This window comes from Scardinius erythrophthalmus (assembly GCF_964197995.2).
Source record: "Scardinius erythrophthalmus genome assembly, chromosome: 21".
NCBI lineage: Eukaryota > Metazoa > Chordata > Actinopteri > Cypriniformes > Leuciscidae > Scardinius > Scardinius erythrophthalmus.
Window position 1 is genome coordinate 6,531,057 of NC_138241.1, and position 72,089 is coordinate 6,603,145.

At 40.3% G+C, this 72,089-nt stretch overlaps 1 protein-coding gene across 1 annotated transcript; it reads left to right on the forward strand.

Annotated features, from left to right (window-relative positions):
* Positions 1–2,102: 2,102 nt before the first annotated feature.
* syndig1 (synapse differentiation inducing 1) lies at positions 2,103–49,586 on the forward strand. Its single transcript, XM_081350894.1, has 4 exons — positions 2,103–2,433; positions 7,262–7,883; positions 15,512–15,649; positions 49,102–49,586. Exons 2-4 carry the CDS (start codon positions 7,344–7,346, stop codon positions 49,258–49,260), a joined length of 837 nt encoding a protein of 278 aa, XP_081207020.1. The 5' UTR covers positions 2,103–2,433; positions 7,262–7,343; the 3' UTR covers positions 49,261–49,586.
* Positions 49,587–72,089: the final 22,503 nt, after the last annotated feature.

Here is a 72,089-nt window from a genome sequence, read left to right on the forward strand (position 1 = left end):
CTTTTAGACGCCATCTTTCTTTTTAGCTCAACTGTCACCGAATGGAATGCACAGGAGATAATAGGCTGTGGGATATAATAGGCAGTGAAGGATACAGATTCAGAAGAAGGTCTCTCAGGAGACAGGAGGTGAAGCTAACACGGAGTCCTCCAAAGGCAGCATTTATAAGTTTTCGATGCAGCCGTAATTTCCACTGAAACAGGAAGACAGGGCGGGACATATGGAACAGCTCCTCCCTTTTAAAAAAATAGCCAATAGCATTTCATTTATATCACAGCTCGGCCAGAGCTGTTGAGCTTGATAAAGTCGCAGTTTCCTCCTAATCTCCTCCATATTGCTTTAAAATATAGCATTATGGGGAAGAATTTAAATGGGTCCGATACGGTTTGTGGACTGCGCCGATCAAATGATCCGCTCTGTGTGTCTTGTCTCTGGACCGGAGCAGACTGAGTGGCGCTGCGGCGGTTCACATGACATGTGAAACCAGACTTCATTCGCCCCAATGGAAAACATATTTACACTGTCTGAATCGTTCCCTATCCCCTATAGCCATTCACCATGTAGAAAATAGTAAATGTGTGACAAAAATGATTGATTTTAGCAGCAGCTTCAGCATCTATTTATAATGTAGAGGGAGGGGCTTCAGATTCTAGCATTTGATTGGACAGAAAATCTGATAAGAAGCTGAGGTGCAGTAGCCTAGAAATCTAGACGCACCCTAGCGGCAGCAAAATTTATTTTGCAGCCAGTGTAGTCTAACAACTCTCCGTTGACTTTCGAGCTGGAAAAACCAAACTCTAGTCAGGCCAATCACATCGTGTTTAGAGTAGGCGGGGGCGGGCTTACCACAATGATGACAGAGTTGCGACGGTTCCCTGCTACTTGAAAACAAAGAATGGCGGCTGCTTCTGGAGAACAGTCTTTCGAATGGGCTTTGGCCGCGACTCTGGAAGACTTGGAGAGAGCAAAGAATGGCACTGAATTCTTAAAAAAGGAAGATGTGTTCGTAGTTTTGCCGACCAGATACAGCAAAAGTTTAATCTATCAACTAACGTTAGCTCCGCTGGTGGGAAAACGCTCTGGTTGGTTGTAGCGCTGTCCTATTGCGTGCAGAGGGAATTTGAAAGACAGCCGTTTATCCCGCCCCTCGGATTGAGCCGTGCCAATGGTGAGTTGCCATACCTAACATCTTGATGTAGGTCTGGCTTGCCAGGCTAGAGGTGTAGAGTGATGTCATCAAAACCATTGCTCCTTATTGGCAGACGTTTTGAATGCTTATATTTTCTAAATGTGAATTTTGTCATTGTTTTGGAGCTCACTAGCTTATAGATAACAGTAAGTCTAGTCATACTAAAAGACAAAAAACTTACATTTTGATTTCAGGGGGACTTTCATAAATTGGTTTGGTTACACTTTATGGTTACACTTTATTTTAAGGTGTCACTATTACAGTGTAATTATATATTTAAGTACTGAGTAATATTAATTAACTACATGTACTTACTATAGGGTTAGGGTAGGATTAGGGTTTGGTTGAGGGTTAGTTGCATGTAATTATGCATAAATTACTGTTATTACTATGGTAAGTACATGTAACATATGTAACAAGGACACTGTAAAATAAAGTGTTACCCACTTTATTAAGGTGTCATTGTTACAGTGTAATTATACATTTAAGTACTGAGTAATAATAATTAACTACATGTAGCCTACTATAGGGATAGGGTAAGATTAAGGTTTGGTTGAAGGTTAGTTACATGTAATTATGCATAATTTACTGTTATTACTATGGTAAGTAAATGTAAGATAATATGTAACAAGGACACTGTAAAATAAAGTGTTACCAGAAGTTTAAAGACTTTCTGCATTGTGAATATAGTCACTCAACTGCTGGCCATAACAACACAATTTAGCTGTCACTATGTTCATAATATAACCATATAATATAAATGTTAAAATTAGTTTAAATTTGAATTAAACAAACAAATAGGCTATATGAAAACAAATGGTGTCTCTGCCCTGACTCCTGTCGGTGCGATCTTTAGGACCCAGGGGAACTCGAGCTCATCCATATAAAGACCGCAGATGAGGAGAAAGCAAGTGCACTAGAGTGCTGGAAAATCAACAGTCTCAACGTGTCGTTTCGCTTTTTAACTAGTCTTACCGCAGTCGTATTAAAGCGGCTGGCAAGATGCAGTATAATCGACACAGAGTCCGCATGAAAGGTTTTTACTGGTGATTTCTCCATCCTCCTCACATTCTTGATAGATGACTTCTCGAAGCGGGGACAAAACTGGACACGTTGGACTTTTATTTATCACTCTTCTCCAAAAAATAATATTGTGAAAGGATATATGACACGAGCATTTAACCAGAGATTATTCGTCGTTCAGATGAACATTTACTGACTGCTACACCAGCTCACCTTGGAAGGTAAGTTACCAGTCTGATCACGAACTTGTACAGCAAATGAATGATTGCACCAAGATGACATCAGTGAATCACAGGCTTTCTGAAGCCTGGCAACAGAAACCTTTCTCAAGTCTGTTGTTTGTCTTCATTCTTGCACTGGTACATTTTACCCAGAGATCACTTGATGCGCAGGTTGATTGATTAATGACTGAAGCAGATATATTTTCATCTGCTAGTCAATAATCATAATGAGAGATAGTGGAGGATCATTAAATAATTAAACTTGCATTCATGTGGTCAGTTATGTTGGTTATATGACATATTTACGAGTCGTCTAATCATTGTTTTGTGTCTCAGTCGGATTGGTCTTCATGAACAGATCCCGGACGCAGAGATGTTTTTGTTTGCTTTGAATGTTCAGAATTGCAGTGCAAAACCCTTTCCGAAAATATGCATATTTGCTTAGGATTCATGTTTTGGTCTGATAACATGATTTTGTAGTTATGAAATAAAATTGAATTACTGTAAGTGTTTGAGAAAGAATAAGAGTTCAAATCCAAACAAGCTGTATTGAAAACGTAGCCTAGTGAATTTAGTCCCGTTAATCGATTAAAAAAATAATTAATCACAAATTTTTCTGTAATTAATGGCGATTAATCGCACTTAACATCAAAGTTTTAATAATTTCACATTTAATCTCTAAATAATGTAGAAACAACTGACAATGTAAAGACGGTATCCTATATTTTAAATATTTGTTTAAAGGCATCTTTTTATGAAAGAAGCCCATGTCACTGATACCAATATCGCTTCAGTCTCTATATAAAATAGATTTTTTCCCCCTCAATTTTAGTCATTATAGCCATTCATCATTACAGTATTAAGCCTAAAAGCTATAAATTTTAACATTTATTAGATGTTTTAATTTAATTAAACTTAAAAAAAAAATCTTTACACAAACCCATTATAAATGTCACATTTATCTGTGACCTTCAATATATCAGGGCTCAATTTTTTTTCTATTGGCCCAGTCAGACCAGTTAAGAAAATTGTTTTCGTTGTTTCTAACCCATGTAACTTGTAAACAGCTTCAAGTAAGGTAGGTCAGGTAGGTCGTGAGGTACATAAATTGAATAAAGTTTTCAAACACTTCACAGTCTTCACTGCATAAATTATGAATTAAATATAGATTCATCCTTATTAAAGCTACAAATGTTATTCAGTCAAGAGCTGTGAGTGATTTTCTCTTTTTTTATTCTTTGATTATCCTTAATGACAAACAGCAGCAGGTTTATTAGGCTGCTGTCACTTTCAGACCTGCCGCACATGACACGGATCTGACACGCATCCCATTTTCACAACGCTACTTTCATTTAAGACTTAATTTTTCTCATTTGAGACTCTGCATTCAAGGATACTCTACAAAACGGGCATTTTGGCTTAATTTTGTGTGTTTTTGTTGTCTGAAGTGCCTTTCTGTGCGCACGAGTCATGTGTGTGTCAGACAGATCGGAGATTCACAGATGCGCGCCAGTACCGCACTGCATGCCGTTTTCTTCACGCTAAAATTATTTAAAAGCATTTGCATGAATAAGAGCGTGATCTTATATTGTAACATTAGCAAAAAGATGACGGAAAAAAACAGATGCTGCGTTAATTGCTTTAAATATTTTTAACACGTTAAACCGAAAAAGTTAATTGCGTGCATTAATGCATTAATTTTGACAGCACTAAGTGAATTACATAGAGAACCAAGTGTTCCATTATAGAAAAATGGATTTAAAAATGTTATTTCAACGAGTGGGCGTGCTTTTCATGCTAATAATTATAAAAATCTAGCACACCACACAAGCAATGTGAGTGATGTTGCACTGAATAATCACGGTCCTGTGCTGTTATTTCGTACAACAGCGCCAGTTTAACTGATTATAATAGTAACCCACCACTTACAAGGTGCGTTTCCATTACAGATTTGCGCAAAACTTTTGCGATTTTTTTTTCTAAATATCGACAAAAAACTATTCCGAAATGACGGCGTTTCCATTAACTGATGTTATGCGACTAAAACTTATTTTTTCCTCTCGCGATAAGTAAAATCATTCCAAAAACCATGGTTGTGGCATTTACTATTCCTGTAATTCTTTTGTCTTATATGAATTTAATAAAGAACTCTGTCTGGTATTCTGTCCAAACACACCACGTCATCTACATCAGGTGACCTGTAAATGCGCAAAAACTGTTTCCATTGCAGTTTTGCGAAATATATCTTTTTCGAATTGCCTGAAAAATCACCTCATGCGAGCGTAAAAACTTTTTTGCGATAAATGGGAGTTTTTGCGAAATTGACCTGTTTCCATTGGGCGTATTTTCAATTCGCAATTTCAATTTGCGCAATTTGAAGGGTAATGGAAACGCAGCTACTGTTAACTACACATGACATTTGAAGCAGAAATCATGTCATTTTTTGGTGAACTAACCCTTTAAGGCTGTACTGAAGACAGAGCATTTGACCAATCAGATGAAAGGGGCGTTTCAGCACCATCCACATGTGTGAATGAAATATCGAAGCCATGAACCGATTTGTAAACCACAAACAAAAAATGAGAAATTGAAAATCGAAACAAAAAACAAACAAACAAAAAAAATTATTTTCAGAGAGTATATCAAACGTGTAACCGACTGTTGTTTTCAATTCTATATTTTTTTAAAGATTGGAGGAATATGTTCATTACGATTTACAACCCTAGAAAACATGGAGTTCCTCACTTTCAGAAACCTGCTCCTCATATCTGTTAAAAAGACAATTTCATTTACTTTGTGAATTTTGCTGGCCAGTAACTTTTCTAAAGTCTAAGGTTTATAAGAGGCTTATACCAGACAATCATGGTTTGTTTTAACTATGCATTTTGATACAGTAGTCAACCTATATGGGATTTTCTATGGCTGATGCCAATATCTATGAGGCAGAGTGGCTGATATAATATACAGAAGACAATTAAGTATCAGCAAATGAGTCCTACACAAACTTGCTCAACTGAAAAGAAAGCTTATCTTACACAACATTTACTCAAACCTCACTAAAACAGAGACAAACATTTTTTATAATCAATTGACAAAGCTGTCAGTAGAATTTGGGGATATAAACACTTCTGTCTGAAAGTGAAAACCGCTAAATATTGTACGATTACATGGCCTGGACGAAATATCAGTCTATCGCTAGTGTTTAATGTTTAATTCCTGGAGTCTTTAATGTGGTATTGATGTTTTCACACTAGCCCTGTTAAACTGATGTATGTTTCCTTGGAGGGCATCCAGTGCTGTTTAGCGTATCTAAAACAGTGTAAAATCTGAGGGCCAAAGTGCTGAGATCAGGTATTAGAGTTCCTACACTTTAAAGTACCACTGCAAAGTGTAGGAACGAAGCATCGAAATGTTTACAGGACACTGCTGATGGTGTTATGGATTTTTCTGTGCTCGTGGCAGTAGACTCGAAATCAGATTAGAATGCTGCACACCCATTAGGTGCCCCAGCAATGGACACCGCTTTTATTCGGCACACTGCTGAACTTAGCAGAAAAGAAAGTTTGTGTATTCGGCAACCTGGCTGTAGGGTTTTAGATAACACGATGGTGCACAGCTCTGCAAATTAATGGCCTAGACATGCATTTTATTAGAGCAACCAACATTCACATGATTGAGAAACAACAATAAAATGGTCTTTTGAGAGTTCAGAGGAAAAAACAAACAAAGTTGGTATGAAGACTATACTAATCTCTTGACAGTCTGAGAACATTAGAAATTTGTCTATGCATTAATGTTCTGTATTTGTCTGAAAAAATATATAAAAATATTACATTTAGTTTGGTCTTAAATATTCACTATAAAAATATTAAATTCAATTTCAATTCAGAGTTATTACAGGTTTTCTATTAATTTGAATATTTTTTTTTTGCCAGATTTAAATTGCATAAATAAAATTAAGCCTGATTTTAGGACCTTTAAAAAACATTAATCTCATTAAACTTTTTTTTATAATAGTTAAGCTCATTTTTACCTAGATTATCATACAGACATGCATGTGTGTTTTTATATACTGTATATATATACTTTTTTAATGCCAGTTATTAATTGTCAACGTGGATTTTCATTAGATTGTTGTTTTCTTATTTACTTATGAATTATTATTATACATTTTTTTTCATATGGAAGTCCTTAGAAATATTTTTTTTATGGTACAGAATTTAAAATGTAATTATGAAAATTGGGGAGGTACATGAAAAAAATTGCTAAACTAATTGTCCTGTATTTAAATACCAAGTTCTGGCATGAAATTCTAGATGGCGCTGGCTGATTGGTCCTTAACTCAACTGGATGACATTTACATCGTTTACTACATGGCACAAGCTGATTGGCTCCTTTTGCATCTACAGCCAATAAGCTTGCTACTCAACATTCAAATAGCTGGCTATTGTTTACTATAGCAGTTTCCATATTTTATATAAGCTATTTGTGCAGCAGCAGTATGTTTTTATATGCTCACAGCAGCGTATCTGTGTTTTTATAGACCAAATAATTAACATTGTCATATCCATTACCATGCTAAAAATCGTCAGAGAGTTGTCATGATAGAAATAGACTTAATTTTCTTTGAGCAAAATATAATTACAATTTTCCTTCTCTTGATTTTGGGGTGAAATATGATCCAGACATGCTCTTGACAGGTTTTGTGAGATCCATCGATTCACCAATATATTTCTTTCACTGTTCCATTAAACACTGACATTTGTTGATGTGTGTGACCTCAAATTCCTCCATCACAGTTTTTATAATTCTTTTTATATTCTTGCAGGAAGAAGGGGAGTGACTCTTGAACCTCATGCCTCCACAAAGCCATTCATGAGGCAAGCCTTCCTCCACATCAACAGACCAGCATGGAGAAAGGGCTCCGAACACGACCAGAAACAGGAGTGGCAGATGAGAAAGACCATCTTACTCAAGGGAAGAACCCATTAGTAGGGAGCGCTGACTTGGGACATGAATGTTGCAAACGTAATGGTTTGATCAATACCCACAACTTAATGGTGGAGACTAAGGAAGGACTGGTGTCGGTCTATTCTGCTCCACAGTACCAGGGCCATGTGGTGTCCAAGGACAAAAATGGGACACCGGATGGTAGAGGACCCCCACAGTTGCTCAACCCCAGCACCCTTCCCCAGGCTATAGACCCTTACTACAGGCCCAACCTCATTCTCTACCCCGAGAGCGTGTTGAGAGCATGGGGAGAGGGAGGGGACTGCTGCGAGACCACCTTCATTGAGGACATGACCCCTGCCTCGTCTGCCGGTGCCGTCACTAAAGATGGGATTCTGTTCTCTGACAGCAGGCTTCTGGATCTCTCTATGGAAGACGCCAAGATTCAGACACTGTCCTATGATGTAGATGATGACGATGATGAATTTCAAGAACTCGAGGTGAGAGATTGCATACTATTACTCTTTTAAATATAGTTCACCTGATTACTAACTCACTCTCATGTCATTCCAAACCTGTACTGACTTCCTTTCTTCTTACAATGAAAGTCAATGGTAGAGCTGCACGATTTGGGGGAAAATGTGTAATTGGATTCTTGTGATAATGATTTTTATGGTCATTTTTATGAAATTGTGATTGCGAGTTAAAATGCGATTAAAAATAAAGGTCTATGTATGCTGTGCTTGTTTGGAGGTCTGTACAATTTGGCTAAAACATCTGTGATTATATATCAATGTATCTATGATAAAAAATATTATTATAATTATTACTATAACTATTGTAATATTTTACTATATATATTACAGAACAATTTTTTTGATATAAAAAAAAACAAGCAAGCTCAGCCCAGGTGAGAACTAATGCAATTAGTTACTTTTTTAGGGAGTAACTAAAGCAATATGGTAATATATTACTATTAAAAGTAACTTTCCCCAACACTTATAATGCAGGAAATAATAATAATTTCGCAATAACAAATCGCATTACCAGAAGTGCTGTTATTACATAATTGTATACGTCCTTTTTTTGCATGCGCACCCTTACACACAAACCAGGATTTGCAATACTGCCTACGTAGGCAGCTCACTAGGTTTTGGAACAGAGCCAGCTTTTTGTTAAACTGTTTTTTTAGTCTGTTCGAATAATTTCTGCATCACACAAATGTTTTGTTTCCAATCCATACCCTTGTGAACCATACTTTTGTCCAATGCTATAAGGAAGGTGTGAGCTCTGTCTTTGGCCCTTATTTAACACCATATCCTGTGATATGGTGCTGCTGATCTTTGCAAGAGCATGTGTCTGGAGCTCTTGCCAGACGACTGAGAGAGAGTGGCTGATCAGAAGGGTGTAGAGAGCGTAAGAGAGCTGGTCTGGACAGCCAGTACCCGCTGCTGCCCGCCTGTTCACACCACCTGTTCTGAGACCGATGCGCAGCTTCACAGAGCCGTGCACAAGTGGCCACTGCAGAGCACAGCCAAACAGGCAGATGTGATGTGGACTGTGTCTCATCAAGTTCACTTTGTCGTCAATTACGTGACTTCCAAAAAAGCCTAACATGCAGTCAACGAATTAAAAATGAAAATAATAATTTTATAATATTATAATAATATAATAATAATGTTTTATTTATTTTGGAATGTAATGTTGGTGTTTGAGCATGAAATGTGTGTGCAAAGTTACAAAGCACAAAGTCACTCCAAAGGGAGTTATTTGCAATTAATCAGTAAGCACTGATTTTTCCCCCCAGGTTTTCTTCCAGAAACGAACACGTCACAATATTCCTCATTTAAATAATTCTTGCCCAAGGCATTTGAAAAAGGGGGGCAGAGCCTGGTTGAGTTAGTTAGTGGTGTGTTGTCGCCATGTCTGAGACAATGAAATTCACGGTTATGGTAAGAGTATGTCTGTGCGATATTGACAAAAAAGTTTTTCTGGAGTTTTGTCGATAACTATGATTAGATGATATTTTGCTGAGTGTTTTATTGTGCTGGTGCCCCAAGGACTGCTGTGGACTGCTGACTCTTAAAGTTTTTGATATTTTTCATATTCTGTGTGGAGGTTAGTTCTCAGCATTGACATAAATGACATTTTCCAATAAGTTTAAATTGATTTCTGTCTTTTATCAGCATTTTTACCTTTACATGGGCAATTTTTCCTTACCTAATGAAATTAATAATTTATGATGTCAAATTCTTACATTTCATCAATAAATTCAACAAGACACCATATGGTTGTTTCCAGTCAAATGAAATCAGTATCAACGAAATCCATCCTTACATCTTTAGACAGACTGTTTAATGCAGCTCAGAGGTGACATAAATGCATTTAAACTGCAGATACAAATGCATAAATGTTTTTAATTTTTTAAATCAAACATTGAATATTTATATGGAACGATTTTAAAATCAAAAAGATACTTTAAATATGAAACTTAAACCGCCAGTAGGTGGCGGCAAGTGACTATTAATGAGTGAGTCATTTATTCAACAGATTTGTTCAAACGACTGATCATTTCTGAAACAAAGCATTTTACTTTCTTAATGAGTGAGTCATTGAATCATTAATTCAACCAGTTTATTCAAAAGGACTGATTCCTTCAGTAACGAAACACAGCTGTGTTGCTCAAAGACGCAAAACCGTTCTGCTGTGGCTTTGTTTAGAACTATTTCCGTCTGCGAAATAGAGCAAAAACAGGCAATATTGTGTCTAAAATGTAAGTCACTTAATATTTACTTCTCGTTTATTAAACTGCGGTAAATCACATTTGCAATCGTGTTGATATTTGGAAAACGTCATTCTTTGTGTGATTGCTTGACTATCATATCATATGATATAGATATAGCCTAAAAGACAAATGCTAATGCAGGGGCATTTTTACTGCATTTTAATAGAGTAAATCAAGATTTAATAAATTTAATAGAGCCTCTCAAGGCTTGTTTTGTTTGTTTTTTGCAAAATGAGGGACATACTCGATAATCTCAGATTGCACATCAATAAAACAACAATTATTATAGGCGATATATCACACACCCTAGGTAAGGGGCATGACATTTTCACAACACAATGGTCCAGCCCACCAATTAGAGCACATTGCGTTTTATCGGAAGGAGGGGCTTCATAGAGACAGGAACTAAACGGAGCGTTACTGACAGGCTGAGAAAAGAGGTGCTGCAATAATGTAAAATATGTGAAAAATAATGTTGTTTTTTTTAGGGCTGTCAAACGATTAATCACGTCCAAAATAAAAGTTTGTGTTTACATAATTTATGTCTGTGTATGGAGTATAATTATTTCCTATATATAAATACACACACATGCATATATATATATTTAAGAAAATGTGTTATTTATATATAAAATATTTATATATAATATAAATATATATACACAGTATATACATGCAAATATTTCTTAAATATATACATGCATGTGTGTGTATTTATATATAGAAAATAATTATACACCGTACACACACACGTATTATGTAAAAACAAACTTTTATTTTGGATGCGATTAATCGTTTGACAGCCCTAGTTTTTTTGTACATTCAAGCATGAAAACCTATTCTAGTAAACCCCAAAAACTAAATCAAGGGCATAGGTCACCTTTAATAAAGGGCATTCATTGATCATAAGGAAAATATTGATCTGCATTTGCCAGAATTTTAATTTGAATTAAAATCTGAACAGTCATTGTATGAAAAAGAGCTGTTTGAAGGTTAAAGACACTCTATCTCTTTTGGGTATTCCATAATTGGCTAATCAAAAATCTAATTTATGGAGAGATTAATCAGTCTATGAAATGTGGGAAATGAAAATCTGATTGCATTGTCCTGAAAAAAACATCACATCATACAGCACAGGACAGCTTGCACAGCCACTACGATGACTCATGTAACACTTTCCATTATTGCTTTCACGAATGCATTTTGAGGAGAAGGATTTTTTTTTTTTACCTGCAGAGATAACTCTATCACGCCTCCTTTCATAATCGCAGCCTTTATAATATGCTCTGGCCTTTTTGAAATTCAAATTGGAATCAAATTAATGGAACACTTGACATTCCTATTATGCAGACACACTCCTCAATCTGTTGCACCATTACGTCCTCACACATGTTGCTTCATATGACACGCTGTTTGGAAGAAGATGTGCCAGGTTATGGGAGCAACTTGCCACTTGCAGCTAAAGCCAATTTGAGCAAATGAGATCTTTCAAGATGTGTACTGAAGTTTGTCAATGAGGCTGGACTGGAAGTTGGCAACTGTTCATTCTACATTATTTGCATAATTAGAAATATGGTGTACCCAGGTGATGCAATCAAATGAATATTAAATTCCATTTGTCATTTAATTTCAACACTCTGCCTCATATTAGGAACTACAATTGAAATTTAGCTTTTAGCTAATACTATTATAATAGAGCATGAATTGTCCCTAGATGAATAAATGGATATTATGGTATAAATACACTTCTGATGATTCACAGGGGTTAAGGAACATGCTTTGTGTTCCACAAATATGACAAAAAAAAAAAAAAATCCCATTTCACAACATCCCATTCCATCCCATCCCATCCCATCCCATCCCATCCCATCCCATCACTTTAATAGAGTAATTTAAAAGTTTAATTTTGCTTGTCTTATGTGCAAAGAAAAAACATTTGGCCAAATGCATAAAATGACAGCTTTAAAAGTTGTAATGCTACGATTAACTCTCATTAAATCAGGTAGGCCTCTTGGGCAAACATTACATCATACACAGCACTGTAATCTGAAACGAACTGCTCTGACAATCAGGTTGAGGATCCAAACGCAGCTTTTATTGGGACAATCCAGAATTGTAATCCATAAAACAGGCAAATTGGTCAGATACAGTGCAGATAATCCAGACAATAAACCACAGGGCAGAAAACAAAGGCAAACAGGGAAATCCAGGACAACAGGCAGACGATCAAAACTACGATGAGGGAAACCAGCATATAAGAGCTCAGAACATACAAGACTCTGCAAAAAATGAATGAATACACCAGGTTTATAGGCAAACATAAATGAGATCATGATAAACAGGTGGTAGTAATCAGAACATGAGTCCAGGCAATGGGTTATGGGAAATGTAGTTCATAAAGTGCTGGCAATGGCCCAGGGAGGAGGTCAAGGGCACTCCAGCATAATCAGTGTTTATTAAAAATTGTTATATATAAAGAAGCTCTATGCTTGTTTGTAGGTGATTGTCAATGTGATTATTTGTGATTATATATCGATATTACTATAATAATAATAATTTTAAAGTGCAACAGTAAAATTACAATGCTTTTATTTATGGCTGTCTTAATTTTTTTTTTTTTTAACGGTAAACCACCTATTTTGCCAGAAAACCACAGAGATCCCTTAAAGTCATCAAAATCAAAACAAATCACCATGAATCTAAATTGAATAATTTTTTTTTTTCGTGGAACATTGCATTGCTTACTATAAATTATTTAACTGTGCACAGCCTTTTTTCTTTCTTTATCAAGTGATCAAGTCTTTACTATTGTGTACTATTGTCTTTACTACTTGTGTAGTTTGGCTGATGTAGTGTCCACCCATTTTCATTTGTGTGAGGGCAGTTCACTCTGCCCCGTATCTGTTAACATATGCAGAGGGCATTTTGGTGCAAATTGGTCACAAGAGAACCAGGTTGTGCAAGCTGTTTATGCCCTTGTGTATAGTAAATAAGGTGAAAAAGGAAACATCCATCTACACGCCATTGACACATTCAAGCTGTGATTAATACATACCCAAGAACATGTCATCCAGTGTTGTGGCCTTGAGTTTCTATTAGGGCTGTGTATCACAAAGAATCTGGTGATACGATACGTATCACGATACAGGGATTATGATACGATGTATTGAGATATTTTGCAATTCTGTAAGAAAGGCGATATATTGTGATATTTCTTTTTTTTTAGGAAGTAAATCTAATAATAAAATAAAAAAAACTCATAAAGTACACACCACCATATGCATAAAACCTGAGCAAAAAAAACTATTATTTAATCCAAACAATGGAATCTGCATTTGCAGGAATATTTAGGTATATATATATACAGTAGGAAGGTTTCTTCAAGCATCTTGGAGACGTTCCCGCAGTAATCTATTGTATAAAGCACTGTATAAATAAACGTGACATGACTGGAGTGCTGAATTGCAGAGCTTGTGCAAACATCCACATCGCAATGATCAGATGCTTTCTTAATTGTTTTCTCACAACAGTTTTGCTGTTATCTAAACGCATCTAAACGCTCAGGCGTAGGGATGTTAAGTGAGCTCTTAGATTCAATGTTTTTTTCCTAGTATTGTATTTTAGCATGGCTTATTTTGAAAACAACATGATTCTTGACAATCTGGACAGAACCTCGACTGCACTGGCATATCAATTGCCTCGAGTTGCTGGAAGTGTTGCTGTCCCTGCTGAGGTTTCAGCTGTTGATCGGATGGTCAACACGACAACGGTTTACGTACATAAACCGCCAGTGCGGTTTTTGCCCGCCCTCTATTCTGGAGTCAGACTAAAGTTACTGTGGTCCACTCACCTCCCAGGCGAGCTCAGTCGTGCAGCAGACGCGATGTCCCGGCAAATATTGCTCCAAGGACAGTGGACTTCCAACTCCCAAGCTATCCAGCTGACTTGGAGTCAATTCGGCGAAGCACAGGTTGATCTGTTCACTTCGAAGGAATCCTCCCAATACCCTTTGTAGTATTTCTTGTACAAGGCCCCCCTTATCATAGATGCACTGGCACACAGCTGGCCCTGGGGTCTATGGTACAAGGGTATGGGTACAAGGTCAGGGAGGACAAAGAAGAAGTCCTGTTGTTTGCACTGTATTGGCCCAGCCGGACTTGGTTCTTGGAGCTCATGTTCCTAAAACATTCCCTCCCTGGTGGATCCCTCTAAGGAAGAACCTCCTTTCTCAGGGACAAGGCACAATTTGTACACACTGCACGATGGATCGGCGACAGGAGGTTTCACACTGCATGACCTTACAAGAGAAAGAATCGCCGTCAACTTCTGTCTGGTCCACAAACTACGTTTCACAACCAAACACACATGAGAAGTCATAGGGAAATAACGCAAGATCACTCGTGCATGAGATTGGAGTTCTCGCGCAAGACTGAAATTGTTATTAAAAATGATAGCCTGCAAGAAGATTGCGATCCAAATTGTCTGTGCCCTGATTTATAGTGAAAAAAACCCAAACAGATTATGCGGGAGGAAATGGTTAGGAGACAAGGGGAGCAAGGACTGTGTGTTCTGCAAAAAGAGTTGGGGTAAATAAATAATTTTGCAATGTGCTGCTGTTGCTGCTGGTCAAGCAAATGTTTGTGCTTTGTTTCTGTTTGATATGTAAATATATCTATTAAAATACTGATATTCTGGTCTTTAACTCCTCCCCGAACATCCCGCTGCCCTGTTTCTTGCTCTCTCATTGGCTGTAGGTAATCACCAATGTAGTTTTCAGTCAGAACACATTCACACAGCAGGATTTTGAATCGCAGACAGGTCCAGATATTTAGCATGCCAAATATCTCACGGGCGTCGGCGACTCGTTGTCACTCACGTGAACGAGCACCGATTTGCCTGTGATTTTGGGCATTTGTCGGCTATCTCCCAAAACCTGTCGGCGAGTGAAAATCGGGCCTAAAATCGTTCAGTGTGAACTCGGCATTAGACGTGCCAGCAGGTTGGACCCTCACCCTACGTGCCCAAAGTTCCCACTTCCCCTTTTAGGGATCAAGTGGTGAACTTGCAAGCCCTGCCTTGAGACAAGGCCTTATAGCGTCTCGCTGTGTCCAGTCCAGTACATTTTTTTGAGAACATTTTAAATGTAGCCTAATATATTTTTTCAAATCGATATTGAATAAAATTGAATCGAGATCAGAATTTAATTGAATGCTTGTTAGCATTATTACTCCACTTTTTTGGTCTTATTTTTCCCTGAAAAGGACAGAGATGTGAAATGGAGAGAGTTTGATGAAAAGCCTCTCTGTCATCTGATTCATTCAGTGTTTTGTGTGTTTTCTGCAGAGTGAGTACTCAAGTGACTCAGAGAGTGAAGACAATTTCCTCCTGATGCCTCCGAGGGACCACCTGGGCCTCAGTGTTTTCTCCATGCTCTGCTGTTTCTGGCCCCTGGGGATTGCAGCTTTCTACCTGTCTCATGAGGTGAGAAGTTCTCAACAAATAACTAATATGCCAACATAAACGCCAAGAATTTGTTACATTTCTTAATAATAATAAAAAGCCCATCTATTCACTCTTAAAATAAAGGTTCCAAAAGGTTCCAAAAGCAACAAGAGGATTTGAGTTAAGGATAACTATAAAGATCTAGTTCTAAAAATCGTTCTTAATTTAAAAGAGTAGTCCACACCACAACTATAACGATAACGGCACACAGAAACGATACTGTTGAAAGCCCTTTTTATGAATTTTTTGTTTCTCCAGCTGATGAACGATAAAAACATTGACAGCCAATCAGAATCCACCTGACCTTAAAGAGCTCGAGGATTCGGCAGATAACAAAACTGCAGTGTGTGCTTAGAATAAACAGGTGTGGATGCTAATATTTTATTGCTTAGATGCTAATATGTGGAGTCATTTTGTTATAGTTATCTTTATAGTTATCCTTCTTGGTGTGGAACACGTCTTTTCAGTCGTTTTACAATGGTATTAAATTATGGTTGTAACTTTTTTTGAGAAGTTGTGCACTTTTCTTCCTGTGATAATGCAGTTCACACTCAAAACAGAGTTGCATCTGTTGTACTTAATTTTTTTATTGCAATGAATTTATATAATAATGATAATAATAATTTTATAATTATTATCAATCCTTCAGATTAGAGTTTTATTGATACGTTCACCATACATGTGCCATATTATGCTGGATGCTCCTGTGCTTTGGAAACAAAGACTTGGGGCACTCTGTTTAGCAGCTAAAACTCACAGCACACACTGCAGGGTAAAGTCAGTCGTTATATGTTACACTCTGAACATTTGAAAACAAATATCCATTTATGTAGTCTGATGTATTCTGCAGGGCAGAAGATGGAGAATTCCCCGGGTTTGCCACATTGTTTCATAAAGGTGAATATAGTATGCTGCAGTGTCAGATGTATTTATAGCTTACCGCAATGCTCTTGAGAGGAGAGAGATTGCTTACAGAAAGTGTGCTGAGAGAGGGAGAGGTCATTCGCCTCTGGTGGGAAACGTACCGAGAAGTGGTAATTGCAGTATTTTCACGCATTCCCCTTCTTATTAAATGCTTATTTCAAAGCATTAATTCAAAACAGGAAAATTATGGATATGTGTAGTGTTCATCTCCCTTTGTTTGTGGGTGAAAAACATTTCACCCCAACATGAAAAGGAAAAAAGAAAGAGAAAATTAAGTCTATTTTTTTCCTGCTTTTTGACATTATTTTTAAGAATATTCTTAATCATGACAGTATTAAAAAACAGTATAACTAATACTATAAATGATGTATAAATATTTTACAATTACAATCATAATGTTTTTGCATTTTCTTCCCACAACAATAATGTCACGATGTTAAAATATCTTAAAGTGCCCTGTTTACAATAGGTTTACATGCATCCAAGGTTACTTAAATTTCCTCATAATATACATTGCAGCATCACTTAATTTCTCATAATGTCTGGAACAGTTTGATCAAGTATTTAGTCTCTCTAAACCCTTCCTTTCCACAAGCCTACTCTGCTCTTGATTGTCTGTTGTGATTGGTCTAGCGCTTCCAGTGCGTGTTGGAAATGAAATGAATTTCAGCTCCGGATCTTCCTCAGAACTTGATACACAGTGAAACGAACAGTAACAATGGCATTGATTTTACCGTATCAATTCCAGCCTCATCTTTTTTAAATGCATGCATAGTGGATTTGTTTTCGCTGCAGAAAATGGTGTCCTCTCAACATGTTGACAACATGAACTAAACTCTTCCAGGCCTCAGTTATAACTGCTGTGTTTGAGGGTCAAAGTTGTTGTTCACATTGTTCACAGGCAGCCAATGAAGACCAAAATCTGGCAATATGCAAGTTTGTTACAAACCAACTTAGGTGTAACACTGGGTGCTCCAGAGATTAAAAAAAGAGTAGGATCCAAATGCAGTATTAGTGGTTTATTAATAAAATAACACAAGTAATCCAAACAAAGGCCAAACAGAGGAAACCAAGACACTGGGAAAGGCAGGCAAAAACAGAACAGAAAGAACAACACCAGAACAACACCAAGAACATGGGAAAACACTGGGGTTTAAATACACAAGATAACAAGGGGCTAACACAGGACAGGTGAAGTTGATTAATTGTCATGGAAACTAACCAGGGTTGCTACTAAACACAGGAAGTGAGAACAGAAACATTTCCACCACACTGGAACAATAGGAACAAAAAAAAATTCAACTTAAAAGTCCTTTAACACAAGTCAAGGGAACACAAGACAGGAATCACGACAGAGCGGATTTCAGACAGGAGGGATTGGGAGCGGAACGTGGGAGGGATGGAGGGCCAGGCCATTGTAGTTGAAATGGAGACTGAGAAGGATCAGAAAGCCAAGGCGAAGCCGGCAAGGCAGAGCTGACATCTCAGCAGAACAGGCGGATCTGGAGACCACAAAGACAGGGCAGGCATACCTGGTGTTGACCACGGCAGAGCTGGTGAAGCAGAAGACCAAGACCACTACTGTGGAAAAGATGGAGCAGAAGATCAGACGCCCACCATGGCGGAGCAGGCGGAACTGTAACAGAGAGCACAAAGAGGTTACAAATGGCCATAACAGGAAGCACAGAGGGTTCAGAGAAGGCCATCTTGGTCGTGTCAAGGCAGAGAGAGAGAGTTCAGGGAACATCTCCGCCACCTCGAGAGGATCAGTACAGACTCAACACCGACTCGATACATTGCCGCCTCTTTCAGAGGGTCCTCAGTGTTCACCGCCACCTCGAGAGGAGCAGTAGAAGTGTATTCAGCTCAAATACACAAGATGGCGGCTGCCATTAAAGGAAACACAGCTGATGGCGGTAGGACCTTCTGGACCACTGGACCTGGGACCACCATAGATGGAAGTGCGTGGATCACCGAACTTGGATGCACTGAATCCCTCAGACTTGGAACCACCGGACTTGGAAGCCCCGACGTGGGCCAAGTTCCGCGTGATTAATTGTCATGGAAACTAACTAGGGTTGCTATGGTGACTAACAAGGGTAACTACAGAAACAAACAAGGCACATAGCAAGCAGGAACTAAACAGAAGTAAACATAGAAACAATATGAACAGTCTTAAGTCTGACTAAGACTTCAAAGTCCTTAAACACAAGACCGGAATCATGTCAGGAAGTAAGACTGGAATTAGTGATGACTTTTTTTTTTCCAGGCAGTTCAGAATTTATTATTTCTTTTGGAAGACAAAAACTCCATTTATCTGCACTTTGATCTTTGAAACTGTAGACCTTTTACATTCACAAACATGTATATTACACACTACAAGAAAGGTAATATCTGAAAAGCATAATAAAGGCCCTTTAATGTTCCTCAAACAGACCTCATTTTCTGAAAGAAAAAACATAATTTCTATTGATTTTGGACTGAAATATGTCCTGAACACGTGCTTGATGGGTTTTGCGAGGGTCATTATGTGTTTAAACGTTCAGTGTTCTCATCTGATGCTGACTTTAAAAGCAGTTTATGGCCCCATCTCTCTCTCTCTCTCTTTTGCTCTGTTTTTCTCTTTCATGCGATACATCACGACTCAACACCCACAGCTCTCTCTAATTCTGTGTCTGAAAAAATAAAAATCCTTTCTCAGCCTAGTTCTTAAAATCTAAGCCTACACCATAATCAATTTACTGCAATCCTTCTATAATCCAAGTCAACAGATTCACATTATTTTGGAATGTTTTGTCATGTAAAAATATCACAACAAAATGTTGTCAAAATGTTATTGTGCACTAAGTAAAATTTTTGGAATAAATATATAAATATCTGTGTTAAAAGATGCTATACAGAGTAGGTTGTTTGTGAGTACATGTTAGACACATTAAATTATGCTTCAATTTTGTGAATGCATTAAAATAAAATGAATTGGTTCAATAGCATTCTGTATCAACCACACAGTAACATTATTCCTGTCTTACAATAATTCAAATTATCACAGAAGTACTGGGATAAGAGTTTATAGTTCGGATATAAACACGGATGTCTACAGTTATCTATAGATTAAATAATTTTTGAGCAACCTTCATACTTAAATCATCTATTGAAAGTAACTTGACGCTTCAAAATAAAGATTGTATCAATTACATTGTTACACCAGTAAGTTGCGACAAGTAACTGTTAAAAAATGTATTTGTCATTGAATCATTTATTGAAGAGATTTGTTCGAAAAACCTTGATTCATCAGTCTTTATGAGTGAGTCATTGAATCATTAATTCAAACCTATTTGTAAAAAGAAATCGAAATAATTAAATATTTTTAAATAGACTGCAGCAATTAACATTTTGTTAGAACTACTTTTAAATTACATCTTATTTTGTTTAGTTGTCTATTCAGGATCATGGGAGAATCATGATTCTCAGTTTATTTAGAAGAGTGCAACTCTAATTTATAGACACAAACTCTTGGCTATAAAAAGATATTAAGCATTTTCATTGTTATTCCCAACAAAATGGATAATTTAAAACAAAAAAGTTTAACACACCTTTTGAAACCACACAGCACAGTTTGTCACACTATATGTGCTAACTTGCAAAGAAAATGTACAAAAATATCAAAGCATTTAAGGCCAATGAATAATGTAATTAATAAATTGTATAAAATGCCAACATATACAATGGACAACTTAGCCTGACCTAACAATTCTGAAAAAGCTTTCCGTTAAAACCTACCTTCATTATACAGTTTAGTACTCTTATCTAAATGTAGACTGAATGTAGTTTTTTTTTTTTTCAACTGAAATGACAAAAATATGATATTGGAGTTCACAAAAACATTCAAATTATTCATACCATTCCTAATAATAGTATAAATTTTGCATCAACCTTATATATCTTGTGTGGCAACTAGCCCTGGCCTCACCTTTATGCTTTTTTCTCTCTCTGCTATAGACTCCAGGTGTACCTAAAGAAAATGTTTAAACTGCACTTTTTACAGCAATTAAAATGTAACATCATTCATTTGAATTCAGAATTGTGTGTGTGTGTGTTGAAGGCTCAGTGTAATACAGTCTGAATGGTCATGTATTATACATCTAGTGTTGCTCCAGGACCTTTCATCTTCTCAGTGAGTTTGACGAGAAGCTAATGGATGGCCGATATGAAAGTCATCCGCCAGTGGGATATTCTGTGTGAATGAACCAGGCGTGATGTGCCTTGAGGGAGGCCGAAGCAGCCTCTTTGAACAGCTTTTTTTTTTCTATTCTCTTTCAGCGGCATCATTTTTAAAAGGTTATTGCTGTCTGCTGATATAATTGCATATAGATGTAATCAGATATCTAAATAATTAGAAGGAACTACAAGTCATATTAACTAAGAATGAATAATGACCACTGATAGCATCCTTTTATTTTCATGGGCTGTCTGCAATGTTTTAGCTCTCAATTCACTTATGAAAATCAGGTACAAACACTACCAAAATGTAGTGCTTAATACACTTTGCATGGCACAATGTCCCATGTTGCTAGATTGCTAGATTGTGGAGGATACCTTACTTTAGCTCCAGTACTGTGATCCCAGTCTCCTAAATCTGAAACACTCATCTGCACCACGCATCTGGACATATTGTGAACACCCATTTTTTGGCCATTATTTCTAAACCATGAACCAAAACAACCAGGTTTTATTATTGGATTTTCTTCAGCATTATGGGTAGTGTGGTTGTAACCCTATAATTTTACTATCAAATGTTTATTTTTTTTATTTTTTTATTTTTATTTTTTTTAGATTAAGTAGAAATCTAAGTGAAGTTTTTAGATTACTCCCCACTGTACTTCTCCCGAACTTTGTTAATAAAACATCACATAAACATTCATGAACTCACACATCAGTTATGATAAATGGAAGCTCAAGCATGTTCGCTTGACGTGCGAGAACCAATGAGGTTCATTCTCGTGTTACGCAGCACGTTTGAGCTTCTCAAGAACCAGTGAGGTTCATTCTCGTGTTACGCAGCACGTTTGAGCTTCTCAAGAACCAATGAAGTTCATTCTCGTGTTACGCAGCACGTTTGAGCTTCAGCAAGAACCAATGAGGTTCATTCTCGTGTTACGCAGCACGTTTGAGCTTCTCAAGAACCAATGAAATTCATTCTCGTGTTACGCAGCACGTTTGAGCTTCAGCAAGAACCAATGAGGTTCATTCTCGTGTTACGCAGCACATTTAAGCTTCAGCAAGAACCGATGAGGTTTATTCTCATGTTACGCAGCACGTTTTGAGCTTCAGCAAGAACCAATGAGGTTCATTCTCGTGTTTCGCAGCACGTTTGAGCTTCAGCAAGAACCAGTGAGGTTTATTCTCATGTTATGCAGCACGTTTGAGCTTCTCAAGAACCAATGAGGTTCATTCTCGTGTTACGCGGCATATTTGAACTTCTGCAAGAACCAATGAGGTTCATTCACGTGTTACGCAACACGGAACCAATGAGGTTAATTCTCGTGTTACGCAGCACGTTTGAGCTTCAGCAAGAACCCGTGAGGTTTATTCTCATGTTATGCAGCATGTTTGAGCTTCTCAAGAACCAGTGAGGTTTATTCTTGTGATACCCAGCACATTTGAACTTCTGCAAGAACCAATGAGGTTCATTCTCGTGTTACGCGGCACATTTGAGCTTCTCAATAGCTAGTGAGGTTCATTCTCGTGTTACCAAAGACGTCTGAGCTTCAGCAAGGACCAATGAGGTTCATTCTAGTGTTACGCAGCACGTTTGAGCTTCTCAAGAAATGAAAGCTTTAGCATAAGTTCTGCCGGGAAGACTCAATTGTTACGTCACTTTACCTTCTCATCTATCCAATCATATTCTAATACTCGTGGTATAAAAGATTGGTACTTACACACGTTTGAGTTCGCAGATGCTGAAGCCAAAAGAACTTTATTGCTTGCTGGGCTGTTAATAAATGTATAATTGTCACAGTATTTATTCTCCCGAGTCTTTCTGGTAGAACTAACGAGGTTCATTCTCGTGTTACGCTGCACATATGAGCTTCTCAAGAACCGATGAGGTTCATTCTCGTGTTACGCAGCACGTTTGAGCTTCAGCAAGAACCAGTGAGGTTTATTCATGTGTTATGCAGCACGTTTGAGCTTCTCAAGAACCGATAAGGTTCATTCTCGTGTTACGCAGCACGTTTGAGCTTCAGCAAGAACCAATGAGGTTCATTCTCGTGTTACGCAGCACGTTTGAGCTTCAGCAAGAACCAGTGAGGTTCATTCTCGTGTTACGCAGCACGTTTGAGCTTCTCAAGAACCGATGAGGTTCATTCTCGTGTTACGCAGCACGTTTGAGCTTCAGCAAGAACCAGTGAGGTTTATTCATGTGTTACGCAGCACGTTTGAGCTTCAGCAAGAACCAGTGAGGTTCATTCTCGTGTTACGCAGCACATTTGAGCTTCAGCAAGAACCAGTGAGGTTTATTCATGTGTTACGCAGCACGTTTGAGCTTCAGCAAGAACCAGTGAGGTTCGTTCTCATGTTACGCAGCACGTTTGAGCTTCAGCAAGAACCAATGTGGTTTATTCTAGTGTTACGCAGCACGTTTGAGCTTCTGCAAGAACCAGTGAGGTTTATTCATGTGTTATGCAGCACGTTTGAGCTTCAGCAAGAACCAGTGAGGTTCGTTCTCATGTTACGCAGCACGTTTGAGCTTCTGCAAGAACCAGTGAGATTTATTCACGTGTTACGCAGCAAATTTGAGCTTCACCAAAAACCAATGTGGTTCATTCTCGTGTTACGCAGCACATTTGAGCTTCTCAAGAACCAATGAGGTTTATTCATGTGTTACGCAGCACGTTTGAGCTTCTCAAGAACCAATGAGGTTAGTTCTCGTGTTACGCAGCACATTTGAGCTTCAGCAAAAACCAATGTGGTTCATTCTCGTGTTACGCAGCACATTTGAGCTTCAGCAAGAACCAATGAGGTTCATTCTCGTTACGCAGCACGTTTGAGCTTCAACAAGAGCCAATGAGGTTCATTCTCATGTTAAGAAGCACAGAACCAATGAGGTTAATTCTCGTGTTACGCAGCACGTTTGAGCTTCAGCAAAAAACAATGTGGTTCATTCTCGTGTTACGCAGCACATTTGAGCTTCAGCAAGAACCAATGAGGTTAGTTCTCGTGTTATGGAGCACGTTTGAGCTTCTCAAGAACCAATGAGGTTTATTCATGTGTTACGCAGCACGTTTGAGCTTCTCAAGAACCAATGAGGTTAGTTCTCGTGTTACGCAGCACATTTGAGCTTCAGCAAAAACCAATGTGGTTCTTTTTCGTGTTACGCAGCACATTTGAGCTTCAGCAAGAACCAATGAGGTTCATTCTCGTGTTACGCAGCACGTTTGAGCTTCAACAAGAGCCAATGAGGTTCATTCTCATGTTAAGAAGCACAGAACCAATGAGGTTAATTCTCGTGTTATGCAGCACATTTGAGCTTCAGCAAAAAACAATGTGGTTCATTCTCGTGTTACGCAGCACATTTGAGCTTCAGCAAGAACCAATGAGGTTCATTCTCGTGTTACGCAGCACGTTTGAGGTTCAGCAAGAACCAATGAGGTTCATTCTCATGTTAAGAAGCACAGAACCAATGAGGTTAATTCTTGTGTTATGCAGCACGTTTGAGCTTCAGCAAGAACCAATGAGGTTTATTCACGTTACGCAGCACATTTGAGCTTCAGCAAGAACCAATGAGGTTTATTCACATGTTACGCAGCACATATGAGCTTCAGCAAGAACCAATGAGGTTTATTCATGTGTTACGCAGCACGTTCGAGCATCAGCAAGAGCCAATGAGTTTCATTCTCATGTTATGTAGCACGTGTGAGCTTCTCAAAAACCGAAAAGGGTTTATTCTTGTGTTACGAGAAACAGCATGTTTTAGCTTCTGTTTATGTTCGCTGATCAGTATTTAAATGTGAATAATAGACTACATTAAATCTGATCATCATAAAAAGTGATCATGTCTCTTCAGAAAATTTGGACTAAACCGCTGAATTCATATGGATTAGTTTTACAATCTCTTTATGTACTTTTTGTAGCGTCAAAGTGGTAGTTGCTGAGACTGTCAATGGAGGGACAGAAATCTCTCATATTTCATCAAAAAGTCTTACGGGTCTGGAACGACACTTTCATTTTTGGGTGAACTATCTCTTTAAGTCACAGTACTGGACTAAGTTTCTTAGAAATATGTCTAGGCTTGTTGTTTGATAATTCTCCAAATATTTTTCCATTTTTTTCAGTTGTGGAGAGTTCTGCTCAGAGGCCCTTAAACTTTTTTTTTTTTTTTCATTTACTATTCATCTCTGCTCAATAATCATGTGGGTTTGTGGTTTTATATCATTGCTTACTAATTGCATCTGTGTATTGGGGGATGCATTTTTATCTTTTCTATTTAAGTTACCCAGTGATTGCCTCCATGTAAATTTCCATGTTTTTCACCAAAGCAAGTAATTAATTCTGAATTTTAAAATGGTTTTATATTGAGATAAAATCTTAATGGATTTTAATGTAGAATTAAATCACACATCTTATCACATTTGGGCCGTATGACATGCTAAACAATAACATGTAGTATGATTTCCAATAGTTTGTGTTTAAAAAGGGGGAACATTTTATTAAATTATAATATTTATTTAGTAAATAAAAAATAAATTGAATTGTTACGGTTATGAATTTGTAGTAGCCATTAGACTTCATCATGTTCATCTTCATATTCATCATTCATCTTCACACATTTCCATATTTACCACCAGCGCCTCTCATGCAAGTCAAGTCAAGTCACATTTATTTATATAGCACTTTTTACAATCAGATTGTTTCAAAGCGGCTTTACAGAGATAACAGGAAAATAATTCAAAAAAGTTTGTTTCCAGAAGAAAATAATGTCACAGTCCAGCTTAAGTAAGTTAAGTGATGTTTCATTTTTGTTTTAAAAACATTATTAATTTAGTTCATTTATATATATTTAGCCGCTCTGGAGTAAACCGTGATGTCATCGTCCAGCTCAGTTCTTAAATAAATTAAATGTTAATTTTAATGTCCCCAACTAAGCAAGCCAAGCCAATGGCAACATAGGTGTAAAAAGGTGACAGTGGCAAGGAAACAAAACTCCATCAGTGACAGAATGATGGAGAAAAAAGCCTTGGGAGAAACCAGACTCTGGGCAGTTCTCCTCTGGCCAATGACCGAACAGTGTATGATTATGATTCAAGCAGCATTATAGGTCAGAAGTCAGATTGGTTTGGAACAATCAGAATATTATCCAGTTCCATCTGGTTGAAGATGGAGGTATGACCAAAAGCCTCGAATTTAGTGATCTTAAAGAGCGCGATGGATTATAGGGCGATAGAAGATCCGTTAAATAGACTGGAGCTAAGCCGTTTAGGGCTTTATAAGTCAGTAGCAATACCTTGTAATTAATACGGAACTTTATAGGTAACCAATGTAGTGATGATAAAATCGGTGTTATATGATCATATTTTCTTGATCTAGTAAGAACTCTAGCGGCTGCATTTTGGACTAACTGTAGCTTGTTTATTGAGGATACAGGACAACCAGCTAATAAAGCATTACAGTAATCTAGTCTCGAGGTCATGAAGGCATGAACTAACTTTTCTGCATCAGAAACTGATAGCATATTACGTAGCTTAGCAATGTTTCTAAGGTGGAAAAAGGCTGTTTTTGTAACATATGAAATATGATTTTCAAAAGACTGGTTGCAGTCTAGTATAACACCCAGGTCTTTTACTGTAGAGGATAATGTAACAGGACATCCTACTATGTTAAAGTTGTATTGTGAGAGGTTTTGTGGGCGTTTTTTTGAACCGATAAGTAGTACCTCTGTCTTTTCTGGATTTAATAAAAGAAAATTACACGTCATCCAATCTTTTATATCTTTAACACACTCTGTCAATTTGGATAATTTAGCGTTTTCATCCGGCCGTGATGAAATATATATTTGAGTGTCATCAGCATAAGAATGGAAACTAATTCCATGTTTCCTTATAATATTTCCAAGTGGCATCATATATATTGGGAATAATAGAGGGCCCAACACAGATCCCTGCGGCACTCCATAGTTTACTGAAGTTATGATCGATTTTTCTCCATTTAAATAGACAAAATGGTAGCGGTCAGATAGGTATGATTTGAACCAGCTTAATGCTTGTCCTTGCACACCAGCATAATTTTGTAGTCGATCTAAGAGTATTGTGTGAGCTATAGTATCGAACGCAGCACTAAGATCAAGTAAAACTAGTATTGAGATACTGTACAGCCTTGGTCAGAAACTAAAAGTAAATCATTTGTGATTTTAACGAGCGCAGTTTCAGTGCTATGGTGCGGCCTGAATCCAGACTGAAACTTTTCATAGATGTCATTTTCTTGCAAGAAAGAGCCCAGTTGAGCGGACACCACTTTTTCTAATATTTTAGACATAAATGGAAGATTTGAAATGGGTCTATAATTTGCTAGATTATGTGGGTCAAATTGTGGTTTCTTAATGAGTGGTTTTATAACTGCCAGTTTAAATGTTCTTAGAACATGACCTAAAGTTAAAGATGAGTTAATAATATTGAGGAGAGGCTTTTCCACTACAGGTAACACTTCTTTCAGTAGTTTAGTTGGTATAGGATCTAATAAACATGTTGTTGTTTTAGATAAAGTGATAAGTTTATTTAACTATTTTTGTTCTATAGTTGTAAAGCACTGTAATTGTTCTTACGGGGTGATAATTGAGGCTGAATTATAAGGCGCGATTGAAGATTGAACGTTTACAATTGTGGTTCTGATGCTTTCTATTTTCTCAGTGAAGAAGTTCATGAAATCATTACTACTAAACTGTAACGGGATATTTTGTTCAGGTGACATCTGTTTATTTGTTAGTCTAGCCACGGTGTTAAATAAAAACCTTGGATTGTTTTGGTTGTTTTCTATTAGTTTGCGGAGGTGCTCAGCCCTGGCCGCTTTTAGGGCCTTTTTATAACGTGACATACTGTCTTTCCACGCGATTCTAAAGACCTCTAAATCAGTTTGTTTCTATTTACGCTCTAAATTACGGGTTTCTCTCTTTAGAACATGTGTAGTATTGTTGTACCATGGTGCTTTACTTTTCTCTCTGACCTTTTTTAATCTAATGGGTGCAACAATATCAAATGTTCTAGAGAGAATGGTGCTCATAGTGCTAGTTAGTTCCTCTAGTTCATCTGTTTGTTTGGGTTCAGGCAGCAGCTGAGACAGATCAGATAAGCAATTTGAGAAATTATCTATGGTGGATGGAAGGATTGTTCTGCCTGGTCGATAATGTGGCGCCGCATGACATATTACAGCAGTACGTAATATGCAAGTTACCATGTAATGGTCAGTGACATCATCACTTTGTGGAATGATATCTATATCGGTTGGATCGGTTCCATATGATATAATTAAACCGAGTGTATGATTAAGACGATGAGTTGGTCCGGTGACGTTTTGCTTGACCCCAAAGGAGTTTAATAAATCTGTAAACGCAGCCCCTAACGCATCATTTGAATTATCTACGTGTATGTTAAAATCTCCAACAATTAATGCTTTGTCGATGTTGACCAATAGATCTGAGAGAAAATCTGCAAACTCTTTTAGGAAATCAGTGTAAGGCCCTGGCGGTCTATATACGGTAGCCAAGGCTAGAGATAATAGGGATGTTTTTCTTACATCTGAGAGCGTAACATTTAGTACAAGTACTTCAAACGAATTAAACTTGTCACCTGTTTTCTGAGTAACATTAAGAATATCTCTGTAGATTGTTGCAACACCGCCGCCACGACCAATAGGAATAGACACAGTTTCTATGCAATGTTCTACACTAGTATTTATATCAATTAAATTGGTGCAGCAGAGACTGTGATTTGGACTTTTGGTTACTAGTCAAACGGTGTTTAAGACCTTGGAGATGTTATCCGACAGAAGATCCGCTCCGATTCTACTTGGGTGTAAGTCATCAGTGCGGAAGAGCCTAGGTCGCTCCCAAAACTGTAATGATGCAGGCAGGAATGAAGCGGAGAGTGAATCCAATCGCAAGCACTTTAATAAACAAACAAACAGGTAATCCAGGGTACACGACAGAACACTCAGACCAGGAACCGGGAACTCAGGACGGGAACAAGGAGACAACAGCAAACGTTACAACATCAAGAACTCACAAGGACTGAACTAAAACACAGGGCTTAAATACAAGGGAACACAAGCTAAACAAGATAACAAGGGGGCGTGGTTAAACTGAAACACCTGGGAAGGCTAATCAACATAACGGGGAACAGCTGAACATGGGACAAGACACATGGCAGGATCACATGACAAGCAGGGAATTACATGACAGACAAGAACAAGGAACAAGACACAAAACCCACACCGTGACATAGCCCCTCCCCTATGGGCGGCTCCCGACGCCCATAAAAAAAAAAAAAAAAAACAATAGTTCAGGAGGGTGGTGCTGCCGGGAACAGGAACAGACACCGGCTCGGGAACAGGAACAGACACCGGCTCAAGTGTGTGCGCAGCCCACACACACCACATGGCTGTGGCCATAATGGCCAGTGTCGCGGTCACTGAGGGCTCAGGCGGCGCATACATGGCGTGAACAGTCTCTGGCTGGGCAGACGTGACGTGAACAGTCTCTGGCTGGGCAGACATGACGTGAACAGTCTCTGGCTGGGCAGACGTGACGTGAACAGTCTCGGGCTGGGCAGACGTGACGTGAACAGTCTCGGGCTGGGCCATCTTGTCCGAAGACACAGGCTCGGCAGGCGTGACGTGAACAGGCTCGGCAGGTGTGACGTGAACAGGCTCGGCGGCGGCCATCTTGTCCGAAGACACAGGCTCGGTGGCAGCCCTCTTGTCCGAAGACACAGGCTCGGCGGCGGCCCTCTTGTCCGAAGACACAGGCTCGGCAGACGTGACATGAACAGTCTCTGTGGCATCCATCTTGTCCGCAGACACTGGATCGGCAGACGTGCTGTGTCTCGTCAACGCATGCAGTACCGCCACTGCATAGAAGAGGAACATGGCCTTCCTGGCCATGGCAGGACTGATGATGGGGAGTTCTGGGACCACCGGAACTGGGACCACCGGACTCGGGACCACCGGACTCGGGACCACCGGAACTGGGACCACTGGACTCGGGACCACCGGAACTGGGACCACCGGAACTGGGACCACCAGGACTCGGGACCACCGGAACTGGGACCACCGGACTCGGGACCACCGGAACTGGGACCACCGGACTCGGGACCACCGGAACTGGGACCACCGGAACTGGGACCACCGGACTCTTGACCACCGGACTCAGGACCACCGGACTCGGGACCACCGGAACAGGAACCACCGGAACAGGCATCGAGGAAGTCTTCCTTCTCCTCCTCCGTTTCGGGGCCACCGGAACTGGGACCACCGGACTCGGGACCACCAGAACAGGCTCTGTGCTGGACGGAACCAGTGGCGAATGGGGCCCTGGGCTGGACATCACCAACCCAGGGTCGAAGAGGGGCCAGAGTGGAGAGTGGTGTCGGGACTCCTCTTGACCACCTCCTCTACTGCGGCCTCCACAGGTCCCGCGAAATTTGACCAACCGGGTCCCCTCAAAAGATTGTCCTCTCTCCCGCTCGGTGGCTGGGGAAGAGACACTGGCGAACATGCTGCTGGATTCAGTGTTGGTGAGTTCTTCTGTAACGATGCAGGCAGGAATGAAGCGGAGAGTGAATCCAATCGCAAGCACTTTAATAAACAAACAAACAGGTAATCCAGGGTACACGACAGAACACTTAGAACAGGAACCGGGAACTCAGGACGGGAACAAGGAGACAACAGCAAACGTTACAAGAACTCACAAGGACTGAACTAAAACACAGGGCTTAAATACAAGGGAACACAAGCTAAACAAGATAACAAGGGGGCGTGGTTAAACTGAAACACCTGGGAAGAGCTGAACATGGGACAAGACACATGGCAGGATCACATGACAAGCAGGGAATTACATGACAGACAAGAACAAGGAACAAGACACAAAATCCACACCGTGACAAAAACAGATTCCAATTATTTACAAAGAGCAGTTTCTGCTCATTGCACCATGACATTAACCATTCATTTAGCGCAAATAATCTACTAAACTTTTCATGCCCTTGTCGGTACGTGGGAAGCGGTCCAGACACAATGATCGTTGTTTCAGGCGATGTGCTGCGTACCGTCTCAATCAGGCTCCTGAAGTATTTCTTCAGAACCTCCGTCTGCCGCAGCCTGATATCGTTCACTCCCGCGTGCAGCACGACAGCTCCGACGCGCTCATCACCGTTCAAGATCTCGGGTACCCATGCAGCGATATCGAAAACACGAGCACCAGGAAAGCAGTGACTGTGCAAAAGGTAGAAAACATACATCTGATATATTACCATTTTAACAGATGGACAGTAAGTTAGCAACGACGCTACCAGTGATGCTATCAATATTAATACTAATTTATGACTGAAGTCTTGGATATAATCCGTCTTTTAAGTGGTACGGGTGTAATGTAGACGCACGATAGGCAAGAAAATGTTCGTTTGTAAGTGAGTGTAAAGAAGACGCGCTCAGCCGTGACCCACAGGTGAAAACCGGTGTTGGATCACAAATCGGCTTGAGACGTGTCTGCTCAACAGTCCGCGTTGTAACTATTAGGTTTGAGCAGCAGTGCTTCTCAGTGAGGAAAAGTGGAAAATGTTTGTTGTTAAAGAGAAAAATCACGGATTATGAATCAAATCGATAGAGCTCCAAACACAAACAACGCGTTCAGACGCGTTTAGTGGCAGAAGTGATAGTTCTAACATATTTGTAACACAGAGTTGGCTTTGCAACCTTGGCTAAATGGTTTATACACGCGTATGCATCGCGTGAAAACACTGTCTCATCAGATATATTACGATCAAATAATAATTTCAGATGTATTGTCCTTATTAGACCTCAAACCATGAGCAATTATTAATTCTGGGCAGGCCAATGAATGCTGTTCCTATTCTGTCCTGAAACTGAACTATGTGACAAGCTGTTTTTGCTGAGCTTGTGTGCATAATCTGATTCATTGCTTTTAGAGCATGCTCTAACACAAACACAATAAGCTTCTTATATAATGGTTTGGCGAGAGAGAGTACGAGTGTGGGCCTTGTAGAACATAAGCTTTGAATAAAATACCTTTTTTTAACAATGGGTGGATGCCTTCAACAAAATGGTTCTCATTTCGTCAGCAACACCGTGGGTGCTCTGTGCTCGGATCACCGCAGAGATTCACATAAGCCTATTTCACAAGTCAATATGCATTTATGCTGTAGTTGATGATTATGCAGGAATCTCACATATTAATATTGCAGGAAATATATTCTGCGCAGCAAAGGAGGCAAGGGAGGATGAAAATAACTTCCTCAAAATCCTCAAAAAAATGGATGAGAAAATAACCCACCCGTTACACGCCTTTCTGGAACGTCACACAAACCCATAATTTCACCAACAAATGGAAGTTTTATCAGAAAACTAATCAGAAAGAAATCACTGGAAACTAGCGAGATCGCAAAACGAACATGATAAAAGCGTCCATTTGGCATTTTTATTTACTTAAAGATTTAAAACTCAAGCATCGATGTTTTAATACAGTTTTACAATAATGAAACATTGATTATAATGAAATTAATTTATGTCAAGATTGCACATTAGTCACACTGAAATAAAGTGGTATTTAACATTATTTCACAAAAAAGAAAACATTCAGTCGTGTCTGTTTCTGTTTATTAGTCACATGACAGTATGTTTACATCACATTTAGAAAGAATGATCATTTCTACATATTTTCCACCAAAAAAATGACCTGTGGAGCTTTAGCACTTTAGCACTCTCACTTCAGTGACAGTTCCAATACAGTTATATTTTAAGTCAGAGAAACAGAGGAAGCTCCCGAAAAAATGGAGTTGCTTTATTTTATGACATATGCGGGAGATATGGATATCAGACAGTCCCATATAAAGAGACGAGACGTACTGACAGATAAACAAATACATGATTGTGATAGCCTACATGATTTGTCTGATTTCTTCAAGCGGTCGTATTTACCATGTTTAATATTTTAAACATTTTACCATGTAACTGGCCCTGGCACGCACTAGCTCGCCCGCTTTTGGCCCCCTAAAGCTTGTGCGGTGGTTTTGCTTTTCGCAAATAAAATATATTGTTTCAATTGTTGTCTTCATGAGATTTATTTTGTTTTAATAAATAGAATATTAATTGCATAGTTAATGTAAAAATACTAAATAGAATTGTATTTGGTTTCTCTTTTTTATGTAATGTTTTTTTTTAACCAGAAAAATGTGACAACATTGAGTGTAACTGGAAAATGAATTTATATTTGATATATATATATATATATATATATATATATATATATATATATATATATATATATATATATATATACAGTGAGGAAAATAAGTATTTGAACACCCTGCTATTTTGCAAGTTCTCCCACTTAGAAATCATGGAGGGGTCTGAAATTGTCATCGTAGGTGCATGTCCACTGTGAGAGACATAATCTAAAAAAAAAAATCCAGAAATCACAATGTATGATTTTTTAACTATTTATTTGTATGATACAGCTGCAAATAAGTATTTGAACACCTGAGAAAATCAATGTTAATATTTGGTACAGTAGCCTTTGTTTGCAATTACAGAGGTCAAACGTTTCCTGTAGTTTTTCACCAGGTTTGCACACACTGCAGGAGGGTTTTTGGCCCACTCCTCCACACAGATCTTCTCTAGATCAGTCAGGTTTCTGGGCTGTCGCTGAGAAACACGGAGTTTGAGTTCCTTCCAAAGATTCTCTATTGGGTTTAGGTCTGGAGACTGGCTAGGCCACGCCAGAACCTTGATATGCTTCTTACAGAGCCACTCCTTGGTTATCCTGGATGTGTGCTTCGGGTCATTGTCATGTTGGAAGACCCAGCCTCGACCCATCTTCAATGCTCTAACTGAGGGAAGGAGGTTGTTCCCCAAAATCTCGCAAGACATGGCCCCAGTCATCCTCTCCTAATACAGTGCAGTCGCCCTGTCCCATGTGCAGAAAAACACCCCCAAAGCATGATGCTACCACCCCCATGCTTCACAGTAGGGATGGTGTTCTTGGGATGGTACTCATCATTCTTCTTCCTCCAAACACGTTTAGTGGAATTATGACCAAAAAGTTCTATTTTGGTCTCATCTGACCACATGACTTTCTCCCATGACTCCTCTGGATCATCCAAATGGTCATTGGCAAACTTAAGACGGGCCTTGACATGTGCTGGTTTAAGCAGGGGAACCTTCCGTGCCATGCATGATTTCAAACCATGACGTCTTAGTGTATTACCAACAGTAACCTTGGAAACGGTGGTCCCAGCTCTTTTCAGGTCATTGACCAGCTCCTCCCGTGTAGTTCTGGGCTGATTTCTCACCTTTCTTAGGATCATTGAGACCCCACGAGGTGAGATCTTGCATGGAGCCCCAGTCCGAGGGAGATTGACAGTCATGTTTAGCTTCTTCCATTTTCTAATGATTGCTCCAACAGTGGACCTTTTTTCACCAAACTGCTTGGCAATTTCCCCGTAGCCCTTTCCAGCCTTGTAGAGGTGTACAATTTTGTCTCTAGTGTCTTTGGACAGCTCTTTGGTCTTGGCTATGTTAGTAGTTGGATTCTTACTGATTGAATGGGGTGGACAGGTGTCTTTATGCAGCTAACGACCTCAAACAGGTGCATCTAATTGAGGATAATAAATGGAGTGGAGGTGGACATTTTAAAGGCAGACTAACAGGTCTTTGAGGGTCAGAATTCTAGCTGATAGACAGGTGTTCAAATACTTATTTGCAGCTGTATCATAAAAAATAAATAGTTAAAAAATCATATATTGTGATTTCTGGATTTTTTTTTAGATTATGTCTCTCACAGTGGACATGCACCTACGATGACAATTTCAGACCCCTCCATGATTTCCAAGTGGGAGAACTTGCAAAATAGCAGGGTGTTCAAATACTTATTTTCCTCACTGTATATATATACTGTTGCTGTGCAGTAAGATTTGATATAATCACTGATACGGCAAAGTGAGCGATTGTCGTGTCTCATTTAGTTTCTTTTTCATTTTCTTTTTTTATCTTCTGTGTCATTACTCTATTGTTAATTAGTTTTTACTTTGATTTGATGGTAATTAATTATGCATGTCTAAATTGAAGCAGTAATTAGGCTACTAAGTACAGTCCTTCATCCGTACGGAACAATAGGCTGATAATCATGTTTGCACACTGACTGTGCACATTATCAGCAGGGGAGGAAGAACACATGAATACTTTTCAAATCAAAGTTCAAATACAGCCTGACTTATTTGGAAAAAGGATGCATTATAAATACTGAAGATTACACATAAAACTGAACAATATAGATATTTTTCTGGCATCGACAGGTCAGACGTTCAGATCTTAACTTTCTCTGCCAATATTTTGACTGGGCCTTGATTAGATAGATAGATAGATAGATAGATAGATAGATAGATAGATAGATAGATAGATAGATAGATAGATAGATAGATAGATAGATAGATAGATAGATAGATAGATAGATAGATATTGTTAGCTCATAACCAGGAGTTCATAAACAGTTTATTTATTTATTTATTTTTATTTATTTACTAAATAATTAATATTATTGCTTTAACAAAAATATAAGCATGGAATTTTTGCTTTTAAACCCTCTAGACATTTGGTCCAATTTACTTCCATTGTAAGTGCATTATTGTAAAAACTTTTTTTCAGAATGCCTTTCTGTGGTAATAAACTTTATGCCACAAACGCTATAATAACTTTTATATTAGATTACAGCTGACTAGTAAGTGCATTCATTATACATTCGAAAGATATTGTATTTTTAATGTGTATTTTAAATTAGTTTCCTCAGATTGTCACTACTAACATTTGCCTCACTGATCAAAAAGAATGGACAGCCTGTAAGGCACTGAGTAAACGTGGTTGTGCCAGTGAACTGTGACATTTCCAGAGGCCTAAGAACATTTAAGATAGATGCCAGGAAAACAAATGAATAACTGAACTGAAGACAACAACATACTGCTTTGCTGCTTGGACTGTAGGGCTAAAATTTATGCTCTGGCAGTAAGCGTTACAAAAACCATGCTAACTCAGTTTGTATTGCAAGCCCAAGGGGAAACATCTCCACAAGGCTCATGTGTACCAATGAGGGCTCAAAGCTCACTAGTGGACTGTTTGCATCATGATAATGTCAGTGACAGTTTTATTAGATGAAGTCTTCTGTGATGGATTTAGTGAATTCTGAATGAATAAAAGCAGAAATAAAGTGTGTTTAGCCCTGCATGATATCACAGCTTTGATTTATACATCACAAGGCTCTTGTTGTGCATAAACTGTAAATGAAATTGAAACACAAAGGCTTCCCTTCTGAAAAAGTACACACAGTACTATAGCATATTTTTTTTAAGTAATTATTACGAAAACAATACGCTTTATAAAGATATACTTAAGTGTAAAATTAATGTAATGTTTTCAGACATGGCTGCATGTTATTTAAAATGAAATGAAAATATATTATAGTTTAAATTTATATTAAATGCAATAAGAGTGTTTTTTGACCCACTTAAGTAGGACTTAACTACATCTTTATATATAATTTCATCATTATTTCTGTTGTCTTTGAAACATATACTGTCAAATGTATTGACAAACATACATTTTTATGCAATTTCTATTGTATGATGATGTAGGTGCTGATGTATTTTCTGCCATGCCCAGAAAGCTGTCTCAGACAGCGTGTGAATACTGAATTGAGCTGTTTCACGTCGTCTTGCGCAAATTCATAGAAATTATTTAAAAATAATAATAAAAGGCATTTCTCGCTGAGTATCCTAGTAAACATAGTTGGTTAAACTGCTGAGAAATAAAACACACATGTACAGTGTAAGTAGGCTATATTGGATCAGTGCATTAGGTCTTAAAGTGACAGCAGCCTAATAATCCTCAAACAACAAAGGACAAAGAAAAAAAACTGAATAACTTTTGTAACTTTAATGAAGATTAATCTGTTTAATTTATACAGTGAAGAAAGTGTTATTTTACATTTTTATCAGTTTATTAAATTTTAGGGTCATAACTGTCTGTTTTTGCAAAAAGGTTTCATGGCCGGTAAATTTTCTTAAGCCACCGGCCATTGGCAGGTCATTTCATAATCATATGATGAACTTTACACAGTTTTTGAACTGGACTGAATCAACATTAACCTGTCTTCAGCTGAATAATGGCACTACTGTCTTAGAGCTGCTTTACAGCACAGCTGAATTCTGTTTGAGTCATTGATCATTATCCTCCTGTTTATCACTGTAAAACTGCTTTGTACAATCTGAATTGTATAAAGCGCTATAGAAATAAAGGTGACTTTACTTTTAAAACAAAGTAAATGTGGCTGTGATGACTTGAGGACTTTCCATGCAGTCTTCAGTCTCTCATGTTCTTGCTCAGTCGTGGACAGGCTCTGATCTCTCTGGTGAAGCGGCTCACGTGAGTGGCTTGAGTTCCTGTCAGGATGATATCCATCCAATCCTGTGTTTAATCCAGTGTGTTTTTTGTAGACCGGATGGTGTGTGTCCAACCCTGGGAAGAAAAGCAAAATAATTCTTAACTCTGACAGTCTATTACATCCCAGTCTTTGGGCTGGACTTCAGAAAGCCAAATATGTTATTTCATATCCAATACAAAGATTTTATGAACATGTCTCTTTTAGAGCTTCTTTACAGCAGAATTCTGTTAATTTCCTGTTTATTACCGTGAAGCTGCTTTGAAAATCCAGAATTGAAGATAAATGATAACACAAATGTTGTATCCTACTCTCTCTGTTCCACTTCCTCACACCTGAAATCACTGATCGAGTGAATCTCCTGAAGTTCTCCATCCTACAGTAAATCATTTCTAATCCACTTATGTTGTAAGATCTGCTCTAAAGTCGGGCGTTTAGTTGGATCCAGGGTTAGGCACTGGCTAATCAGATCACTGCATTCTGTCCACATTTTATCAAGGAGAGAGCTGGTTAGTCATGACCATCTATGAAAACAGCACCTAAAACATGATTAATATTAGATCAGGTGTTCTTTGTCTTTCCTTTAAAGGTGAAGTATGTATTTTCTGCGGCACTAGTGCCTTGCGGAAGTACAAAATAAAGCATATTTTCAAACAACATAAACGCCCCCCAACTCAAACGCAGCTCTTACTGGTTCTTGTGAAGGATTGTTTCAGGTCCAACATTTTAGGAATACTTTTAGCTGTGTTGCATTTGTCTTTATGAACATGTATCTTTATGAACATTGGTCTTTCTGAACGAGTGCATGATGATGCTGTATGGTATTGAAGCATCCTATCGCGCATAGCATCACAACGCTCTGTTCACTTTGACGAGTTCATGACCTGTTTAATCTTTGAAGGTATAAATGCAGTGAATTTTTCCCATGGTCCCAATGTGGCTAAACACCCTCAGGCTCCGCCTGCTACAGTAGCCACGCCCCCAAACACACACTATAGGTTGAGCTGGAAAAAGATTGTGTATGGGAGGCTTAATGTTTACACTTTTGTGGGAGATAAGCCCACAAATGACATACTAATAGTAATCGATGAACAATAAACTGGGTTAAGAGAATGTTTTTTAACAAAAAAAATCTTACATACGTCACCTTTAACTGTTTCTATTCAGACCCTTTGCTTTATGTGTGTGTTTATCAATGTTATCAATATTATTCACTCACCGTTGGATAAGCTGGTGTTCTGAAATGTAACTTTGGCTTCTTTGATTTCCGTTGGATGGTGAAAAGGAGGACATGCATTCACCATCTCGTACAGCAACACTCCTAGAGCCCAGGGCTGTGTTTTCCGAAACCTTCTTAACGCTACGTCGTTCTTAAGTTACACCTTAAGCTGTACCTTATCGTTAATACGCGTTTCCCGAAAAGTTCTTAGTTAAGTATACCTTCTGTAAGTCATACGTTCGGAAGGTTGGTCTGGACCACTCTTAGCTTTACCTTATCACTGTTGCAGGTCTACGAATATAATTCTGAAGTTTTAATACACCCATGACAGTGTTCAATAGGCGAATTCAAGTGTTTTCATGCAAAGAACAAAATTGTCATTACACTGATAGTTGTTGGATTTTTAATTATATTATCCAAAGGTACATCAGCTGGCAAACCAGGCTTAATAGTATATTTAAAGGGAATGATTGTGGTGGGGAGTTTGCTCAAACTATGGCAGCGAAACAGCGAATAGTTGTTTTAAAAGACGGCGCCGTCTGCGGAGCGCTTTCAGCAGTGAAAGCAGACTGTCAGTTAAAGGAGAACTCCGGTCAATTTCAACATTGAGCTCATTTTTTTGTACATTTGGAGTGCTGTCAATACAGAGAACAACGACAAAAATCGGTGTTGCTTACACCGAGTTCTCTTACGAGAGGTTCTCTCGTATTGCGTAGTTGCTTACGCTACGGGAAAGCCTTTCTTTCTCGAGATACTGAAGCCAAAAATTATCCTTAATTTTTATAATCTTGTCAACGCAGTGCGGCAGCCTGCAGACCTAGGGCAAGCTTACTAGCGTGCCCATTGGCTGCCCTGCGGCAACTGCAGCAGCCTACCGCTGAGCCCTTGGCGTGACGTCACGACCAATGAGCGCGCTTGGCGCCCTTAATGCGTCACAGCCCGCGAAAAAAGGGGTGTGGCCTAGCGTATATAAACAGGGCTCGGAGGCTGCTTCTCTGATTTCTGTCTTTTCAGCAAAGCTCTTCGCATCGCTGCTCTCTGAGGAAGCCGCCGTCGAAACAAGCGACCAGCACGCCGAGGATCTCAGCCTGAGGACGCCGGCCCCTTCGCCGCCTTCAGCCTTCCCTGCCTGCTTCGCTATCCGGCGAATATATCCTTTTACGCTCTGTGTTGTATGTGTTTTGTGTGTTCGCCCGCGACACACTCTGCATCTAAAAGAGCGCGAGGCGTTGTTGCAAATGCCTCGCTCATCCTGTGGCTCGTGCAGAGCCTCGCTCCGCGATGGAGACCGCCACGTGGTTTGCGCTCTCTGCCTGGGCTTCGACCACGCAGCCCGCGCCCTCTCCTCGGGCGGCTGCGAACAGTGTGAGGACTTGCCGATGTCGACCCTGCGGGCTCGACTCGCCATGTTTGATGATCCTCCACCTTCCCCGGCTGCCTCTTCAGGGCCGCGAAAGAAGAAACGCCGCTCTCAAAGGCCTCCCGAGCCGGTGGTTATAGCTGAGCGCTCGCCGGAGCCCCTCCCGCGAGCCTCGCTTTCTCCTTCTCCCCCGCCCTTCACCGACGCGCAGCGGCCGGCCACTGCCCGCACTGCCGTCGCCTCAGGGGATGAAGCAGATGACGCCGCTGACAGCTGCTCTCTGCTTGCTTCGGACAGCGAGGAGTGGTCGGGCTCTCACCGCTCCGCCTCCTCGACTCCTGAGTCTGGCAGGTCCCGCTCCAGTGTCGACGCGGAGCTTATCCGCCTCCTCACCAAAGCGGTCGACCGACTGGGATTAGACTGGTCCCCACCCAAGGAGCCCGCGCCTAACCGACTCGACGGGTGTTTTCTGCCTAGCCGCCGCCAAGCGCCAGGCTCTAGGTCAGCACCCTTCCTGCCTGAGCTCCACGCGGAGCTATCGAAGTCGTGGAACGCGCCCTTCTCCGCTAGACTCCGCTCGTCTGTCTCCTCGGCTCTCTCCCAGGTGGACGGGGCCGCCGAGAAAGGCTATACCGGCATCCCTTCCGTTGAGGAAGCGGTGGCAACGCACCTTTGCCCGCCGTCTGCTAGATGGCGCTCAAAGTCTGCCCTACCGTCCAAAGCCTGCAGGACCACATCAGCTCTCGCCGGCCGCGCATTCGCCGCCTCCGGCCAAGCTGCTTCCGCCCTGCACTCGATGGCTGTTCTTCAGATCCTGCAAGCCGACCTCCTCCGCGAATTGGACGAGAAGGGCTCGGATCATACAGCCTTAACAGATCTGCGCAGCGCGACGGACCTTTCGCTCCGCGCTACCAAGACCGCTGCACAAGCCATCGGCAGATCTATGGCCGCGCTCACCGTCATCGACAGACACTTATGGTTGACGCTGGCGGATATGAGTGAGTCAGAACGCGCTGTTTTCCTCAACGCCCCGCTCTCGCCCACCGGCCTCTTCGGCCCTGCGGTCAGCGGGATTGTGGACCGCTTCTCTGAAGTACAGAAGGCGTCGCAGGCTATAAATCTCTTCCTGCCCCGCCGCTCGAGCCCAGCCGCAGGCCGCTCTCAAGCTCAGCCTCCTGCGCGCAGCTCCACACAGCGCTCGTCTCGGCCACCAACCGCTTCGCAGCGACGCTCGACCAGCCGTCACAGACCGCCGCCCCCCCGGGGTCCGCGTCCCAAGATAACGCTGAAGTCTGAGCCCGCGAAGTCCTCCTAGCACCCGCAGGGAGGAAAAGATGGCTGAGTCCCGCTGCGGCCGGACCGCCATCAAAACGCCCAGCTCTGTCAGTCCCCTCAGTACAGGCTACTGCAGCAGCTTACACCGCAGCCAACGAGCCAGTAACACCACTCGCTCGCCTGCACACAAACGCCGTTTTTACGGCGGCCCAAATAAATCTCAGAAAGAGTGTAAATTCGGGTTTTCCGGCTCCGGCCGAAGGTGTTGTAAGTGTAGAAAATGTGCCCACTCCCACGTGCTCACTGCTTCACACAAACACGGTCCCCATGGTAACGCGTTCAGAGCGCTCTCTCATAAAGCGGTCACACGCCGCTCGAGTAATAAGTGTAGTAAATGTGCCCACAACTCTGTGCTCACATCTACCTGTAACTCGCTCTGCCACTCGGTTACCCCGGGCAACAGCGGCTCAGGCCGAGAGTGTTATAAGTGTAGAAAATGTGCCCACTCCCATGTGCTCACTGCTTCACACAAACAGGGTCCCCATGGTAACGCGCACAGAGCGCTCTCTCATGAAGCGGACGCAAGCCGCTCGAGTATTAAGTGTAGAAAATGTGCCCACAACCTTGTGCTCACACCTACCCGCTGCTCGCTCTGCCAGCCAGTTACCTTGGGTCACGGACCCTCTAAAGCTCCCAAACACTGGCCGTGTCACTTGTAGACATTATAATCCCCACGCCACTCTCGCGCCTGGGATGTTTGACAGCAAATCACGCTCCATCCGATGGGACCGAGCTACTGAATGCTGTACAGTCGGCCAATACTGTTTACCAGCCCCCGTGTTCGAGCACCAGCGGCGTGCGCGCCGCGCCATCCTCTCTGATACAGGTTCCCCATCCCGCGCAGCGCGGCGATCTGAGCCCAGAGACCATTCGACCCCTAGCTATGCATGCGGAAGCATGGGAAGCGATGCTGATACCGGTGAAGAGAGACCTTCTCTCTCAAGCGCGCGGCTCGATATGGCATCCCCATCCAGAGCGCTGGTCTCTGCATGCGTGGAGCCTCAACGATTACACGCTGATCTGCCAGACGGGGTCATGAACACGATCATACAATCTAGAGCCCCCTCTACGAGGCGGCTCTACATGTCGAAATGGTCAGTGTTTAACAGATGGTGCACTGCTAAGGGGCTCGATCCACAGACATGTGGGGTATCGCGAATACTGTGTTTCCTTCAAGAGCTACTGGACGCGGGCAGGTCCCCCTCCATGCTCAAAGTCTATGTTGCGGCCATTTCAGCGCTCTCTGTTTCAGAGCGGGGCCGCGCATTAGGAAGGAACGAGCTCGTCATCCGCTTCCTTAGGGGAGCCAGGAGGATGAACCCCCCGCGACCCCTCTCGGTTCCTATGTGGGATCTTTCTCTGGTCTTGGAGGCCCTGAGAGCGCATCCCTTCGAACCCTTGGAAACTGTGGATATGAAATACCTCACGCTCAAAACCGTTTTTCTGATAGCACTGTCCTCAGTCAAACGAGTGGGAGACCTTCACGCGTTATCTGTTAACGCCGCGTGCCTCGAGTTCGGACCTAATGACTCCAAAGTCATTCTCAGACCGAGGCATGGGTACGTTCCAAAAATTTTGGGCACTCCCTTCAGAGCACAGGTCATTTCCCTCTCAGCCCTGCCGACGCACGGCAGCGAGGCCGATAGTAATCTCCTCTGCCCGGTCAGGGCGTTGAGAAACTACATTTCACGGTCCGCCGCTTTCAGGCGCTCGGAACAGCTCTTTGTTTCGTTTGGTGGGCGCACCAAGGGTCTCGCCGCCTCGAAACACAGCCTGTCCAGATGGATAGTGGACGCTATTGCTGCTGCTTATGCGTCTAAAGACCTGCAGTGCCCATTGGGCATTCGAACTCATTCCACCAGAGGCATGGCCTCGTCGTGGGCATGGTCCAGCGGGATTCCCATTCATGACATTTGTGCAGCGGCAGGCTGGGCCTCCCCCTCCACATTTGTTAGGTTTTACAACCTGGATGTTCCCGCCTTGCAGGCGAAAGTGTTATCAGTCTAAGTCTCGCGTATGCCAGCCCACTATCTGTGCGCGGGCTACGTTGTGTGATTTAGCTCTACTGGTTGAGCTGCACTATGCAGGGAATTGTCAGTTCGGACCGGCCGTGCCGCTCCTAACCCCCTAGTGTGTGCTTATGTACGGCGCTAGCCCTCTTCGGGCCGCCCGGCTCTCTGCTATCACGTTCCCCGGGCTCTCCCTGGGACTCATTCAGTGGATGCTGGGCGCGCACGGCGTTGACAAGGGCGTTCCCGTAGCGTAAGCAACTACGCAATACGAGAGAACCTCTCGTAAGAGAACGTTTCGGTTACTCACGTAACCTCTGTTCTCTCTAGAAGATGGAACGAGTATTGCGTAGCCCGCCGTGCTCGCACCACGAGCTCATTTCGCTTCATGCGACAGAAACCAGAGAAGCAGCCTCCGAGCCCTGTTTATATACGCTAGGCCACACCCCTTTTTTCGCGGGCTGTGACGCATTAAGCGCGCCAAGCGCGCTCATTGGTCGTGACGTCACGCCAAGGGCTCAGCGGTAGGCTGCTGCAGTTGCCGCAGGGCAGCCAATGGGCACGCTAGTAAGCTTGCCCTAGGTCTGCAGGCTGCCGCACTGCGTTGACAAGATTATAAAAATTAAGGATAATTTTTGGCTTCAGTATCTCGAGAAAGAAAGGCTTTCCCGTAGCGTAAGCAACTACGCAATACTCGTTCCCTCTTCTAGAGAGAACAGAGGTTACGTGAGTAACCGAAACGTTATTGTATTTTTAAAATTTGCACCCTGTTGACTTCAATGGGGCAAGTACTAAACCTGCTTTTAGCCTCTTAACATCCTTGATGTGTCATTACAAGTGCACAGAAAATATGAGTGATTCCTTCAGAGTGAACACGAGTGAATCTGACTGCAGTAGATGTGAAAGATATGTATAAAAATGATGTTATTTAAGCCAGCGCAAATACCTGTGTTTACATCCTGTTTTCGGTTGAAGTCCAAAGTAGTCGATTGCCGAGTTCATAGGTAACTAAACCTATGAATGTTAACCCTAACATTTTCTGTGCACTTGTAATGACACATCAAGGATGTTAAGAGGCTAAAAGCAGGTTTAGTACTTGCCCTATTGAAGTCAACAGGGTGCAAATTTTAAAAATACAATAACTCGGTGTAGGCAACACCGATTTTTGTCGTTGTTCTCTGTATTGACAGCACTCCAAATGTACAAAAAAATGAGCTCAATGTTAAAATTGACCGGAGTTCTCCTTTAAGTCCTATTCGGACGCTAATATGTTTTGATGCATGCAAGAGCAAAATGTTTATACAATTCAACAAGACTGCTTTACCTTTTTGAAATTAAATTTGCGTGTCCTCGAACACTCTTCCGAATCCTCCGGATCCAATCATCTCTTCCGCGTTATAGAGAGACTCAAAGGAGTCTGAAAAACAAACAGAAAAATATGAGAAATATATGAGCTTGCTAGATCCTTTGTTTTATATTAAGAATATCAGTGCTGGTTGTGTCAAGAAAGTAATATTAATATGGGGAAAATAATATTAAGATTCTCTGATAACAAGCCTTAAGATATCTTTAGTGGAAAACAAGACGATAATACTGTTTAAAACAATGTTTGAGAAATAATGACTGCAGATTTACCATGATCTGGCTCGACCCCGAAGTGATCTGGATCAGAATCTGGCTCTAAGTCCAGATCTAGTGGAGGAGATCTAATGAAAGGCTCCACAACATCCACAGCTTTACTGTCAGAACAGCTGAGCGAACTCTTCATAGCCGTCCATATACTCTTCAAGAAAGAAGACATTTTTTTCATCTTCTTATATTTTGTGTGTTTTTCTGAAACAAAGGGGAAAAAATTAAGACACTTAAATAAAAATTAGAAACATTTCTGACCTCACATTTAACAATGAAATAATTATATAACTTACATTTTACTGTTACATTCTTATCTGTAATGTTACAAATCCAAAGTAATGCAAATATTTCCAAGCTATCCGCCTGACGACGCCCTGTTTCTGCTTAATACCTGCATAAACGTCCCTTAGGGGTGACCAAAAATGTATTTCTCAAAGTTGTATTTTTATTAACTAATATAGCCTACTATATATTTCACGAGTTCACATCTACATATAATTAATACAATAAGTTTATGCGTATTTGGCGTGCTGTCCGGGGGGAGGGCTCCGAGCTCGGGGTTAGGCCCGAACCCAAAGTACTCCCCCCAGTTGGTAAGTGTAGATGGAACTGGAAGTGTAGATGGAACTGGAAGTGAGGAGATGGGGTGGAGGAGGGATGCTGACAAACTTTCAATGAACAGAGATATATATTTATACTCTGTCATTGAGTTGATTACTGATTAATCTCCAGCTGTGCATAATTTGGTTAATTATCTGAACCTGCTCCTCCCGAACTTTGTTAAATAAAACCTCATATATTAAACACTGTAATAAATTCATTGCTCTCTGTTGATATTAGTTAATGCATTTACTTACATTAAGTAATGAGAGCTTATAGTAAAGTGTTACCAAAATATTATATATATAATAAATAATATTGTTAATGTAATTAATCAATACTAAAGGTGATGATAACTTTTTGAGCAATGTAGATCGGTCGTGGGCCCTGTGTCTCATCTAGTTGCCCGTTGACGGCAACATTGCCCAAAAAGTTGCCCTGTTGTGTATCATCACCTTAAGTGCTGAAACTCATCTTAAAGGAAGTTCTTAATTTACATGTAAAAAAGTGGCAAAATAGACTATTCAGTCAGTCTACGGTCAATTACAGGAATTTATATTAATGGTGTGCATTCAAGTGACCTTTTTGTAAATATTTAATAATTTAACTGCAGGGAAATATTTTTACTTAAAGGTATAGCGGAGGATCTTTCCGAATTTTAGATAAGAACCGCCCTCTCCACTTTTTGAAAAAATGCACATGCGCACAACACTCTACCTGCTCCCGAGAGGGAACGCCTATTAACGTGTGCGAGGTTCTCCTCGTGCACGCTCTGTTTACAAATTGCTGTCGGCATCGCTCATACAAGATTACTTTCCAAAAGAAGATTTGCACTTTTTCTCCAAATAGCATGCCAAACTTTACCTGTCGAGTAGAAACTTCGCGACTGAGGCATCAGTGGGAAGCCCAACATGTGTTATCAGCGCACGCCATCGTGTGAAACAATCTCCCAAAAACACTCTGATCTTGTTTCTCTCTTCTGAGGCCTTTCTCTTCTTCTCATACAGTTCGTACAAACTTTTTCTCTTGCGACCCTCAGACATTTTCAAAGGACCCGGTGAAACGGCGAGCTTCAATGAATGGCTTAGCTCTAGCTCACCAAACATAAACACCTGAAAGTGCGCATGCGCAGAAAGCGAAAACTAAGGGACGAGCACATACGACGGCCTTACGTAAACATATCACCAGAATGATTGACACTTAGGTGGACCAATAGTTTACACTACCCACCCGGAAAAAGAAAATCCTCCGCTATACCTTTAAAGGGGTGTTCAAAGGTCAAATAACTTGCATCCCTTAACTAATAAACTTTATTTAACATACAGTAACATCCATTAATGCACAAATGAGATAAGCACAAATAAGTTGCATGAATGCTTGTTATGTAGTTTAAACTAGTTGCTATGCAGTGTCTAGGGTGTTTTGGTGGTTACTAGGTGGTTACTTTCAGGCCTGAAGAGTCAAGAGAGCTCACACCAAAATCTCATTAAGATCCAGGTCTCTAAATATGGCTTGGGTTCCTCCTTCAGTGTAAGTCTACAGGATTTGTTCTTGCCTTTTTGTCATTCTTCAGGCGGAAATCATACCTTATTGCTTAGAAAAGTAATAGCACACAATTTGAGGTATCAAAATTGTAGCACAGATGGTGTGGGACCAGTATGTAACAAAATGTAATACTTACTTATACTTATTTGAAGTATTACAACATGACATATCTAGTTGCCAGGTGTTATTATAAGAGGCTTAAATGTATTACAAATCTAAAAATGATTAAATTAAGAACACAGCAAGAATTATCCACTCAGAAAATTAAATCACCTTCATGTTTTGCCAGGTATTACAAGAGTTTGTAGAAAAGCTTTGTAAAGGACAGCTGTCAGTGTCAAGTAACATGCAAGTATTACAGCATGTCTGTCTGCAGCATGTTGCCATGCTGTCAGAAGCGCTGACATCTTGCAGTAATCTCAAGAGTCCCAAAAGCAGGCAGAACGCATAAATTTTACAGCTGCCCTGTCAATGACCACTTTCACTGGAAGCTAGTGGATCTTCCAGATGGACGAAGCTCTCATGGGCTCTCATTATGCCTGTGAATTCTTTCTAAATTGCTCATAGTACAATATTTTATCAGATCCTGTCCAGTCGACTACCTCTTTGCTCTTTCATGTTACCTTCTCTTTCACTTAATCCTCACCTTTTATTGTATCAACTCAGAAACATGGTCTTGGCTTGTAGTTGACATGAAAAACTGAATATGTACTTTAGTAATTCATGTTCCTTGTGCAGTTTTTTTTAATGGTAGTGTATATGCATTTGCACTAAAATGGCATGGAAAGGTGACCAAATGTTTACGCACAGTTGTAAATTTGCATTTGTTATCTAGAATTATTCACAGAGCAAATAAAATACTTATAATCATTTATCATTTTAAATCATCCCTTTTCTTACAAATCGGCTAAAATATGAGGTTTATCATTTTATAAAACTTTATTTTATTTGATAAACATGTAGTACATGTTAGTAGATAATATTATGGGCCAGATTTACTAAACGGGGCAAATTAGCATGAAAACGCAATTCCAAAAAAAGCACAGATGGGAGTTCTGCACGTGATCTACTGACAATTAAAGAACACCGATCAGCCGGATCATTCCCATAACGACCAACACAATCTGGCGCAAATTAGCATCTGGTTTAAGACATGCTTTTTGGGGCAGTAAACAATACCAGTAAATTGAATAGTGCACACCTTTTTTTAATTTAAATAAATACTCTCCTCCCATAAATTTAGCATCTGAAAGGGAAACTCCTACAAATGCATATGCAATTAGGTCAGTTTTTAATTGTTTTGTTGGTTTTCTATATATTTCTATATATTTTCCATGATAACATTATTAACCATGATCATTTTGGTCACTATAATCGTGATATGAAATTGTCATATCGTTTCATCTCTATTTCTTAAACATGCTCTCATTTTTGCTAGGCACACACATTAGCTTTATATCATCCAGGCAAAAAAGAAATACACATTTGAGCATGACTAATTTTGTTTTGTTCCTACCTCATGATGCAGTTGGTCAGATGTAGCTGAATTATGATCGGCTGCTAAATGTGAGGGCAATTTCAATATGACCCGATTAGCATCATCAGATTATTGTGGGCCGAACTGTTTGATGGATGTTGGCAAAAATGAAAGACACAAGCCTACAGACAGACAGTCCAACTTTTCTCTGTATGCAATTACAACCATTATGCAAATAAATCTAGGTATTACATGTCGAAATATCTCTGAGTGGTCAGGTAGGAGTAGCTGTAAGTGAGCAAGGAAGGATAACAATGTTGTAGCGGGGTGTTGAGATGTAAATGAATTCATCAGAAATATCTCTCCTTAATCTTGGCAACGTTTCCTGGACTTCAAAGGCTGCAAGCCCCCGCAGGAGAGCTCTGAGTCATGCAGCACTTATTATTTATGCTCTTTACCAGATCTGTCAGTCAGCTGTTGGAGAAGGGCCAATTAATAATTTCTCTGTTTTCTTTCTCTCTGCATCTCTCTTATGCGATCATAGCTCATTCACACTGCAAACCTTTCCAAAACATGTCAACATGTGCTATTTTTGTCTTTGTTCTACCTCCCTCATGCAGACTAACAAAGCGGTGACTAAAGGGGACTTTCACCATGCCAGCTCCAGCTCCAGACGTGCGCTCTTCCTCGCCGTACTGTCCATCACCATCGGGACGGGCATCTACGTGGGTGTGGCTGTGGCCCTTATCGCATACCTCTCCAAAAACAATCACTTGTAGCCTTCTCATGCCCTAACCACTCTTTCTTTTCAGCAGTCAGATAAAGACTGGTTTACTTTGGGATCAGTTTTTTGAGAAAACCCCCAAAGGTCACAAAATGGGACTCACCAGCAATGTGTTCCACTCCTGCACTTTTAAAAGTCAAGTTCCCATTTCATTGGGAACCTAATTGTTTGTGTAAATGTCCTGATCACCTTTCTGCATTTTCTTGTGACTATGCTGCCACCACAACATTTTTAGATTTTTTTTGTGCTCAACGTTTGTGCAAGTGCAAATCTAATGCTACACACATGAGATTTTGGCCAAATTAAAGTCAATTTGAAATCAAAAGGGACCTCATTTACTTAAGTAAAGAACTGATTTACTTATGCATGTTCCCGCTCATATTGTGCACATTATTATTTGTCATCAGATAGCATTGAATAATGGATGGCCGATCCAATAAATTCCCACTAGATGAAATCAAACCGGTTGCACCAGCTGTGCCTAAGTTACAACTTAGCCTAATTGCAAAAGAATTTTAGAAAGTAAAAGAAAGTACAACTTACACACTACTAAATATAATTTATTGCACCATTAATTGAAACATAACTCTACGTATAAACTAAATATTTATGGAAGCCTCCAACCAGGAGTAACAGTCAGAATAAAACAGCAGATTGATTGAATTGCGGCAGATGCACACAAGACTGAAGTGCCAAGGGCATTCTGAGCATTTCAATGGAAGTTTTTCCGCTGGGTGAACCCCATAGGCCTCCCATTCCTCAGCACGCTCATTCAGTTGAGTTCACGGATGAGTTAGGGGGTTCACCTTTGGGTGAATTTAATTTCTCATCCGGGGCTCTCGAAAATGATGAACTGTTAATTGCAGCATCGAAGGGTAGCAGATGACACGCCTAGGCCCCCACTATCTCATGTGATGGCGCAGGCTGAGGCTGAGTTGGCTGCTGTGCTTGCCCGGGCCAACCTGTCCGGTGCTTTCGCGGTTGGATGATTGGTTTCTGGGCTCGAAGTGTGATGCACAGTGGCACTCTGTCCAAGTGCCTTTCTTCCTGGAAGTGCATCACGAGCTCACAAAGTCATGGAAGGCAGCTTTCACTGCCAGAATATGCTTCGCAGGTTTTTCTGCCCTCACTACACTCAATGGCAGGGCAGCCAGGGGGTACTCGGAGGTCCCCCAGGTTGAGCATGTGAGTACGGTGCATCTGTGCCCGCAAAAGGCTGCCACCTGGAGGATCCATCTGAGGCTCCCTTCCAGTTCACCTTGTGCTGCTAAACAGGCTGCCTCCGCCCTGCATGCCATGGCCATCCTGCAGGTGCATCAGGTTAGGGCATTGAAAGAACTGCACGAGGGCAGGTCCGACCCAAGGCTAATGCAGGAGCTGCCCTCAGCGACAAAAGTCACGACACAGGCTTTGGGTCAGGCGATGTCCACCTAGGAGCGCCATCTATGGATTAACCTTGCCGAGATGCAAGATGCAGGGAAAGTGCGCTTTCTTGACACTCCCATCTCCTTAGGTGGCCTCTTTGGCAACACTGTTGAGATCTTCTTACAACAGTTAACAGCAGTGAAGAAGCATATGGAGGCAATCAGACACATCCTGCCTCAGCAATCTACAGGCCTCCGAGGTCCCGCTCTCTGTCTGCCTATCGCAGAGGCCATCCCCCTCAATGGAGGTCCTCCCGCTGGAAGGTGACCCGTCCTTCAGGTCTATCAGGTACTTGCAAGCCCTCCCTCAGGTTTGAGACAGACACAGCCTTATCTCTGCAGTGCCCAGTTCACGTCCTGCGCATTTATTTGGAGCGCACTGAAAGCTTTAGACGATCTGAACAGCTCTTTGTCTGTTCCGGGGGACAGCAGAAGGGGAAGGCTGTCTCCAAGCAGAGGATCGCCCACTGGATTGTGGATGCCATTTCTTAGGCATACCAAGCCCAGGGCATGCTATGGCCCTGGGAATAAGAGCACACTCCACCAGTGGAGTTGCTCCCTCCTGGGCACTAGTGAATGGCGCCTACCTGACAGACATCTGTAGAGCGGTGGGGTGGGTTACACCCAATACTTTTGCAAGATTTTATAATCTCAGAGTGGATCCGGTTTCGTCCCAAGTGTTACTGGGTACGAACGGGTAAACGGTTGGGTATATCACTTTTTCCGCACCCATATTAACAGGTTAGAGATTTCACACTGTACGCGGATGCGGTCCAGCAATGCGTTCCAGGAGCGGTGAGCAGAGATTGTTTCTGCATCGAGTCTATTTTCGCTGTGCTGCATGCGCTGAATTAAAGTGACAGCGCATGGTTCGTGGTCAAAATTAACACAGAATATGACATGAAAATATAATAATCTCACTATAAATGCATTTAATTAAATAAAATGTAGTAATCTCACCATATGTATTTTTGGACTTGCAGACTTGGAGTAGTTCCGTTTTCACACACAGGCACGCACGCACGCATGCACACACACACACACACACACACACACACACACACACACACACACAGGCACGCACGCACGCACGTACGCACACACACACACACACATACACGACTTGTTTAAATACATTTATGTTGTTAATAAATATCAATAAATTGTTGTTGTACCAGCAATATCTCCAAGTTTTGTTTTTCACTGTAGAAATCTCAAATGTCATGATTACTTGCCAATGCAAGAGATTACCGGCACCTTTTTCCCCCCACTTCAAGCACTGGATGTAGTAATAGACCATAATCGATTAAAGCCTACTTACTTTTCTCTGACTTCTCGCGCTAGCAGAGAATTGTGCTACCAAGCCCATTACTCATGCTATGCCCCTTTTCAGGAGAGGCTGTATACTTGGGATTAGTGCTCCATATGTGCTGATTAGCTATTGGTAATCCCATATGAAGTATTTTTCCCTGTTTCCCTGTCAGTAAACCCTGTGTCTTCCCCTAAACAGAGCCTTGCTCTGCCTCTAGTCGCTGTGGTTGTGAGTCTCCCCCTTCTCAGGCACCCTTCACAGAGAATTTCTCCATTTGTGGCACCTCCTGGTTGGTAAGTCCAAAGGTGTATTTCCACATCTGGCCTGCTCAGCTGTAAGTTTTTGTAAAAACAAAACAAAAACAAAAACAAACAGAAAAGGTCAAAAATAGCCGAAGCAACCTATTCTCATTGTAAGTACGGTCCTTACTGCCCCTTGTGTTACGAAGGACTATGGCAACTTACTTGGAAAGGTTACGATGTGGCCTGAGTTCACTTGTTCTTAGGCACGCAACTGTCTTCTGACATCTGCAACGTCAAACCTTGTAACACAGTTCAGCTGGTTGTGGCGTTTAGCATAGGGACCACTAGTGTCAATACATCGACACAATGTTGTGTAAGTGACAGATAGGGAATGTCTTGTTTACTATTGTGAACTCTTACCCCTGAGGGAGGGAATGAGACGTTGTGACCCTCCTGCCACAACAATGAACTACCTGAAATGGCCAGGACACTGTCTCGGCTCCTCAAACCTGAATGAGTGGAGCAAGCCATCTCCTTTTATACCTGTATTTCCAGGGGAGTGAAATTAAATTCCATTAACCAATTATCATTGGCCTTTTCTGAAATTTTTTAGAGGTACATGGGGCTCCAAAGGGCTATACCCTAGTGTCACAACATTGACACGTCTTACGACGTTACTCAGCCTCTAGTGTAGACTTTATGTTCCAAGATCTTACAAACGGCTGGTGCAACCCCACCCATTTTATTTCTTGTTGAATTTTATTTCACTCAGAAATCAGATTATAGAAGTTAAATGGGCTGTGAACAATATTTCATCTTGACTTTAATATTGGGTTGTCACAAACACAGTATTTGGTATACAGATCTAATCTGTCAAAAGATCCAAACAAGATCTGAATTAGAATCTGAACAATCAGATGACTTTTCTTGAATTTTTTTTTTTTATTATGTAAAGCATCTATTTGAAGTGCCACAGTGCTTTCAAGCCTTTTTAAGAGGTTCTAAATCTTAAGGTTTGTGAAACACAAAGGGGCATTTTCAACACTCTTTTGATATTACAGAAACAAAATGAACATGAAGCCATATAGATGGGTTGCTCAAGCCTGCGTGTGGACTTTTTTCTGAATGTATGGGTGAAGTCATTCTTGTGGGGCTGTAACATTCACTATTAACTACTCTGTAATAAAGTCCTAAGGCTTTCAGTTTATACTATTCAGTTTATGTCTATCTATAAAGCTGTAAATGCCTCCTCTGTCAAATTTTCTCCCATACTTTGGGAAACACCTCTTGCCAGCAAGCTCATGCTAATTAAATGTGGTCTTTTCATTCAAACATGGTGCCAGTGTGTTTGTCTGATTTGGGCCATTTGATCTCATAATGTCTTTTTACGTTGTATTAATATATTTTAGGTTTATGATGCAGTGTTAAAAAAATGAAGGTTCACAGAAAGACAAACAGATAGAAACTTAGATTTGTGTCTAATTTTCCAAATCTTTATCTAGAAGTGCATCTTATTCAATCTTGTACATTTGTACATTGTACATTAATCTTGAACTTCTTCATGCTGTGGATTAAACTACAAGCCCTCATTCACAAATGTACGTTCATGGAACACCAATAAGAACACATTTGCACACTGCATTTGCACTGCATTTGGTTCTGTTCTGGGCAAGAACTCCCTGCACATCCATGCAGCCTAGCATGGATAAGAGCAATAACCCCCTTAGGGTAAAAAGAACAGAACCAACATTAATGTATTGCAGATATCATTAATTAATAAGATTTTAATATACAACATAATTCGAGAATGTATTCTGATTCAAAGGGGAATCAGAATGCCAAATCCTGACTGACGAGAGGAGCTGGGGAGGGAGGAGGGTAATTAGCTCCTGAGAAACGCGATATCTGTTGATAATACTGAAGGAGCTTATATATGTATACAGTGATAGGTGTCGTATTCCTATAGGTAGACGTGGATCAGCTGAGAGTCAGCTGATACGAGCTTGACTTACGTGACCTGCCAGAACTGACGCTATACGTTTAATTTCTGTATTGATTCAGGTAATAGTTGAAGTGATGGTCGCTACAGATTTTATTGTACTGTTGTGAGTATGTTATGGAAAAATTAGGAAGAGTTCTGTTCAGTTACAGTAGTTCCTTGTAAAACATGAAATCATGAGAGGACAACCCAGCAGAACCTCAAGGTGGAAGAATTTGTCCAGAAGATTAACATTGCGGATAGCATTTGTTGATTTGTGGTTCTGATTATTGAAATCTGAATGGAATGACAAAGAAACAGTTATGCTAATTTATGTTAATAAAAATACGTTACCTATAACGTAAGTAAGGTTCAATTTAGATTAAGATTATATTATGGTTGTTATATGAATTTAAGGTAAATTTAAAAAGATAAATGGAAAACATTATAGAATTTTTTTTTTTTATGGTGTTATTATCAGTGTTTTAAAGATAGTAGGAAAAAACAAGAGAACACAATGAGCAAAACAAACCAAAACTTTAGGCATCAGCAGATGTTGTTATATATAATCAAATATTGTTCTAGCACACACATTTTGAGGGTGAATAAAGGAAGACTGAATTTGCCATTTCTGGTAAACTCGTTTTTTAAAGGTAGACAGATAGACCTGCCTCTTGACCTGCTGTCTATCCTGAAGTTTTCATTCTACAGTTCCCATGGGCTGGCTGAATAACCAATCACCTGTGCATATTTCATAAAAAAGAGATATCTCCACAGTTTGCCAGAGATATTGCCTGAGGTTAGGATCCAAATTGTATATAGTTTGCATAAACAAAAGTTGGCAACTTGTTAAACACTGCTTCCTTATTAAGGGAACAGTCATGTTTTCTGAACATGATGCCCATCTAGAAGAAATTAACTCTGTATAGCCTGACATATGAAATAATAAAACATATACAATACAATAATGACTGAGAGATGAACAAATAAACATCATCTTGAAGTATTACTAACAATATAAAATGTCATTAAAATCATAAAAGATTTTACAAGACACGTTTACTGTACCACGAACTGATGGGGGTCATTTTTAGAATTACAATAAAAGTATAATTTAAGTAATCCTAAAACAGGGATGTAAGACAGTCACTAAATCATGTGGTCTTTGCACGGTCCCGGTAAATATAAGGGTTTTTACGATCTTAGTTCATAATTTTAGGATTAATTTGAAGGGCTGACTCTCTCAGCAGCATCTGTTACTGCGATGAGATGATGAGTCATTCGTTGGGAAGTTCACATCTGCAGTTTTCCACCAGCGGAGGAGGAAAGCATAACACAGGCTTATAACTCAAATAAATGTAATTATACAACTATGTGGGTGCTTATGATCAGTTCAGCATCTTCTGGATTAAATTCTGATTTAAAATCTGGTTCAAATAATTGATTCTAAGTACATTATATTTTCAGCAAGGAAGCATTAAATTGCTCATAAATTACAGAGTGTCACAATCACGTTTGTTTGGATTCTTTGTGTTTCATCATCGTCTGCCTTAATCATTCATTTGTGGGCACGGATACTTATTATGTTCAGCTGTGCACTCATCAATCACCATCATCATCACAGTGCTCTGTCAGAGTAGTATCCGGTGTCATCTATCCCTACATAAGTAGATACGCTAATGTTAAGTGGTTCTTTTCTGCCATATTTTGGATATGCCTGTGGATTATCATTAAAGACTATACAGTATTTGAACTGTATTCTACGTCTTCGTCTGCCTTGTCTACCACAAACTCTGACAGAAGACCGGATCCAAAATGGAAATTGCAGCGCAGTTCGCTGCTCTGGTCCAGAGTGGCCTGCCTATAGTGGACTACACGCTGCAGTTTTGCCTTCTCACAGTTCATTCAGGATACAACGACAAGACGGTCAAATCGTTGTATTGGATTGGTGCCACCTATTACCACCCAGTAGACCTCACAGACACGAATGGACTTTGCTGGAGGGAGGCCATTATCAGGTGTCTGGACAGTGTCTACCCCTAATCCAAACAACAGCCTGACCCAGAGTCCAGCCCGTGACCACCCCGAATGACAGATTTGATGTCTTAGCCCCCCGCAGACTGGATGCTTCCACCAACCGCAACGGGTGAGCCGATGCCCGAGGAAGGGATGAGAGCGCCCACCATCGCACCGAAGTCGAAGCACCATGGAGAGTCTGACCAGGGGTGTGAGCCGACTTCACCTGCCGTCACCGTGGGAGTCCTTGTGAAGTTTGAGTGATGGAAGCTATGAAGGGTATGAATTCCCTGTATCCCTTAAAGGGATACTTCACCTCTGGGAAGATGAATGTGTATTTAAAATAGGTCATTTAAGTAGAAGAAATGTGGAGAAATATTTGAATTTGGAGCTTTCTAGACTGAGAAAAGCCAGAAAATGTATTTTTGGCTTATGTGGATGAAAGACAACATATCCCAGAATGCACTTGCTTCGCTGCCTTAGGAGGCCACGCCTACCGGTTAGAGAGCACAGTTGAAAACAACAAGGCTAGCCTAAGTAAGTGATGAGTTTGCCAGGGATTTAGAGACCCAAAATGTCCGGGATTCGGCTTTTGCGTTCTACAGTCGCCATTCATCATGTTTACTGTGGCGAGCAGGACGAGGCTGACGGCCGCGGGAGAACGGCGCGAGGCCGGTGGCTTCATTACTGAGACGCGCCGGGTCTCGCATCTCTCACGGAGGAGCGGGAATTTTCTTAGCAATGTTAAAACGCACATCAACCGATCACTTGTTTAGCGTTCATGTAAACACTACAGTCAGATTCACCGATCGGAATTAATTCAGTTAGATTGAAACGAGAGGTGTGCATGTAAACAATGAATGGCGACCGCAGAACGCAAAAGCCGAATCCCGGACATTTTTAACAGTCTCGCCCGCCGGACAAGTCCGGGAAAAGGAAGATGGTAACCCCTACTTACTCAGCTTTCTCCTATTATTCAGCTTTCTCCACAGAACAAGAGCATGCTAGCTTAGCTTCCAAAGAAAGACGGCTGATACTGTGTACATTCTGTGAGTGAGATCCCACCCTGTATGGGCGGGTTGAAAACATGCGGAACAACGCCATCTACTGGCTGTAGTCTTTAGCCTCTGGACAGAAAATCCTCCGATGACGCAAAATGACGATTTTTGCGTCATCGGAGGATTTTTTCCAGACAAAAAATATATAAATCTCTCCTCTCAGGGGGATATGAGGGGGGAAAGCATGGTAATTCGAAAATACTACAGGTTTTCTACTAATACAAAGCTTAATGCTAAATCCTGAAGTATCCCTTTAATTTTACCAGAAAGTAAATCGTCGTCTTCAGTCCTGTTAGGTGCAACGAATGGACTTAATCCAAAATGCTCTAGACATCATAAAACCTTCCCCCTCCCCCCTGTTGTCATCGGCCCTCAAACCAGTTCTCTTCAAAGACCGTTATCACCTCCCCTCTCCTGAACGACCTCAGCAAGAGACTGTTTCTGCAATCCTCAAAAGATAGCACAGCAGACCAGACGACACGAGCCATTTGGTCAAAGACTATAGAGACAAACTTCCAATACACAAAGGACATTTACTCCATTCTTACCCACAACCTTTCCCAAATGTTTATAGTATTTCTCCTGTGTTTTATGCATGTCCCTATGTTTTATTAGTTATGACTAGTTATGATTCTTTAGTTATGTTAGAGTGACTTCAAATGTTGATATCCAAAGATGATGTATCACTGCTTTACTGTCTTCAAATCCCCTCTTTCTTGGTATCAAAAGAATCCTCTTTTGATTTTATAATACCGTACCATACTTTTGTGTAAAGACTGCACAAATTCTCCATGCCAGCATGAACATGCAAATGGAGATAAGATGGAACAAAGTCTTTCTCCCGGTCAACTTTGATTGGTCACCTCACCAAATGGGTGTGAGCTGATAGGACCTTTAATAGTGTCTGATTAGTTCAGATCTTGGCTCAATCTCATTGAGACAACATTCTCCCGTTTCCTTCCGGCAACTTCATCTTCATGTTAATTTCTTTGGATTCAACGTGGACCACCCGAAGAACCCAAAACGAACACTTCAGCGCACTCCAGGCGAAATCATCAAGAATCTCAAGAATCTCCTGCATTTGGACTTTTTCAGCAACCGAAGTCAATGCAAGTACCTGTCTTTAGATGCGTTTGATGCGTTAGAAGCATGCCTTTAGATGTGTTTCTAAGTTATTGTGCCCCTTTAAGGTGACCCTGATTCTCTGATGTTTCTCGTAGGTTGTGGTTAACTGATTGTAATCTTGCCATTCTCTTTTATTCTCTCTCTTTCTTCACTTTTCTTTACTTTCTTGATTCTGTCTACAGTCTTTGCTTAGTTTAGTTGTGTGTGTAGCCTGCCCTAGTTTCATTTATTAAACCATTATATCGACGCTTTATTGTCTTTGTTTTTGCCACATATCGAAGTCACTTAACCATCTTGATCTAGCGATACCTATGCTATTACCCTGCTAGTGCTTTATTTACTTGGAAAAGGTTATTCTTTCTTGGCCAGGAAGATAATATATTTCCTAGAATTAATAATTGATTATGCTTTCTGTTCATTGGATGAACTGATAATTGTACTATTAATTCTGCTATAGTCAATTCTAAAAAAGAATGAAAATATTTATAATTAATTCTAATCCGTTAAAATTAATTATATATTTTGAGCTAATTTGGTACATAGCCCTGCCCAGCCTCCCTCTCCCACCACCTCACCAGACAATTTCAAAAGTTCTTTCAAAAGTTTTTTTTTTTTTTGGTTTCTGCATTGTTCTTCAGTCTCTTCCCTATCAGCGCCACCCAGTTATCACTGTCTCCCATCAATCCTTCGGTACCACCCCTGCCTCCTCTCAGTAGTATGGCACTAACCCGGACCTGTTGGAAGCCATCTCCTCCTGGGCATGAGGAGCCTGAGGTTCTGCCCCCAGCCTCAGTGCGCTACGCTCTGCCTCGACCCGTTGCCCTGGCTCCTGCGCTCCAGTGGATCAGCTCAAGGTCATCCCTTGGCTCACTCCAAATTTATCACCAGCCTGGACTTTGTTGTTCGTCCTCCTCCCGGTCGTCCGTCCACCTCTAGAACCTCCTCCTGCCTGTCTGTGCCATCCCTTCACCAGCCACCTTAACCATCAACAACCACCTGTTCTAATGTTACGTCATCTTACCTTGGCGTGTTCCTTGGCGAATATTTCAATATTAAAATGAGCGGAGTGGAATAAAGAAAGTGTTAAGCAGGATTGATATTCAAAACAGTAAGCACACACTGCTTTGTTTATGGTTTGTGTATCTGCAGCCTGCAGCGTCGATTTCCCTTTTTGAATGACGAATATAGGTGACTATATGTGACCCTGGACCACACAACCAGTCACATGAGTACATTTTTTGAAATTTAGATTTATACATCATCTAAAAGTTGAATAAATAAATAAATTTTCCATTGATGTATGGTTTGTCAGGATAGAACAATATTTGGCCGAGATACAACTATTTGAAAAACTGTAATCTGAGGGTGCTAAATAATTTAAACATTGAGAAAATCGCCTTTAAAGTTTTCAATTTATATTCACGATTGTGCCGCATTCACTCACAAAAATAAATATTTTATATATTTACGGTAGGAAATTAACAAAATATCTTCATGGAACATAATCTTTACTTAATATCCTAATGATTTTTTGATAAAATAAAACTTTCCATCGACAACATCACCTGTATGTTCGGTTCTCTGTAAGTTTAGTGTCCGGTGATATCTATCCCTACATGAGTAGATACTCTAATGTTAAGTGGTAAAAAGTGGTATATACCTGTGGATTATCATTAAAGACTATATTTAATGTATACATTTATAATTATTTGAATGTACTCTTCATCTTCGTCCGCCTTGTCTATCACAAACTGTGACACAGTGAAAGTGTTTATTGAAATAGACATATAATTTATTTGTAATTCTTTTGTAACATTATGATACAAACATCCCAATACAAATGAACTGTTATTTTTGATTAATTTATTTTGTCCTTGCTGAATAAAAGTATGTTTTTTTTCTTACTTACTTTTTAAACATTGATATAAAAAGAAATGTTTCAGCACATTAGAATGATTTCTGAAGGATCATGTGACACTGAAGACTGGAGTAATGATTCTGAAAATTCAGATTTGATCACAAGAATAAATTACATTTGAAAATATATTAAAATGAAAACAGTTATTCCAAATTGTGCTATTTCACAGGTCTAGTGTTTTTACTGTATTTTTCATCACATAAATGCAGCCTTGGTGAGCATAAGAGACTTTCAGATGTAGATATGGAACAATTGTAGACTGATGTTAAAGGGTACAGATGGATGTTTTTGCACATTTTGTCTGCACATTCATTTCCTTCATGTGTTTTTCAGGCTACCTTTTAAAAGTGAAATGTTACTATAATCCACCCATCCAGTAATCGTAGTGAAACGTCAAATGTTGTTCCTGACAAACACGGTGGTTCATAGCACAATCAACTGCATTTGTACTGATACTGTTACTATTCTGCTAAAAGGGTTAAATGGCATCTGGGCGTAATAGTGCAATTAGCCTAATGCACAGTTGTTCCATGTTTACGATCATTTGCTGAGATGTGATCTCAAGAGCTTTAATAATGTTAGAGGGGTTTGTATGTGTTTACTGCATTTGTGAGTTTTAGTTAATCCCTCTTCTACCTCAACCCAAATAATTAGGTTGCAACATAATACCTGTTGTAAGCCATGACTTGGGGGTGGAAGCAGATTTTCAGTCTCATAATTGGCAGAATGAAATGACTTGTGGCCTTGTCAGACTGTCAAATGCTACAATGAATTTATTATTCAAATGAGCACCTGAACATTGGAAAAACACAGATTTCACCTGAGGGTATTATTGGAGAAAATAATTCATGTTCTTCTCAGTTTATGTGAGGTGAATATCAATGAAGCTGGTCAAATTTATGGACCTTCTCAACAGCACTGCTTGCAGGACGTTCTGTACCACATATCTGTACTAAAAATGACAGGATAAATACCATACAAACTCGTACTACTCTTACTACCATACTCCTCTTACAATTTCTACAGTATATAGCCTATAACGTCCATAGAATAAGATTTATTTGGAATATTGGGTTACACTCCCTAGTGGAAAAAAGTATACTTTATTGTATTTGAAATATAATCCCTTTTTCAATAGTATATTGCAAATATACTAACAAAAATTGTACTATCTTTAAATATTTTAAAAGTATATTAGCATCATGCTTTTACCTATTTTCACAATACAACTTTTAACACACTTTAAAATAATTGTACTTTAGTAAAAATATATTTTAGAAAAAAATACTTGAAGTGAAAATTCAGTTTATTTTTTAAAAGTGTATTAAGTTAGGTACATATATGCATATGTTCTGGGACTGTTCTCGAATTGTGTCAGTCTGGTCCTCAGTCCAGGACTTACTGACAGATCTTCTGAAGATTCCGATCCGAAAGGACCCTCTGATTTTTCTTTTGCTGGATAATTCCTTGCTGTCACTGTCTGTCAGTCACAGGAGGATTCTGTCCGTTGTCCTTACTGCTGCTAAAAAGGTTATCTTAAAACTGTGGTTGGAACTAACTACCCCAGCTATTGTCACGGACAGAGGTACTGTCCCCAACCACCACGCGATGCTGCAGAGGCGTGTCAGCCAAGACAGCGCCACAACATCCAGAGACTTGGGGTACTCAGGGCGGATCTCATCCACCCCCGGTGCCTTGCCACCGAGGAGCTTCTTAACTACCTTGTGACTTCAGCTTGGGTGATGGATGAGTCCCCCTCTGAGCCCTCTGCTTCTGCTTCCTCAATGGAAGACGTGTTGGTGGGATTGAGGAGATCCTCAAAGTATTCCTTCCATCGTCCGACGATATACCCAGTTGAGGTCAACAGCTACCCACTTCCACTGCAAACACTGTTGATAGGGGACTGCTTCCCCCGCCTGAGGTGCCGGACGGTTTGCCAGAATCTCTTCGAGGCCAATCAAAAGTCATTCTCCATGGCCTCACCGAACTCCTCCCAGGCTTGATTTTTTGCCTCCACAACCACCCGGGCTGCAGTCCGCTTGGCCTGCCGGTACCTGTCAGATGCCTCAGGAGTCTCACAAGCCAGCCAGCCACTCCTTCTTCAGCTTGACGGCATCCCTTACTTCCCTTACATCCCTTGTCCACCACCGGGTTCGGGGATTGCCGCCTCGACAGGCAACGGAGACCTTACGGCCACAGCTTCGAGCGGCCGCGTCAACAATGGAGGTGGAGAACATGGTCCACTCGGACTCAATGTCTCCAGACTCCCTCGGGATCCGGTCGAAGCTCCGCCGGAGGTGGGAGTTGAAGATTTCTCTGACACGGGACTCGGCCAAACGTTCCCAACAGACCCTCACAACATGTTTGGGTCTGCCGAGTCTGTCCAGCTTCCTCCCCTGCCATCGGATCCAACTCACCACCAGGTGGTGATCAGTTGACAGCTTCGCCCCTCTCTTCACCTGAGTGTCCAAGACATATGGCCAGAGATCGAATGAAACGACCACAAAGTCGATCATCGACCTCCGGCTTAGGGTGTCCTGGTGCCACGTGCACTGATGGACACACTTATGCTTGAACATGGTGTTTGTTATGGACAAGCTGTGACTTGCACAGAAGTCCAATAACAGAACACCGCTCGGATTCAGATCAGGTGGGCCGTTCCTCCCAATCACCCCCCTCCAGGTGTCACTGTTGCTGCCCACGTTGGCATTGAAGTCCCGCAGTAGAATGACGAAGTCCCCACTCGGAGCACTTTCCAGCACCCCTCCCAGAGACTCCACGAGACACAGCAGAGAGTAATTAAGCTCAAATTGAATTAGAAGCATTAGCAATCATATTCTGTGTCAAGAAATTTCCCCAGTACCTGTTTGGGCGCAGAATTACCCTGCTCACAGACCACAGACCACTCTCCTCTGTCTTTGGTCAAACCGGCATTCCCTCACTGGCAGCGAATTGCATGCAGCGTTGGGCTCTGTTACTGTCGGCTTACCAATATGACATCAAATACAGGAGATGTGAGCAACATTGCAATGCAGATGGACTGTCCAGGCTGCCTCTGCCGGACACACCACCAGAATGCTCTCAAGCCCACATCTTATACTTCAAAGAAGTGTAAAGTGCTCCTGTAACTGCTCCCCAAGTGAAATGATTCACAAGAACTGACACAGTCTTGTCAGAAGTTCTGGCCTGGATATAGGTGACAGCGTACTTGTTTGTGATTATGGAAAAGTAGCCAAATGGGTACCCACAACCGTTCTTGCACAGACCGGCCCTGTTTTGTACTAATAAGCCCTCACTCCACCAATATTCCCTTTATGACGGATGATGTTTGCCGGCTCATACACCTATTCAAACGCCACAATGTGCTCAAGGATGAAATTGGCCTCTAATAAACTCTCTGGCTCTCACTTCATCGCGGGCTCTGGCTCTGTGTCTGTGGTGGGCTCTGGCTTTTGTTGCATTGTGGGCATGGCTGAAGGCTGGCTGGGCTCACGGTGTTATCTGGGGCTGGCGTTGCACTCCTCAATGAGGCGGATGGTGAATGGCCATCCACAATTACCAGCACCCACTCCACATATTAGGCAAAACTCCCATGTGGACCTTCCATGGGCAGGTGTGCCTTTGCATGCTTTTTTAGGTTGGCCAACCAAACAGTGACAGGAAAAAACCATGCAAACTGAACTAAACATGACAATGAAACTATTAAACGAAATAAGACATGATAACGAAACTAAACATCACATAATTTCTACCACTTCATCCACTATCTTAGATAGATTTGCTCATTACTCATTGATGAATACATGCAATTATGTGTTATTGCTACAGCCCATCCTTTGGAACAACCACAGGATTGCATCTACAATGCCTTGAAGTCACTAGGGTTTTAGAACAGAGCCATGAACTCTACTAGAATGTTCTGCACCACAGCTGTTCTATAATGACAGACAACAATGCATTGTTTTGACTTATCCAAACTTTATGCTGCAGAGAAAAGATTCAATCATGTCTGTGATTTGAACAACATAAAAAAAAAAAAAGTTACTCACAGAAAAAAAGAAAAATGAAAACAGTTGGCACATTCATCACAGTGCCAAGGCCTTGTGCTGAAGTGTCTGGCTAAGAAATCATTGCTGCAGCCATTCCTCCAGGGCCATTAATTAGAAATGAACAGCGATTGAGTTTCCCCTGCACACAAACACTGGCCTTACACAGCCTAGAGACTAAAACCTGCCTTTCTGCAGAGCCAGCTGTTTCTCACACTTGCATGCCACTGATGGATGAATGTTTGTATTTATTTCAATTAGAATGCAATACATAGAACTACAGCAAAATGTATGGGATGTATTATAAGTAAAAAAAAATAAAAAATAATAATAATTAAAAATTAAATTAAGCATGTAATCAAGCATGTCATTTCTGCATCATTTCTAAGTTAAAAAATATTATGATTGTTAATGGTTACAATGATGTGGATCCTGAACAGTCCTTAAATCTTACATTGGTCACTGAAGCAAACAGTCCCAGCCTAAACTCACAGCAGTGCTATAATAGATATGGAAGCTTGTTTCCGCCACTGAATAATAAATAAATAATAATAATTGCGACTTTTTATCTCACAATTCTGACTTTTTTTCTCACAACTGCGATATATCAAGTCAGAATTGTGATTTTTTTTCTCAGAATTGCGAGATATGAAGTCAGAATTGTGAGAAATAAAGTCACAATTCTGAGAAATAAAGTCGCAATTGCGGGATATAAAGTCAGAATTGCACGATATAAAGTCGCAATTGCGTGTTATAAAGTCAGAATTGGGAGATATAAACTATTCTGTGGTAAAAAAAAAAAAAAAAGTCCGTCTTTTTTTCCCCTTAGAATTGGACTTTATATCTCACAATTGTGAGTTTATATCTCACAATTCTGAGAAAAGATGTCAGAATTGCGAGATATAAACTATGAATTCTGACTTTATAACACGCAATTCTGACTTTATATCTCACAATTCTGACTTTATAACACGCAATTGCGACTTTATTTCACGCAATTCTGACTTTATATCTCACAATTCTGAGAAATAAAGTCAGAATTGCGAGATGTAAACTTGCAATTGTGAGATAAAAAGTCGCAGTTATCTTTTACAGTTTTTCTCAGTCGCTTTGGTGCATTTCTCACGTCACTATTTACATTTGCACAACAGTTAGTTCAACCTCCACAACATTTAGTCATTTGTGCACATCATAGTAGCAGTTTCTCATTCCTTCTAACAAATTGCAAATGCTTTTGGACACGCATCAATTGCTTTCATACAACTCTGCTGTTTTATAACATTATCATTTGCTTATGTCATGTCAGTCAAAATTAACTATACTTGTGAATGCTGAATAGTCATTCCATATAAAACTAATAGTCCTCATTTCATTGCTTGGGTCATTACATACAAAAATGTTGAACTAGTTGTCAAAATCTGTCAAGCAAATTTTACACATTTTTTAAAATCTTTTTGAAAATGTCTCCCAAATTGAACAATTTCTCTCAGGTGAATCTCAGCTTTCACTGATGAGGAACGTCTGGATGTGCATGAATGATTACAGCACTATGAATGTTGTATGTTCAGTTCCAATATGCACTGCAATATTGTTTACAGTTGTGCACAGCTCTACCCAAAGGGAGTTTATGTTTGTTGTAAATAAGAGTGTATTTTTTCTGTTGCACAATGCTGTGAACAAATTACAGTTTTTCTCAGTCGCTTTGGTGCATTTCTCACATCACTATTTACATTTGCACAACAGTTAGTTCAATCTCCATATCATTTAGTCATTTGTGCACATCATAGTAGCAGTTTCTCATTCCTTCCAACAAATTGCAAATGCTTTTGGACATGCATCAATTGCTTTCATACAACTCTCTGCTGTTTTATAACTATATCATTTGCTTATGTCATGTTAGTCAAAATTAACTATACTTGTGAGTCCTCATTTCATTGCTTGAGTCATTACATACAAAAATGTTGAACTAGTTGTCAAAATCTGTCAAGTAAATTTTACAAATTTTTTTAAAATCTTTTTTTTTTTTTTTTTTTTCTGAAAATGTCTCCTAAATTGAACAATTTCTCTCAGGTGAATCTCAGCTTTCACTGATGAGGAACGTCTGGATGTGTATGAATGATTACAGCACTATGTATGTTGTATGTTCAGTTCCAATATGTACTGCAATATTGTGTACAGTTGTGCACTGCTCTACCCAAAGGGAGTTTATGTTTGTTGTAAATAAGAGTGTATTTTTTCTTTTGCACAATGCTGTGAACAAATTAGAATTGCAAAGAGCATAATGCAGTAAAAATGTGAAACATACATATTCAGTGTCTTGTACAAAGTTACCTCACTAAATACAGTAATGTGTAACTTTACTGTATTTTTCAAATGGCTGTGCAAATAGTATATAGTGCTGTCTTGAGCATTTTCAGGTAGTGTCACCAAGATCTGACTTTTTTGCATTGGAAAACATTTACAGAGTAAACTGTCATAATGAGAACATGACAAAGCCATTTGACTATCTTGTTCATAAACAATGGTGTCAGGACTTTTCATCTTGATGACACTGACACTTTTATTGACATTGAATACTTGCTTTTGAGGAATGGGCTATCCATTTTGAGCAAGTGACACGCTTTTGCAGGTTATCAACTAGGTTTTGCAGTTTGTACTAATTGTTTTGAGAACTGCATTATCTGTTGTGCAAATGTTAATAGTGATGTGAGAAATGCACCAAAGCAACTGAGAAAAACTGTAGAATTGCAAAGAGCATAATGCAGTAAAAATGTGAAACATACATATTCAGTGTCTTGTACTCAGTTACCTCACTAAATACAGTAATGTGTAACTTTACTGTATTTTTAAAAAATGGCTGTGCAAATAGTATATAGTGCTGTCTTGAGCATTTTCAGGTAGTGTCACCAAGATCTGACTTTTTTGCATTGGAAAACATTTACAGAGTAAACTGTCATAATGAAAACATGACAAAGCCATTTGACTATCTTGTTCATAAACAATGGTGTCAGGACTTTTCATCTTGATGACACTGACACTTTCATGGACATGAATACTTGCTTTTGAGGAATGAGCTATCCATTTTGAGCAAGTGACACACTTTTGAAGGTTATCAACTAGGTTTTGCAGTTTGTACTAATTGTTTTGAGAACTGAATTAACTGTTGTGTAAATGTAAATAGTGATGTGAGAAATGCACCAAGGCGACCGAGAAAAACTGTAAAATGTTTTATTCTGTGGCGGAAACAAGCTTCCATAAATAGATGATGCGCAAGTTTGCAATTCTTTTGGTTCTGCTAGTGGCACAGAAATTACACACTTCACCTTTAATAACTTTTTATGCTAACTTATCCAAGCTTATACAGTAAATGTGTGTCTTAAGCCTTTGACATAGTTTAGCTGGGGAGTCGACTGCTTGCATTTGAAGGTTATGCAGGAGCTGCAAAAAATAACATTAAAAAAATTATTTAAAAAATAAAAGGAACAATCAAAGGGTAGCGACATGACTAATTCACATGATCCGTCATTATGTGTTAATGAATAATTATTTCTTGTTCCATGTATTACAGTTATAGCCTACTATTTGAAATTACTTCATCGTAACAAAAAGACAATTAAATTAAATCTAATGAAATTAAGTAACCGTTAAGCACATCAAGCCTAGAAATGACTTTAATCACTGAAAACTTAAATAATATAAAAATAATCATTAAAAATACCAAATAATTTACATTCAGATATATTATTCGTGGAACGTACAAATGGCTTTTAGTTTTATTAGCTCATTTATACTGAGTAAATTGTAAAGTAAAGTGAGCCTCTCATTTTTATGTATTATTTTCATGCCGATGCATCATGCAGCCACAAAAGCGCTCTATGACTGATGTAGACTATTGGTTTTATTTCATTTTCATATTTTATTCTAAACATTCCTAAACTTGTTAACTATATCATGAAATATCTGAGATTCTCAAATACATAATGTATTTTGTCGTTTAAACACCTTTATAAAGATACGTTACTTGATCTACAATGATCGATGGGTGCCGCTTCAATTCAGAATCAAAGTTGGCCGGACAATGGCAATTTAGAGGACAATGGCAGGTGAACTGGGAAAAGAATAAAGTTTATAATAATAATAATAATAACTCTAAAATTACATACACAGCGTGTATCTCAATTAGAAACGTTGTCAAATTATAGATACAGTGCTATGCATAAGTTTAGGCACCCATGCTAAAGTTGACTAAAAAGAGGAATAAAAAATCATCTTTTGGAAATTGAACTTAATGCCTTAATTTAAAAAATTAGGAAAAATCCAACCTTTAAGGACACCAATTTTCTTTGTGAATGAATAATGTATCGTAAATAAATAAATGTTCTTCCTTAAAATACAGGGTGCATAAGTTTGGACACCCCTATGTTAAATTCCCATAGAGGCAGGCAGATTTTTATTTTTAAGTATTTTAAAAAAAATTTTTTTTAGGATACTATGCATCCTGATAAAGTTCCCTTGGCCTTTGGAATTAAAATAGCCCCACATCATCACATAGACTTCACCATACCTTGAGATTGGCATGGTTTTTATTTCAGTTAGCCTAATAGCTGGTTTGATTTGCATTGAGAGCAATTTCAGTTAGCCTAATAGCTAGTTTGATTTGCATTGAGAGCAATGTAAATCAAACTAGCTATTAGGCTAACTGAAATAAAAACCATGCCAATCTCAAGGTATGGTGAAGTCTATGTGATGATGTGGGGCTATTTTAATTCCAAAGGCCAAGGGAACTTTATCAGGATGCATAGTATCCTAAAAATTTTTTTTTTTTAAATACTTAAAAATAAAAATCTGCCTGCCTCTATGGGAATTTAACATAGGGGTGTCCAAACTTATGCACCCTGTATTTTAAGGAAGAACATTTATTTATTTACGATACATTATTCATTCACAAAGAAAATTGGTGTCCTTAAAGGTTGGATTTTTCCTAATTTTTTAAATTAAGGCATTAAGTTCAATTTCCAAAAGATGATTTTTTATTCCTCTTTTTAGTCAACTTTAGCATGGGTGCCTAAACTTATGCATAGCACTGTATATCTATATTTTTTGCTAGTATACTGTAGGTGTATTTAAATATCAGAAACATAAAATAAATATTAGATGGTTAAAAAAACTGAACAGTTGTGATGCTGGATGTTAATGGACTCCATCTCTAAGCTAACGTTAGCTAGTCCTTCACATTAAAGGTACAATCTGTATTTTTTAAATCGCGTTTAAAATAATCGTACTAAAAGAACATTTGAACAAACCCAATATTTGCAAGTAATGGCTAAATATTTTTGTGCAACACATTTCATTTCACTGCCGTAGACTTGATAAAAAGTGTTACTGAAGTACTACACACCAAGTGCTATATAACTGTATGTGTACAATAAATAATATATATTTGCTTACCTGTCAACACAGGTCACATTTACCTGTAAAATGTGTTTTTTTTATCTTAAAATACAGATCAAGTCCAAGTTTGTCGTGAAGTTGATTAATGTTTCTTTGATAATTAATGGTTAATGTAAGTACACAACTGCATGAAATATATCACACTGTGTGAGTGGTTTTTGAATATTTTATTACAAAAATCTTACATATTGTACCTTTAAAATCAGTCTACAGACATTCATAGACAACCTATGAGGCTGGAGAAGGTCTCGTTCTTTAAGTTTCGTTACAAGCTGTTCACACATTGGCAATAAAAAAATTTCTTACATATAGCCAAAAGTGCACTTTTAAAACTTTTTGACAGAATTAATTCTGTAATTTTTTCCTTTTTTAACATCCAACTGAACTTTATTAACATGCCATTTCCAACATCTCAAATCACTCTTTATTCTGAACCAGAATTATACTGTGTCCTGTTAAGGCTAATTTCATAGCTATACGGTTTCAACTATCCTATAAGTACAATAATTAAAATATACATTTCCACACTTTAACTCAAAATAATGCACCCAGAAAATGTTTCCCAAAATTAATATTTCTTATTAATTTTCATATGTCCCATATTTCATCGTAAGCATGCTTTTCACCAAGTAACCAAGTATACAAAAGTTAGAAAAAAAAACGTTATTAGCAACAAAGTTGTTGTTTTAGGTGTAAAAAACAACAACTGAGTGACCATTTTCATACTACAAATATATAAATGCTTTGTTTATTCCACTCTTTTCATATTTTAACAATAAATGTCTGCGTCATTGACAAGAGTAAGACAATAAACAACATTAAATTCATATAAAAGTAGCAACAATTTATAAATAAAGGCATGGACATTTCATTTAATGTGACCTTTATATAGCAAAAAGCAAAATGGTGTCGGCCCAGATCCGGCCCACATCTGGATCCACGTGTACCAGATGTGGCCCTGATCTGGGCCAACACCATGTTGCTGTCTGGGAATTATATTTTATGTAACAAAAATAAACCCATTGTCACGTTAGATACAAACAAAACCGAGGACTCAATTGCAGCCAAAACAAGAAGAACTTTAATAAAAAAACACAATAACAAAAATACCCATGAGGGGGAAAAAAATACAAGAAACTCTGAAACAGAACTGGGACTGGAAACAGAACACCAAACATAGACAACGTAACCACACAAGACTACAGACACAAGGAGACTAAATAGGGGAGCAAACAAAGGAGGGTAACGAACACAACAGGTGGGGCAAATTAACCAATAACTAGCTAACAAGACAGGCGGGGCTAACAATGAACATGAGCACCTGACTTAACATAACCAACACCCAAGTGCAAAACAAGACAGGACAGACATGTGACATAACCCCCTCCTTAAGGAGTGGCTTCCAGACACTCCACTAGAACGGGGGGGACAGACCAGGGCGGGACGGGGGGGACAGACCAGGGCGGGACGGGGGGGACAGACCAGGGCGGGACGGGGGGGACAGACCAGGGTGAGACAAGAGGAACAAACTGTCCATGGGAGGGCCAGGGTGGAGACTTTCCCTCGGGCGGCCACGGCGGCGAAGACCCCTCGGGCGGCCACGGCGGCGAAGACCCCTCGGGCGGCCACGGCGGCGAAGACCCCTCGGGCGGCCACGGCGGCGAAGACCCCTCGGGCGGCCACGGCGGCGAAGACCCCTCGGGCGGCCACGGCGGCGAAGACCCCTCGGGCGGCCACGGCGGCGAAGAACCCTCGGGCGGCCACGGCGGCGAAGAACCCTCGGGCGGCCACGGCGGCGAAGAACCCTCGGGCGGCCACGGCGGCGAAGACCCCTCGGGCGGCCACGGCTCAGGAACAGGAACTGGCGGCACCGTCTCAGGCACTGGAACTGGCACCACCAACTCAGGCACTAGATCTGGAACCAACGGTTCTGGAACAGACCCTGGCTCCGGCTCAGGAACAGACACCACCGGCTCAGGAACAGACACCACCGGCTCAGGAACAGACACCACCGGCTCAGGAACAGACACCACCGGCTCAGGAACAGACACCACCGGTCCAAGTGTGTGCGTAGCCCACACACACCACATGGCTGTGGCCATAATGGCCAGTGTCGCGGTCACTGGCTCCGGCTCAGGAACAGACACCACCGGTCCAAGTGTGTGCGTAGCCCACACACACCACATGGCTGTGGCCATAATGGCCAGTGTCGCGGTCACTGGCTCCGGCTCAGGAACAGACACTGGCTCCGGCT

Bases quoted from the DNA above. Each gene is read 5' to 3' on its own strand.
- syndig1 (XM_081350894.1), top strand. From the start codon at position 7,344: ATGGAGAAAGGGCTCCGAACACGACCAGAAACAGGAGTGGCAGATGAG. The intron at 7,884-15,511 runs GTGAGAGATTGC...TGTTTTCTGCAG, and splicing joins ATGAATTTCAAGAACTCGAG to AGTGAGTACTCAAGTGACTC. The intron at 15,650-49,101 runs GTGAGAAGTTCT...TCCCTCATGCAG, and splicing joins CTTTCTACCTGTCTCATGAG to ACTAACAAAGCGGTGACTAA.